The 72089-nt window shown below is 37.1% G+C and overlaps 2 protein-coding genes across 2 annotated transcripts in view; one reads left to right on the top strand and one right to left on the bottom strand.

Moving 5' to 3' along the window:
- Positions 1 to 11186, bottom strand: part of LOC149376124 (uncharacterized) — a 16071-nt gene extending 4885 nt beyond the window's left edge. The window contains exons 1-9 of the mRNA XM_089593610.1: positions 11038 to 11186; positions 10710 to 10948; positions 10428 to 10606; positions 10099 to 10373; positions 9254 to 9883; positions 8630 to 9190; positions 8224 to 8377; positions 7053 to 8151; positions 4960 to 5135 (exon numbers count right to left, since the gene is read on the bottom strand). Coding sequence (XP_089449736.1) covers positions 4960 to 5135; positions 7053 to 8151; positions 8224 to 8377; positions 8630 to 9190; positions 9254 to 9883; positions 10099 to 10373; positions 10428 to 10606; positions 10710 to 10948; positions 11038 to 11186 — 3462 coding nt within the window. The remainder of the gene's footprint in view (positions 1 to 4959; positions 5136 to 7052; positions 8152 to 8223; positions 8378 to 8629; positions 9191 to 9253; positions 9884 to 10098; positions 10374 to 10427; positions 10607 to 10709; positions 10949 to 11037) is intronic.
- A 31625-nt stretch (positions 11187 to 42811) lies between these two features.
- Positions 42812 to 47980, top strand: LOC149376123 (uncharacterized). Its single transcript, XM_089593606.1, has 2 exons — positions 42812 to 43796; positions 44253 to 47980. The coding sequence occupies exons 1-2, from the start codon at positions 42812 to 42814 to the stop codon at positions 47978 to 47980; spliced, it is 4713 nt and encodes a 1570-aa protein (XP_089449732.1).
- The last annotated feature ends 24109 nt before the right edge of the window (positions 47981 to 72089 follow it).

Here is a 72089-nt window from a genome sequence, read left to right as displayed (position 1 = left end):
AAAGTTTTGGAAACCTCAAAGAAAATCGATAGACTAGATGTCAGGCCATGGGTAGATATGGCGCAAAACAGGGAAGAATAGCGTGAAATTTTACTCAGCAATGAATTTTTGAATTCCTGATGCCTCCCAATTACAACCGTAATAATTTTTTAAAAAGAATTTGCTTCAGAATTTTTGTAATTATGTAAAATCATACACTGACACTACACAAAAAATATTTAAATTTATCGTTAAGTTAGGGGATTGAGAAAATGTAAAACTGCATCTTAAGTTGACGTCTAATACACTAAAAGTTTAATAAATTTTTAAAAGAAATTTTAATATACCTTTGAAAAAAAATAATGTGTATTCACCACGTGTATTAAAATAAATTATATTAACCTGAAGGTGAATAAACCTATAAAATTATATTTTAATTTTTAATGTAAGGGAACAATTGAATCGGCAAATCACCAGAATGATGACAGTATTTTGATACCAAGTATTACTCCAGTAAAAAATGTAGATGAAGAGAATATTAAAAAAAAAAAGAAGTTTGGTGGAAGTGGAAAAAAAGCATGAAATTGATGCAAGTACGAGCTATGGTAAAGGAAAAAGAATAAGAAAATGAAAAGAAGACAGAGACTTATTGTACGTATAGTTATTTTCAATTTCTTCTCTCATTTCATTAGAAATAAACAAAAGCTATGTTGCGGATTGCTGATTTTTTAATTCCATAAAACGATAATGCTTTGATGGAAAAAGTTTTAGCATTAAGTATGCGTGTTGTTATATTATGTTATGTTGTGTTATGTTTGTAACTTATTCTTACTTATTTTCACTCAAATTAATATTTTTTATAAATTAATATGGCACATTTTACGAACATTCCGAAACAATATTAGCGAAATCTGTCAGCTAGTTCTAAAACGCCCCAGCCTCCTTAATGAACAGCAATTTTTTCGCGTCGTTGATAGTGATTTTCATTCATTGCATGGTTTTAAAAAAAAATAATTATATACAAAGACCTAAGGCCTCAACGATTTTTCACGTCGATTAATTATATATATTAATTATAATTACTAGCGCTATAATGTACATATAAGTGTATAACACTATTATATGTACACAGTGTGAATAGAAAGTTATAGGAAGAAAAAGGAAGGGATTTAAAAAAAAATCGGTCGTATTCGTATTCGCTATGTCCGCAGCAGACATCACCGTAAAAAATAGTAACGAAGATTTACTATTCAATTTATAAAAATGTACTTGGAAGAACATCGTTAAAATACAATTTTGTTGTACTTTAACTCAATTCGTCCTAATTCTACTTCTGCTGTTGTACTTTTACAACGCCTAGCGCTGTAAATAATCTGACCAAGGCTAGACGTGGTAATTTTACTATGGCAATAGTCGAGTTTTTTTACAAATTTTGTAGTGAATCAACTAATCTGGTAGAAGAGTTTCAGCACTGTAGTGTAATATAAAATGTATACGTAATTATTTAATCTCAATTTCAGTAAATACTGGTTGTATAACTTTTTTTTTTAATTCATCATCATTGCCCATTAGAACTCAGACGTAGCTTGTTGAGATCCCATGTTAAGCCCCACGGTGGTATATAACATTGATTTATTTATTCATCGGTTCATTAATCAGTGTAGGGATACAGTGGGATAGATAAGAGAACGATTCTTGCGCGGGGAAAAAACTCCTTCAATTTTTTCGAAAAAGCCTCTTCCCAGAGTGAGAATCGAGCCTGGCCATTAAGATACACAGGCAGCCATGCTATATTTACTGAGCCATCACTTGTCTTAATTGATTAATTGATCTAGAAGTGTAAATTTTTTTGCATTATTAAAATTTAATGATTAACGTTAATTTTTAAATAAATAACAAAACTGTTCATTGGCTGTATTCTCGAGTCCCAAAACAGCCCGTAGAATTTTTGTGGGCCCTTATTGACAAGCTTCCTTGAATCTACTATGTACGTGGTTATATGGATTATAATATAATACAAATCTTGATATATATTATATATCAAGATTTGTAAATGTTTCATGCAAATTTACAAGTTTTCTTCATAATAATAAATATGAATGTAGACTTATTGCACCACAAATAAATCTAAAAAAAAAATTGACAGACGAAAAATAGAGGTTAGAAAACACTTGTTACAGCTACTAGCATTGCGTAAAGTAGGGCCTTGATAATACTCGCACAATTAAAATAGGTGCACCTATTATCGACTTTCTTATAAATTCACACAAAAAAAACAGAAAATACGAAAAAAATTGTTCATCATGTAATTCATACCTTTCTAATATAACTATGATACTTGCCATAATTGATAAATCCAATTAATTCATTTCTAATACTACAACATGCATGACCTTAAGCTTTTCGTCGAAAAATCGAGTGGGATCGCGCCAGAACCGAAGCAAGCATACACGTTACATGTTAATTAGGTCTCGATAATATGGCCACTATCTTTTTTTTTCGTACCGATTGGCTCATGTTTACCGGGGCAAGCACCAGTCCCGAGGGACTTGCGATGCAGGCTCAAAGGACTCCTTATTATATACTTACCTTGGTCAGGTGAGCACGAGGTACGATAGCTATTTTTTCTTTCAAGGGCACTTGGGCCGTAAAATAGCCCCGGAGACGATGGCACTTATCCGACGAAAACTACTATTTATACCATGGGCCCAAAGTGCAGCTGCGCTTTGCGCCCTCGGGCTGACTTTGGGTCCACGGGCACAAGGTAAATTACCGTGCCCAAAGTGTGGCCATGGGCGTAAAATTGCACTTTTAGCCCGCGAGACAAAAAATGACTTATGCACCTCGGGCGCAATCATACAATAAACCACGGCCTTCAGCCGCACTAGTCGCACTGTGCGCCCTAGGTACGTAGTATACTATATATACTATTTTGTGTACTTTAATCATGCATGTTATATAAAATAATGTTGAACCTTTTACAATATTTCGATCACGTTTTATATAAACATCTCATGATCTTATTTAATTCTATTAATTACCTTAAAGTTAATAAACTTATACGAGTGGCAAAAGTCTTAATTCTGATGTTTTTACACGAATATTAGAGGGACAGACGAAATAAAAAACTGTCGAATCTGCTATAGAGTTGCATTGACAATACCGTGGTAGATTATAACTACAGTCAAAACACACTAAATAGATACGGTTCGCTATCTGGACGATTCATATGGACGGCTCCGAAAAAAGATTCAAAAAAATCCCCAGCAAAAACAAACAACAGTTAAGATTTTTGATTAAAACTGTCAAAACTCTCACTAAGTTCCGACCAATGTACACCTCCTACGACCAAGAACATCAAATCTCTGTTTTTTTGATCAATTTTTTCCATGAATAAAATTTATTTTAGTTGGAATAATCATTGAAAAAATCAGAGTTTTTTTGCGTTTCATCAAAATTTTTTTTGGGCGAAATGTCAAGAATAAGGCGAAATGTCAGTTTGCAAAAAAAAAAAAAAAGTTTTTTTTGAGTTTCTTAAAAAACTTATTTCAGGCGTAATGTCAAGAATCGGGCGAAATATCAATTTAAAAAAATGTAAACAATTTTTTTTTATTTCTTAAAAATTTTTTTAGGCCTAATGTCAAGAATTAGGCGTAACGTCAAAAATTGGGCGAAATATCATGCATTAGGCGATGTATCAATTAGGCGAAATATCATCGTCCTATAGTGTCATAATGGATACCCGTTAGCATCGACCGTGGACAAGTATGATGTGCGGTTAAACTGCCTGTGGTAAAAAAGTTTTGTTTTAAAGATTTTTAAACAATAGGGGAGAGTGGGGTATGTGGGCCACCATAACTGAAGAAGACGATTCAAAAAATAAATAAAGATATGTATTTTTTTATTTTTTTCTATAGAATCGTCAAGGTAAACGTCTAAGTAACATGTTTCAAAATTTAGAATAAAATTTTTAATATTATTAATTGGTGTAAAAACAATAATTTCAAGTCATCTAAATAGACACTCTGTACCCCCCCAGGAGTTGTGGAGTGTCATCAGGTGGGGTACAGGGAGTGCGGAGATATTTTTTTAGTTTGATAGTAAGATGGTAAAAGAGTAAAACTAATAAATAACTATTTTTAGAATCATCACATTTTTATTTATAAAACTTTTTATAAACTCACATAAAATAGCACAAACATAAAAACTATTATTATACTTATCAAAAAAATAACAATATATTACTTTAATCTCTATTATCGCTTTAGAAATTTGTACTATAATCATTTAGCTCAAGTTCAAAAATTTTTTTTATATGATTAATGATTGAACTAATCTTTAAAAATAAACTTTTTTTAAATTCTCTACAACTCAGATATTACTTGAGTCAAAGAAAGATCATAAGAGTTAATTACATCACTTGCAACCGTATTTATGATTGAATCATAGTTATTTATATTCGGTGCAAAACGTTTGGTTTGCTTTTTGCCAGAAAAAGATTTTTTGCGTTTTTTTGTTGGCTGGATCTTACATACTTAGATTGCTCTTAAATTGTTACATTAAATGTATCTTTTGACGCTCATTTGGTTTTTTCTTTGGGTACCTATTAAATAAATTTTTTTTTCTAATAGCAACAAGTTCTTGTATATATTCATTTAAGATGGTAACAGCTGATGTACTTTCTTGGGCTTTTTTTTCTCTAAAGATTTACTTGCATGGATCACATCTTCATATTTTCCTTGTTATCAGCTAGCAAATTCTTATCACTTTTATCAGTCGATGGTCTTGCAGGGTTATTAAAAATTTCATACGATGCATCAACATTATTGGCTCGTGTTTGACTATTTGGAGTAAATGATGCCACTGAGTTCTACGAATTAATTTAAAAAAATTAAATATTAAATGAGTCATACAAATATTTATAAAATGAACAAAACATATTACCAGCAAATCTATTGCTTCATTTAAATTTTTAATTACCGAGTACGAAGTTTTAACAACAGGATCTATACTTTCATGAGTGTTGTGCATTCTGTTGTCATGGTCAGTGTCAACAAGTTGTTGAATTTGACTTGATTCTGTTGTAGTAGCAAGACTGTTGCCATGCATTATTTTAGTTGAAGTTTTACGGCACTCGCTTAATTTAGTTTGTGACTCTGGGAATAAAATAGAATAAAGTTCAAAATTGTACAATAACTGGAGTAGTTTAGTAAAATACAAACTTTTGACGTACCTGTGCTAGTTTTATCTTATTTGAAGAACAAGTTAGGCGAGCGTTTACTCCATTTAAATCAACAAAATCAGATTTGTCAAAGGTATTTGGGTTAAATAGATAAATCCCATTTTTTTCAAACGCTTTTACAGCTGTTTTGATTTTTGCAGCTTTTGCAAATGCATTACCAAATAACGAAAAAACTTTTGTTATGATTACTTTTTCACCCTGCCTTTGATATTTATTCACCTCCTCCGTGTAATAGTGACTGAGTGGTTTCATGAAACCAACATCAAGAGGCTGAAGTTTGTGTGTGCAATAAGGCGAAAGACAAATAATAACAACTCGATTTAAACGCGCAAGATTAATAATGTCTAAATTTTTCACGTGAGACACATGTCTGACCAATAAAAATAGCACAGGATTGCTTACACTCAGCGCTCTCAAGAGTGACTGCCAACCTTGCAGGACATTCAAATTGGATGTATAGAGCAAGACGCAAAACCCCAGATGACTCGACAAAATTCCATACACCATAACTTGATATATTAATCCTAAGCTATTTAACCCAATAACCCAACGCGCCCAAAAGCAGTATCACAAGCTTGAATACTCGATAAAATACGTTAAACAATTACACAAGCGCCAATCCCCACACAACCCGGGGCACTTTCTAGTCGCTTTAATTATTGATAAAATAAATAAAATAACACAAGCCAAAATCCCCACACAACCCGAAGCGCTTTCTGGTTGCTTTGTTAATTAATACAATAAATAAAGTAAAGCAAGTGCCAATCCCCACACAACCCAGGGCACTTTCTGGTCGCTTTAATTATTAATAAAATAAATAAAATAACACAAGCACCAATCCCCACACAACCCGGGGCACTTTCTGGTCGCTTGAACTATTAACACAATTAAATCAAATAACACAAGCACCAATCCCTACACAACCTGAAGCGCTTTCTGGTTGCTTTGTTAATTAATATAATAAATAAACTAGATGTTGCGGATTGACTTGTATGTCAATTAAGTGGACTGTATAATTTAATTGTAGCCAGACTTGTAGCGAAAGGAGAGTAGAAGTTGGAAGTTGCAGGTGCGCAGCACATGGAAGGAACTTCTCGTAAAAAAAGCAAAACACTACTCTTTTAACTATTAAAGAACTATATTTTAATAAAGAAAAGAGGAAAACATTAATAATGAATTTAACAAAGAAATGAAAAGTTAATGCGGAGTCCCATCGCACGGGTACTTTACAAAGTCAAATAAACTATAAGCGGTTTAACTATAAGCGTTGTGACTACTTGAGCGGACAGACGTGGACTAGCGGCTCGGCACTACACAAAGGGCCGTAATAGTCGCACGCACACACGCATACATACTCGCGCACGCTCACACGCATACTCGCGCTCTCTCTCACTCGTACAGTAGTCAGCAGACAACTGTACAACGCCGGGTTAGCAAGAGCCTTCGAGAATTTTCTCGAATCCTTAACATTCTCCCCGACCTTGCTGAACCGAAGGGGAAGCAACAAATTAAAAAACAGTCTAGGGTATCGAAAAAAATTAGATAAAGAAAAGGAAAAGAAAATACCGCACACTATGGTTAGAATTTTAACCAATTTCAAAATAGCTCAAAACTCAAAACAAAGGAAACTAACAATTTTTCTTAAGCACTAAACGCAGTTTTACAAAAAAAAAAAACCATTAAAATAAGACTTACAAAATATGATAAGAGAGCGCTTTCTCTTTTACAAATCATTCGCACTTCGCACGCAAAAGGATGAGTTTAGTCACGGGTCGCTCAAAGGACGCGAAAGCAGTGCGAAGTTTAACGACGCGAACCAAACCATCCCTACCAAAAAACACCTCTGTAACTCGAGCTAGCGGCCAGTGACCCAGGGGAGTAATTTCCTTTTCAATGAGCACAAGATCCCCTATCTTTAATGATCTTTGAGGCTGGCACCATTTAACTCGAGTTAATAACTGCTGCAGATACTCGGACGACCAGCGGCGCCAATACTGTTGAACCATTTGAGTCATTAGTTTCCACTGATGCAGACTAGAGATCTTGACGTCAGTTAAGTCGGGCTCAATAGCGAGAAATGAGGGTCGCATGATAAGAAAGTGAGCTGGAGTGAGGGGTAAAAGGTCCTCGGGGGAGTCAGACAAGGGGGTGATCGGCCTAGAGTTGAGGCATGCTTCGACTTGGCAGAGCAGCGTGGAATACTCTACAACAGTAAGGATTTGATTTACGATAATTCGTCTCAAATGATGCTTGACCGACTTGACAGCGGACTCCCATAATCCACCAAAATGGGGAGCAGCCGGGGGGTTGAAATGCCATCTAGTGCCACGACGAGCTAGATCATTTAAAAACGGTTCGGATCGAATTACCATTTCAACTTTATCGATCAATTCCTTGGATGCGCCAACGAAATTAGTGCCTCGATCACTAAAAATGTCAGTACATTGACCTCTCCGAGCAGTGAATCTGCTAAAAGCCGCGAGAAAACTCTCTGTATCGTAACTTTCGACGAGCTCGAGGTGGACGGCGCGAGTGCAACAACACACGAATAAAACGATGTAACCCTTGAGAGTTCCTCTACCTCTCGCCTTAGATAAATGAACAGGAAACGGTCCAGCGTAATCAACGCCACATCGAGAAAACGGGGGAGCAGGGGCGACTCGGGCTTCCGGAAAATCAGCCATCTGTTGCTTGAGGGTGGGTGCAGAATAACGACGGCACGTGAAGCAGCGTGAAACGATCGAACGAACAGATTGTCGTCCACGAAGAACCCAAAACTTCTGCCTCAACGTGGTGAGCATGAGCTGCGTACCTCCATGCAATGTGAGAAGATGATAATCACGAATGATAAGATTCGTAAGATGATCACCCGGTTGCAAAATGATGGGAAATTTGCAATGCTCAGAAAGGAGCGATCGACTCAACCAACCCTCTACTCGAAGTAAGGAATTAAACAACACCGGTTTGAGGGGAAGAAGAGAACTATTTCAAGGTAAAATGACCTCAGACTCGCTCTCTCGTTTTGTAGAGTCTTGAACGGCCTCTAAGATCTCGTACTCATGTTTAAAGTACAACATCTGATGGCACCGAATAAGGATGAACTCGGCATTATTCAACTCGTCGGAGCTCAAAACAAGACTTTCCGCCTCAAGTAGACTACGAATTCGCAAACGAGAAAGATGGGGTCCAATGATTGGTAACGGTTCCTGAGAAATTAACCTAGTATTTAACGGCGTTGAATTTTTAAGCGACCGTCGATTGAGCATGTTATGATAAGCCTTAAAGCAAAATCTCAGACAATACGCGGTAATGCGTAAGAGTTTATGTAAATTACTGAATTTCAAATATAAGGGCCAAACTCGGGGAGTTTCTCCACAAGTCGTAGCTTGGCAGGACTCTTGATCTCACGGTCTTGTCGTTAGTTCAGGATATGTTAACTCTTTCTCGTGAAGATGATGCGGGCCGTAAAACCAAGTCTCACTAGCTGATAATTGAGACGGCAACACTCCTCGAGAAGCGATATCAGCGGGATTCATTCTTCCAGGGACGTGATGCCAATACGCTAATGGAAGAAGCATATGAATAGCGCTGCAGCGATTGGCGATGAACGTAGGCCATTTGGAAGGCTGAGAATGCAACCAATGAATCACGTCCTTGGAGTCTGACCAAAGATGTACAGAATCAATCTTGATTGGAGAAGTATCGAGGTGGTGTTTCGCAAGCTTCGCAAGTAAGTGCGCAGCATTGAGCTCCAATTTTGGTATACTGGGCGTTTTTAACGAAGCCACCTTGGATTTAGATGCAAGCAGCGAAACAAAGACTTGACCCTCCTTAACAATTCGTAAGTACAACACGGCGGCATAGGCAGCCTTAGAAGCATCAGAATAACCGTGTAATTCTAGACTAACGAACTCAGGAGAAAAATGATTCCAACGAGGAATAGTGATAGCTTTCAACTCTTGAATCTCTCTAAGCCAATGAGTCCAACGTTTAAGAATCTCGCAGGGGGTTTCAGCGTCCCAGTCTAACTACGCTAACCAAAGTTCCTGCATAATAATTTTAGCGAGAATGATTGTAGGGGATAACCAACCAAGAGGATCGAACAATTTAGCCGTAGTTGACAGAATAGAACGTTTGGTCAAAATTTGTTTTACTTCGGGAGCATTGATTTTGTAATGGAAAACATCCTCTTTCGGGTGCCAAGAAAATCCCAAAACGGACACAGAAGCTTCAAGATGGCCAAATTGATGAGGATTAGTACAAAGCAAATGTGGAGACAAGACAAGTAATATATTAGGATCGTTAGACGCCCATTTCCGAAGCGGGAAATTTCCTGTATCCGAGGCTCCAATCAATTCATTTACCTTTTTTACGGCGATGGGTACATCATGTGCTCCTGAAAGTATATCATCCATATAGATCTCTTCGTTTAATACGACTAAAGCCAAAGGAAACTGAGAAGCACAATTGCTTGCTAACTGCTTAATCGTTCGACAAGCCAAATAAGGAGAACAAGCGAGGCCATACGCAATAGTCGTGAGCTGAAAACTTTTCAAGCGAGCTTGTAAATCATATCTCCAGACAATGTGTTGGTAACGACGATCAATCTCACGAACAAGCACTTGCCTGAACATTTTCTCGATATCGGTAACGAAGGCATATCTATAATGACGCCATTTTAAGATTAAATCGAACAGATAAGGAAGTAGGTTAGGCCGATATGAAGGAGGTCGTTAAGGGAAATTCCCTCGCTATTTCGAGAGGAGCCATTGAAGACCGTCCTAAGTTGGGTAGTCGAGCTAGAAGCCTTGAGGACTCCGTGATAAGGGAGGTACCAACAGGGTAAAGAATGACTAACAGCTACCGTATGACCCAACCCTTCATATTCATCCATAAACTTGATATAAGCGTCTCTTAAAGGAGGGTTTTTAACAAATCGATTTTCTAACGAATTTTGAACTGAGACTGCTTGATAATGAGAATCGATTAAAGATTGCTGACGAATAGTTGGGTCCTCTTTGAAGAGTAGACCGACAACGTAACGTTCATCTTCTAATCTACTAACCGTACTACGATGAAACTGCTCGCAACTCTCCTCTTCAGCCGAGAGGGTAGACTTGGGGCGAGAAACTTCCTCCGTTTCCCAAAATTTCTGCACTAACCGATTGAGTTCAATATCCGAAGTACAATGTTAAAAACTAACTACCAGGTTAGGGGAGTGTTTCGTGACAGAACCCAAAACGAGCCATCCCAGAGCCGTTGCAATGGCGATGGGCTCATTAACTTGGCCCTTACAAACACCGCCTTTGACAATGAGAGCATGGATATCGGCTCCCAAAGGCAAGTCAATCTTATCTGAACTAGTAAATTCTGGATCAGCTAGATCTAAACCAATCAAGTGTTGAAAACCACAATCGACCTTAATCAAGGGTGGTTGGTAAGATGAAACCTTATTGAGGACCAAAGCATTTACCTTAAACCCACTCGCTGCATCTGCTGCTGCTGTTGCAGATCAATTTGGTATCTCTGCTGTCGTCGCGCCTGCTGTTGCAGGCCACCCGCTGCATCTGCTGCTGCTGTTGCATATCAATTTGGTATCTCTGCTGTCGTCGCGCCTGCTGCTGCAGGCCACCCGCTGCGTCTGCTACTGCAGACCTCCTTGTCGTCGCGCCTGCTGCTGCAGGCCACCCGCTGCGTCTGCTACTGCAGACCTCCTTGTCGTCGCACCTGCTGCTGCAGGCCACCCGCTGCGTCTGCTACTGCAGACCTCCTTGTCGTCGCGCCTGCTGCTGCAGGCCACCCGCTGCGTCTGCTACTGCAGACCTCCTTGTCGTTGCGCCTGCTGCTGCTGGCCACCCGCTGCGTCCGCTACTGCAGACTTCCTTGTCGTCGCGCCTGCTGTTGCAGGCCAACCGCTGCGTCTGCTGCTGCTGTTGCAGATCAATTTGGTATCTTCTGCTGTCATCGCGCCTGCTGCAGTTGGCCACTTGCTGTGTCTGCTGTTACTGTAAGACACCCTAGTCCTTCTTTTCAAGGTTACAAATAGAAACTCAGGTATTGAAATCTGTTTGTACCAATCCCAACACAATCCGAGGAACTTTCTGGTCCTTTGAATTATAAAGAAAAAAACAAAGGAGTGCAAGCGCCATTTCAAACACAACCCAGGGCGCTTTCTGGTCGTTTTAATTATTGATAGAATAAATAAAATAACACAAGCATCAATTCCCACACAACCCTCAAGTGCTTTCTGGTTTCTTTGTTAATTAATACAATAAATAAAGTAGAGCAAGCGACAATCCCCACGCAACCCAGGGCGCTTGCTGGACGCATTGATTTTTGATAAAATAAATAAAGTAGAGCAAGCGCCAACATCCACACAATCCGGGGCACTTTCTAGTTGCTTTAACTAATAATTAAATTACCTAAAATAACACAAGCACCAATCCCCACAAAATTCAAAGCGCTTTCTGGTTGCTTTGCTAATTAATATAATAAAAGAAGTAGAGCAAGCGCCAATCTCCACACAACACCAGGCGCTTTCTAGACGCGTTAATTAATAATAAAATAAATATAGTGAAACAATCGCCAATCCCCACACAACCTGAGGCGCTTTCTAGTTGCCTTGTGAATTTATACAATATATAAAGTAGAACAATCGCCAATCCCCACACAACCTGGGTTGCTTTCTGGTCACTTTAATTATTAATAAAATAAATAAAATATCACAAGCACCAATCCCCACACAACCCGGAGCGCTTTCTGGTTAATTGTTAATTAATACAATAAATAAAAAAGTGCAAGCGCCAATCCCCACACAACCCCAGGAACTTTCAAGTCCATTGAATTAATAATAAAATGAATAAAGTAGAGCAAGCGCCATTCCCCGCACAACCCAGGGCGCGTTCTGGTAACTTTAATTATTTATAGATTTAAATAAAATAACACAAGCACCAATTTCCACACAACCCAAGGCGCTTAACAGTCGCTTAAATAAATAATATAATTAAATTAAATAACACAAGTTCCAATCCCCACACAACCCAAGGCACTTTCTGGTCACTTTAATTATTTATAAAATTAATAAAATAACACAAAAATCAATCCTCGCATAACCCGAGGCGCTTTCTGGTCGCTTTAATTATTAATAAAATAAATAAAATAGAGCAAGCACAAATCACCACACAACCGGAAGCGCTTACTGGTTGCTTTGTTGATTAATACAATAATTAAAGAAAAGCAAGCGCCAATCCCCACACTACTTAGGGCACTGTCTGGTTGCTTTAATTATTTATGAAGTTAATAGAATAACACAAGCACCAATCCCCACACAACCCGAGAAACTTTCTGGTCCATTGAATTAATCATAAAATAAAAAAAGTAGAGCAAGCGCCATTCCCCGCACAATCCAGGGCACTTTCTGGTCGCTATAATTATTAATAGAATTAAATGAAATAACACAAGCACCAATCCCCACAGAACCCAGGATGCTTTCTAGTTACTTTGATTATTAATGAAATAAATAAAATAACACAAGCACCGATTCCCACACAACCTAGGGCGCTTTCTGATCGCTTAAACTAGTAATATGATTAAATAAAATAACACAAGCACCAATCCTAACACAACCCAGGGCACTTCCTGGTCACTTGAATTATTAGAAAAATCAATAAAATAACACAAGCACCAATTTCCACACATCTAAAGCGCTTTCTGGTTGCTTTGTTAATAAATTCAATAAATAAATAAAAGCAAGCGCCGATCCCCACACAACCCAAGGAACTTTTTGGTCCATTAAATTATAAATAAAGGAAACAATAAAGAGCAAGCGCCATTTCCCGCACAACCTAGGGCACTTTCTGGTCGCTTTAATTATTGATAGAATAAATAAAATAAAACAAGCACCAATTTTCACAAAACCCGAAGTGCTTTCTGGTTTCTTTGTTCATTAATACAATAAATAAAGTAGAGCAAGCACCAATTCCCCCACAACCTGAGGCGCTGTCTGATCGCTTGAACTAGTAATATGCTTAAATAAAATTACACAAGCACCAATCCCAACACAACCCGAAGCACTTTTTGGTCACATTAATTATTAAAAAAATCAATAAAATAACACAAGCACTAATTCCCACACAACCTAAAGCGCTTTCTGGATGCTTTGTTAATTAATACAATAAATAAAGAAGAGCAGTCGCCAATCCCCATAGAACCCGGGGCATTTTCTGGTTACTTTAATTATTAAAAAAATTAATAAAATAACACAAGCACCAATTCCCACACAACCTAAAGCGCTTTCTGGTAACTTTGTTATTCAACTTAATGAATAAAGAAAAGCAAGCGCCAATCCTCACACAATCCGAAGAACTTTCTGGTTCTTTAAATAATAAATAGAGGAAACAAAGAAGAGCAAGCGCCATTTCACGCACAACCCAGGGCACTTTCTGGACGTTCTAATTATTGATAGAATAAATAAAAGAACACAAGCACCAATTCCCACACAACCCTAAGTGCTTTCTGGTTTCTTTGTTAATTTATACAATAAATAAAAAAGAGCAAGCAAATATCCCTGCACAACCCGAGGCATTTTCTATTCTTTTTAATTATTTATACAATAAATAAATTAACACAAGCACAAATCCCCACACAATCCAAAGCGCTTTCTAGTTGCTATGTTAATTAATACAATAATTAAAGAAGAGCAAGCACCAATCCCTACACAACCCGGGTTGCTTTCTGGTCACTTTGATTATTAATAAAATAAATAAAATAACACAAGCATCAATCCCCACATAAATTGAAGAACTTTCTGGTTGCTTTGTTAATTTATACAATAAATAAAGAAGAGCAAGCTCAAATCCCCACGCAACCCGGGGCACTTTCTGGACGCATTAATTTTTTAAAAAATAAATAAAGTAAAACAAGCGCCAATCCCCACACAACTCGGGGCACTTTCTGGTTGCTTAAACTATTAACACAATAAAATAAAATACTACAAGTACTAATCCCAACAGTAACCAAAGCGCTTTCTGGTTGCTTTGTTAATTAATACAATAAATAACGTAGAGCAAGTGCCGATCCCCACACAACACAAAGCGCTTTCTTGACGCATTAATTCTTAACAAAATAAATATAAAAGAGCAAGCGCCAATCCCAAAACAACCCAGACTGCTCATTGGTTGTCGTATTAATTAATACAATAAATAAAGTAGAGCAATCGCCCATTCCCAAACAACCCGGGGCACTTTCAGGTTACTTTATCTATTAATAAAATTAATTGAAATAACACAAGCAACAATCCCCGCACAACCCAAGGCCTTTTCTATTCGTTTTAATTATGAATAAAATAATTAAATTGACACAAGCACCAATCCCCAGACAACCCGAAGCGCTTTCTGGTTGCTCTGTTAATTGATACAATAAACAAGGTAGAGCAAGCGCCAATCCCCACACAACCCAGGAACTGTCTGGTCGCTTTAATTATTAATAAAATAATTGAAATAACAAAAGTACCAATCCCGACACAACCCAAAGCGCTTTCTGGTTATTTTGTTAATTAATACAGTAAATAAAGAAGTGCAAGCGCCAATCCCCACAAAATCAAGGAACTTTCTGGTCCATTGAATTAATAGTGAAATAAATAAAGTAGAGCAAGCGCCATTCCCCACACAACCCAGGGCGCTTTTTGGTCGCTTTAATTATTAAGATGGATTTAGATAAAATAACACAAGCACCAATCCCCACACAGCCCAGGGTGCTTTATGGTCACTTTAATTATTAATAAAATAAATAAAATAACACAAGCACCAATCCCCGCACAACCCAAAGCGCTATCTGGTTGCTTTGTTCATTATTACAATAAATAAAGAAGAGCAAGCGCAAATCCCCACACGACCCAGGGCACTTTCTAGACGCATAATTTTTAATAAAATAAATAAAGTAGAGCAAGTGCCATTCCCCGCACAACCCAGGGCACTTTCTAGTCGCTTTTATTATCAATAAAATTAAATAAAATAACACAAGCACCAATTCCCCCACAACCCAGGATGCTTTCTGGTCACTTTAATTATAAATAGAATAAATGAAATAACACAAGCACCAATCCCCACACAACCCAGGGCACTTCCTGGTCACTTTAATTATTAAAAAAATCAATAAAATAACACAAGCACCAATTTCCACACATCTAAAGCGCTTTCTGGTTGCTTTGTTAATAAATTCAATAAATAAAGAAAAGCAAGCGCCGATCCCCACACAACCCAAGGAACTTTTTGGTCCATTAAATTATAAGTAAAGGAAACATTGAAGAGCAAGCGCCATTTCCCGCACAACCTAGGGCACTTTATGGTCGCTTTAATTATTGATAGAATAAATAAAATAAAACAAGCACCAATTTCCACACAACCCGAAGTGCTTTCTGGTTTCTTTATTCATTAATACAATAAATAAAGTAGATCTAGCACCAATTCCCCCACAACCTGAGGCGCTGTCTGGTCGCTTGAACTAGTAATATGCTTAAATAAAATTACACAAGCACCAATCCCAACACAACCCGAAGCACTTTTTGGTCACATTAATTATTAAAAAAATCAATAAAATAACACAAGCACTAATTCCCACACAACCTAGAGCGCTTTCTGGATGCTTTGTTAATTAATACAATAAATAAAGAAGAGCAGTCGCAAATCCCCACAGAACCCGGGGCATTTTCTGGTTACTTTAATTATTAAAAAAATTAATGAAATAACACAAGCACCAATTCCCACACAACCGAAGGCGCTTTCTGGTAACTTTGTTATTCAATTTAATGAATAAAGGAAAGCAAGCGCCAATCCTCACACAATCCGAAGAACTTTCTGGTTCTTTGAATGATAAATGAAGAAAATAAAGGAGAGCAAGCGCCATTTCACGCACAACCCAGGGCGCTTTCTGGTAGTTCTAATTATTAATAAAACAAATAAAATAAAACAAGCACCAATTCCCACACAACCCTAAGTGCTTTCTGGTTTCTTTGTTAATAAATACAATAAATGAAGAAGAGCAAACTCGAATCCCCACACAACCCGAGGCACTTTCTGGAAGCATTAATTTTTTAAAATATAAATAAAGTAGAACCAGCACCAATCCCCACACAACCCGAAGAACTTTCTGGTTGCTTTGTTAATTTATGCAATAAATAAAGAAGAGCAAACTCCAATCCCCAGACAACCCGAAGCGCTTTCTGGTTGCTCTGTTAGTTGATACAATTAAAAAGGTAGAGCAAGCGCCAATCCCCAAACAACCCTAGAACTGTCTGGTCGCTTTAATTATTAATAAAATAAATAAAATAACACAAGCACCAATCCTCACACAACCTAAAGCGCTTTCTGGTTGCTATGTTAATTAATACAATAAATTAAGAAGTGCAAGCGCCAATCTCTACAAACCCGAGGAACATTCTGGTTCATTAAATTAATAATAGAATAAATAAAGTAGAGCAAGCGCCATTCCCCGCACAACCCAGAGCGCTTTCTAGTCGCTTTGATCATTAATGGATTTAAATAAAATACCACAAGAACCAATCCCCACACAACCAAGGGTGCTTTAAAGTCACTTTAACTATTAATAAAATAAATAAAATAACACAAGCACCAATCACCACACAACCCAGGGTGCATTCTGGTCACTTAAATTATTAATATAATTAAATAAAATAACACAAAAACCAATCCTTACACAACCTAGGGAGCTTTTTGGTCGCTTTAGTTATTTATAAAATAAATAAAAAAACACAAGCATCAATCCCCGCACGACCCAAGGCGCTTTCTGGTCGCTTTAATTATTAATAAAATAAATAAAATAACACAAGCACCAATCCTCACACAACCTAAAGCGCTTTCTGGTTGCTATGTTAATTAATACAATAAATTAAGAAGTGCAAGCGCCAATCTCTACAAACCCGAGGAACATTCTGGTTCATTAAATTAATAATAGAATAAATAAAGTAGAGCAAGCGCCATTCCCCGCACAACCCAGGGCGCTTTCTAGTCGCTTTGATCATTAATGGATTTAAATAAAATACCACAAGAACCAATCCCCACACAACCAAGGGTGCTTTAAAGTCACTTTAACTATTAATAAAATAAATAAAATAACACAAGCACCAATCACCACACAACCCAGGGTGCATTCTGGTCACTTAAATTATTAATATAATTAAATAAAATAACACAAAAACCAATCCTTACACAACCTAGGGAGCTTTTTGGTCGCTTTAGTTATTTATAAAATAAATAAAAAAACACAAGCATCAATCCCCGCACGACCCAAGGCGCTTTCTGGTCGCTTTCATTATTAATAAAATAAATAGAATAGAACAAGCACAAATCACCACACAACCCGAGGAACTTTCTGGTACATTAAATTAATAATAAAATGAATAAAGTCGAGAAAGCGCCATTCCCCACACAACCTAGGGCACTTTCTGGTCGCTTTAGTTATCATTAGAATTAAATGAAATAACACAAGCACCAATTCCCACACAACCCAGAGCACTTTCTGGTCGCTTTAATTATTGATAGAATTGAATAAAATAACACAAGCACAAATTTCCACACAATCCAGGATGCTTTCTGGTCACTTTAATTATTAATAAAATAAATAAAATAATACAAGCACCAATCCCCACACAAACCGAAGCGCTATCTGGTTGCTTTGTTCATTATTACAATAAATAAAGAGGAGCAAGCGCTAATTCTACACAACCCAGGGCACTTTCTAGACGCATTATTTTTCATAAAATAAATGAAGTAGAACAAGCGCCATCCCCCGCACAACCCAGGGCAGTTTTGAGTTGCTTTAATTATCAATAGAATTGAATAAAATAACACAAGCACCATTTCCCACACAACCCAGGATGCTTTTTGGTCACTTTAATCATTAATAAAATAAATGAAATAACACAAGCACCAATTCCCACACATTCTTAAGCGCTTTCTGGTTACTTCGTTAATTTATTTAATGAATAAAGAAAAGCAAGCCCCAATCCCCTCACAATCCGAGGAACTTTCTGGTCCTTTGAATTATAAGTAAAGGAAACAAAGGAGAGCATGCGCCATTTCACGCACAACCTAGGGCGCTTTCTGGTCGTTTTAATTATTGATAGAATAAAAAAAATAACACAAGCACCAATTCCTACACAACCTTAAGTGCTTTCTGGTTGCTTTGCTAATTGATATAATAAATAAAGTAGAGCAAGCGCCATTTCCCGCACAACCCAGGGCGCTTTCTAGTCGATTTAATTATTAAAAAATTTAGATAAAATAACACAAGTACCAATCCCCTGACGAATCAGGGTGCTTTCTGGTCACTTTAATTATTAATAAAATAAACGAAATAACACAAACACCAATCTCCACACAACCCAGGGCACTTTCTGGTTACTTTAATTATTAGAAAAATTAATAAAATAACACAAGCACCGATTTTCACTTAATCTAAAACGCTTTCTGGTTGCTTTGTTAATTAATTCAATAAATAAAGAAAAGCAAGCGCAAATTTCCACATAATCCAAAGAACTTCCTGGTCCTTTTAATTATAAAAAAGGACACAAAGAAGAGCAAGCGCCATTTAACGCACAACCTAGGGTGCTTTCTAGTCGATTTAATTATTGATAGAATAAATAAAATAACACAAGCACCAATTCCAACACAACCCCAAGTGCTTTCTGGTTTCTTTGTTAATTAATACAATAAATAAAGTAGAGCAAGCGACAGTCCCCACACAACCCAGAACGCTTTCTGGACGCATTAATTATTAATAAAATAAATATAGTAGAGCAATCGCCAATCCCCACACAACCTAAGGCGCTTTCTAGTTGCCTTATAAATTAACACAATATATAAAGTAGAGCAATGGCCAATTTCCAAAAAACCTGGGTTGCTTTCTAGTCACTTTAATTATTAATAAAATAAATAAAATAACACAAGCACCAATCCCCACACAACCCGATGCGCTTTTTAGTTGCTTTGGTAATTAATACAATAAATAAAAAAGATTAAGCTCCAATCCCCACACAACCCAGGGCCTTTTCTGGACGCATTAATTTTTCATAAAATGAATAAAGTAGAACAAGCGCCAATCCCCCCACAACCTGAGGCACTTTCTGGTCGCTTGAACTATTAACACAATCGAATAAAATAACACAAGCATCAATCCCTACAGTAACCAAAGCACTTTCTGATTGCTTCGTTAATTAATAGAATAAATAACGTAGAGCAAGCGCCAATCCCCACACAACACAAAGCGCTTTCTTGACGCATTAATTCTTAATAAAATAAATATGAAAGAGCAAGCGCCAATCCCTACACATTCCAGAGCGCTCTCTGGTTGTCTTATTAATGAATACAATAAATAAAGAAGAGCAATCGCCAATTCCTAAACAACCCGGGGCACTTTTAGGTTACTTTAACTATTAATAAATTTTAATAACATAACACAAGCATCAATTCCCGCACAACCCGAGGCACTTTCTATTCGTTTTAATTATTGATGAAATGAATAAATTAACACAAGCACCAATCCCCAGACAACCCAAAGCGCTTTCTGGTTGCTTTGTCAATTAATACAATAAATGAAGAAGTGCAAGCGCCAATCCCCAAACAACCCGAGGAACTTTCTAGTCCATTGAAATAATAAAAAAATGAATAAAGTAGAGCAAGCGCCATTCCCTGCACAACCCAGGGCGCTTTCTGGTCGCTTTAATTATTAATAAAATATATACAATACCACAAGCACTAATCTCCACACAACTTAAAGCGCTTTTATGTTTGCTTTGTCAATTAAAATAATAAATAGAAAAGTGCAAGCGCCAATCCCCACAAAATCGAGTAACTTTCTGGTCCATTAAATTAATAGTAAAATAAATAAAGTAGAGCAAGCACCATTTCCCGCACAACCCAGGGCGCTTTCTGGTCGATTTAATTATTAATAAATTTAGATAAAATAACACAAGTACCAATTCCCACACAACCCAGGGTGCTCTTTGGTCACTTTAATTATTAATAGAATAAATGAAATAACACAAACACCAATCCCCACACAACCCAGAGACTGTCTGGTCGATTTAATTAATAATAGAATAAAAAAAGTAGAGCAAGCGCCATTCCCCGCACAACCCAGGGCGCTTTTTAGTCGCTTTAATTATTGATAGATTTTAATAAAATAACACAAGAACCAATCCCCACACAACCCAGGGTGCTTTAAGGTCACTTTAACTATTAATAATATAAATAAAATAACACAAGCGCCAATCCCCACACAACCCAGGGCGCTGTCTGGTTGCTTAAATTATTAATATAATTAAATAAAATAAAACAAAAACCGATCCTTACACAACCAAGGGCGCTTTCTGGTCGCTTTAGTTATTTATAAAATGAATAAAAAAAACACAAGCACCAATACCCACACAACTTGAAGCGCTTTCTGGTTGCTTTGTTAATAAATACAATAAATAAAAAAGTGCAAGCGCCAATCCCCACACAACCAAGAGACTGTCTGGTCGCTTTAATTATTGATAAAATAAATAAAATAACACAATTACCAATTCCCACACAACCCTAAGCGCTTTTTAAGTGCTTTGTTAATTAATACAATAAATAAAGAGGTGCAAGCGCCAATCCCCACACAATTCTAGGAACTTTCTAGTCCATTAAATTAATCATGAAAAAAATTAAGTAGAGCAAGCGACATTCCCCGCACGACCCGAGACTCTTTCTGGTCGCTTTAATTATAAATAAAATAGATAAAATAAAACAAGCACAAATCACCACACAACCGGAAGAGCTTACTGGTTGCTTTGTTAATCAATACAATAATTAAAAAAAAGCAAGCGCCAATCCCCACACTACTTAGGGCACTGTTTAATTGCTTTAATTATATATAAAGTAAATTAAATAACACAAGCACCAATTCTTACCTAACCCAGAATGCTTTTTGGTCACTCTAATTATTAATAAAATAAATAAAATAACACAAGCACCAATCCCCACACAACCTGGGGCGCTGTCTGGTCGCTCAAACTAGTAATATGCTTGAATAAAATTACACAAGCACCAAACCTCACGCAACTCAAAGCACTTACTCGTCACTTTAATTATTAACAAAATCGATAAAATAACACAAGCTCTAATTCCTACACAACCCGGAGTGCTATCTAGTTGCTTTGTTCATTATTACAATATATAAAAAAGAGCAAGCGCAAATCCCCACACAACCCAGGGACTGTCTGGTCGCTTTAATTATTAATAAAATAAATAAAATAACACAAGCTTCAATTGCCACACAACCCAAAGCGCTTTCTGGTTGCTTTAATAATTAATACAATAAATAAAGAGGTGCAATCGCCAATCCCCACAAAAACAAGGAACTTTCTGGTCTCTCAAATTAATAGTAAAATAAATAATGTAGAGCAAGCGCCATTGCCCGCACAACCCAGGGCGCTTTCTGGTCGATTTAATTATTAATAAATTTAGATAAAATAACACAAGTACCAATCCCCTGACAAATCAGGGTGCTTTCTGGTCACTTTAATTATTAGAAAAATTAATAAAATAACACAAGCACCGATTTTCACACAATCTAAAGCGCTTTCTGGTTGCTTTGTTAATTAATACAATAAATAAAGTAGAGCAAGCGACAGTCCCCACACAACTCAGGGCGCTTTCTGGACGCATTAATTATTAATAAAATAAATATAGTAGAGCAATCGCCAATCCCCACACAACCTAAGGCGCTTTCTAGACCATTGAAATAATAATAAAATGAATAAAGAAGAGCAAGCGCCATTCCCCGCACAACCCAGGGCGCTTTCTGGTCGCTTTAATTATTAATAAAATATATACAATACCACAAGCACTAATCCCCACAGAACCCAGGATGCTTTCTAGTTACTTTCATTATTAAAAAAATCGATAAAATAACACAAGCACCAATTCCCACACAACATAAAGCGCTTTCTGGTTGCCTTGTTAATTAATACAAAAAATAAAGAAGAGCAATCGCCACTCCACAAACAACCTGGGGAACTTTCAGGTTACTTTAACTATTAATAAAATTAAATAAAATAACACAAGCAACAATTCCCGCGCGACCCGAGGCACTTTCTATTCGTTTTAATTATTAATGAACTAAATAAATTAACACGAGCACCAATTTTCAGACAACCCGAAGCGCTTTCTGGTTGCTCTGTTAATTGATACAATAAATAAGGTAAAGCAAGCGCCAATCCCCACACAACCCAGAGACTGTCTGGTCGCTTTAATTATTAATAAAATAAATAAAATAACACAATTACTAATTCCCACTTAACCCTAAGCGCTTTTTAAGTGCTTTGTTAATTAATACAATAAATAAAGAGGTGCAATCGCCAATCCCCACACAATTCTAGGAACTTTCTAGTCCATTAAATTAATAATAAAAAAAATTAAGTAGAGCAAGCGACATCCCCCGCACGACCCAAGACTCTTTCTGGTCGCTTTAATTATAAATAAAATAAATAAAATTGAACAAGCACAAATCACCACACAACCGGAAGCGCTTACTGGTTGCTTTGTTAATTAATACAATAATTAAAGAAAAGCAAGCGCCAATCCCTACACTACTTAGGGCACTGTTTAATTGCTCTAATTATATATAAAGTAAATTAAATAACACAAGCACCAATTTCCACACAACCCAGAATGCTTTTTGGTCACTTTAATTATTAATAAAATAAATAAAATAACACAAGCACCAATCCCTACACAACCTAGGGCGCTTTCTGGTCGCTTGAAATAGTAATATAATTAAATAAAAAAACACAAGCACCATACCCACACAACCCGGGGCACTTTCTGGTCACTTTAATTATTAAAAAAATTAATATAATAACATAAGCACCAATTCTCACACAACCTAAAGTGCTTTCTAGTTGCTTTGTTAATAAATTTAATAAATAAAGAAAAGTAATTGCCAATCCCCACACAATCCGAGGAACTTTCTGATTATTTTAATTACAAATAAAGGAAACAGAAAAAAGCAAGCGTCATTCCTCGCACAACCCAGAGCACTTTCTGGTCGCTTTAATTATTAATAGAATAGAATAAAATAATACAAGCACCAATTCCCACACAATCCGGGATGCTTTCTGGTCACTTTAATTATCAATAAAATAAATAAAATAATACAAGCACCAATTCCCACACAAACCAAAGCGCTATCTGGTTGCTTTGTTCATTATTACAATAAATTAAGAGGAGCAAGCGCAAATTCCACACAACCCAGGGCACTTTCTAGACGCATAATTTTCATAAAATAAATGAACTAAAACAAGCGCCATCCCCCACACAACCCAGGGCACTTTATAGTTGCTTTAATTATTAATAGAATTAAATAAAATAACACAAGCACCAATTTCCACACAACCCAATATGCTTTCTGGTCACTTTAATTATTAATAAAATAAATGAAATAACACAAGCACCAATTCCCACACATTCTTGAGCGCTTTCTGGTTACTTCGTTAACTATTTTAATAAATAAAGAAAAGCAAGCCCCAATCCCCTCACAATCCAAAGAACTTTCTGGTCCTTTAAATTATAAGTAAAGAAAACAAAAGGAGAGCAAGCGCCATTTCACGCACAACCCAGGGCGCTTTCTGGTCGTTTTAATTATTGATAGAATAAATAAAATAACACCAGCTCCAAATTCTACACAACCTTAAGTGCTTTCTGGTTGCTTTGCTAATTGATATAAAAAATAAAGTAGAGCTAGCGCCAATCTCCACACAACACCAGGCGCTTGTTGGACGCATTAATTATGATTAAAATAAATATAGTAGAGCAATCGCCGATTCCCACGCAACCTAAGGCGCTTTCTAGTTGATTTATAAATTAATACAATATATAAAGTAAAGCAATCGCCAATCCCCACACAACCTAAGTTGCTTTCTGGTCACTTTAGTTATTATTAAAAGAAATAAAATAACACAAGCACCAATCCCCACACAACCCAAAGCGCTTAATAGTTGCTTTGTTAATAAATACAATAAGTAAAAAAGTGCAAGCGCTAATCCCCACACAACCCTAGAAACTTTCTAGTCCATTGAATTAATAATAAAAAAATAAAGTAGAGCAAGCGCCATTCCCCGCACGACCCGAGACTCTTTATGGTCGCTTTAATTATAAATAAAATAAATAAAATAGAACAAGCAAAAATCACCACACAACCGGAAGCGCTTACTAGTTGCTTTGTTAATTAATACAATAATTAAAGAAAAGCAATCGCCAATCCCCACACTACTTAGGGCACTGTTTCGTTGCTTTAATTATATATAAAGTAAATTAAATAAAACAAGCACCAATTCCCAAACAACCCAAAGAACTTTTTGGTTCTTTAAATTATAAAAAAAGGAAACAAAGAAGAGCAAGCGACATTTTCCACACAACCTAGGTCGCATTCTGGTCGCTTCAATTATTGATAGAATAAATAAAATGACACAAGCACCAATTTCCACACAACCCAGGATGCTTTCTGGTCACTTTAATTATTAATAAAATAAATAAAATAATACAAGCACCAATCCCCACACAACCCGAAGCACTATCTGGTTGCTTTGTTCATTATTACAATAAATAAAGAGGAGCAAGCGCAAATTTCACACAACCAAGAGCACTTTCTGGTTGCTTAAATTAACAATAGAATTAAATAAAATAACACGAGCACCAATTCCCACACAACCCAGGATGCTTTTTGGTCACTTTAATTATTAATAAAATAAATAAAATAACACAAGCACCAATTTTCTTACATTCTTAAGCGCTTTCTGGTTACTCTGTTAATTAATTTAATGAATAGAGAAAAGCAAGCCCCAATCCCCTCACAATCCGAGGAACTTTCTGGTCCTTTGAATTATAAGTAACGGAAACAAAGGAGAGCATGCACCATTTCACGCACAACCTAGGGCGCTTTCTGGTCGTTTTAATTATTGATAGAATAAATAGAATAACACAAGCACCAATTCCTACACAACCTTAAGTGCTTTTTGGTTTCTTAGTTAATTAATACAATAAATCAAGTAGAGCAAGCGACAATCCCCAAACAACCCAGGAAGCTTTCTGGACGCATAACATTTTTTAATAAAATAAATAAAGTAGAGCAAGCGCCAACATCCACACAATCCAGGGCACTTTCTTGTTGCTTAAACCATTAATAAAATTAACTAAAATAACACAAGCACCAATCCTCACAAAATTCAAAGCGCTTTCTGGTTGCTTTGCTAATTGATATAATAAATAAAGTAGAGCTAGCGCCAATCTCAACACAACAACAGGCGCTTGTTGGACGCATTAATTATAATTAAAATAAATATAGAAGAGCAATCGCTGAACCCCACACAACCTAAGGCGCTTTCTAGTTGATTTATGAATTAATACAATATATAAAGTAGAGCATCCACCAATCCCCACACAACCTAAGTTGCTTTCTGTTCACTTTAATTATTATTAAAAGAAATAAAATAACACAAGCACCAATCCCCACACAACCCGAAGCGCTTTCTGGTTGCTTTGTTAATTAATACATTAAATAAAGAAGTGCAAGCGCCAATCCATATACAAACCCTAGGAACTTTCTAGTCCATTGATTTAATAATAAAAAAAAAAAAGTAGAGCAAGCGCCATTTCCCGCAAGACCTAAGACTCTCTCTGGTCGCTTTAATTATAAATAAAATAAATAAAATAGAACAAGCACAAATAACCACACAACGGAAGGCGCTTACTGGTTTCGCTGTTCATTAATACAATAAATAAGGTAGAGCAAGAACCAATCCCCACACAACCTGGGGAGCTGTCTGGTCGCTTAAACTAGTAATATGCTTGAATAAAATAACACAAGCACCAAACCCCACGCAACCCAAAGCACTTACTCGTCACTTTAATTATTAACAAAATCGATAAAATAACACAAGCACTAATTCCTACACAACCCAGAGCGCTATCTGGTTGCTTTGTTTAATATTACAATAAATAAAAAAGAGCAAGCGCAAATCCCCACACAACCCGGGGACTGTCTGGTCACTTTAATTATTAATAAAATAAATAAAATAACACAAGCACCAATCCCCGCACAACCCGAAACGCAATCTAGTTGCTTTGTTCATTATAACAATAAATTGAGAAAAGCAAGCGCAAATCCCTACACAACCCAGGGCCCTTTCTAGACGCATAATTTTTAATAAAATGAATAAAGTCGAGCAAGCGCCATTCCCCACACAACCCAGGGTGCTTTGTGGTCACTTTAATTATTAATAAAAAAAATAAAATATCCCAAGCACCAATCCCCACACAACCCGAAGCGAAATCTAGTTGCTTTGTTCATTATTACAATAAATTAAAAAAGCAAGCGCAAATTCCCACACAGACCAGGGCCCTTTCTAGACGCATAATTTTTAATAAAATGAATAAAGTCGAGAAAGCGCCGTTCCCCGCACAACCCAGGGCGCTTTATGGTTGCTTTAATTATTGATAGAATAAATAAAATAACACAAGCAACAATTCCTGTACAACCCAGGATGCTTCCTAGTCACTTTAAATATTAATGAAATAATTAAAATAACACAAACACCAATCCCCACACAACCTGGGGCTCTTTCTGGTCACTTGAACTAGTAATATAATCAAATGAAATAACACAAGCACCAATCCCCACACAACCCAAGGCACTTTCTGGTTACTTTAATTATTAAAAAAATCAATAAAATAACACAAGCACCAAATCCTACACAACCTAAAGCGCTTTCTAATTGCTTTATTAATTAATACAATAATTAAAGAAGACCAATCGCCAATCCCCAAACAACCCAGGGCACTTTCAGGTTACTTTAACTATTAATAGAATTAAATAAAATATAACAAGCACCAATTCCCGCACAACCCGAGGCACTTTCTATTCGTTTTAATTATTAATAAAATAATTAAATTAACACAAGCACCAATCCCTACACAACCTAGAGCACTTTTTGGTCGCTTGAACTAGTAATATAATTAAATAAAATAACACAAGCACCAATCCTCACACAACCCGGGGCCCTTTCTATTTGTTTTAATTATATATAAAATAATTAAATTAACGCAAGCACCAATTCCCAAACAACCGAAATCGCTGTCTGGTTGCTCTGTTAATTGATACAATAAATAAAGAGGTGCAAGCGCCAATCCCTACAAAATCGAGAATTTTTTAGGTCCATTAAATTAATAGTAAAATAAATAAAGTAAAGCAATGGCCATTTCCCGCACAACCCAGGACGCTTTCTGGTAGCTTTAATTATTAATAGATTTAGATAAAATAACACAAGCACCAATCCCCACACAACTCAGGGTGCTTTATGGTCACTTTTATTATTAATACAATTAATAAAATAACACAAGCACCATTCCCCACACAACCTGGAGCGTTATCTGGTTGCTTTGTTCGATATTACAATAAATAAAGAAGAGCAAGCGCAAATTCCCACACAACCCAGGGCACTTTCTAGTCGCATAATTTTTAATAAAATAAATAAAGTAGAGCAAGCGCCAATCTCCACACAATCCGGGCACTTTTGAGTTGCTTTAACTATTAATAAAATTAACTAAAATAACACAAGCAACAATCTCCACAAAATTCAAAGCGCTTTCTGGTTGTTCTGCTAATTAATATAATAAATGAAGTAGAGCAAGCGCCAATTTCCACACAACACCAGGCGCTTTCTGGACGCATTAATTATAAAGAAAATAAATATAGTAGAGCAATGGCCAATCCCCACACAACCTAAGGCGCTTTTTAGTTGCCTTATGAATTTACACAATATATAATGTAGAGCAATCGCCAATCCCCACACAACCTGGGTTGCTTTCTGGTCACTTTAATTATTAATAAAATAAATAAAATAACACAAGCACCAATCCCCACACAACCTAATGCGCTTTTTGGTTGCTTTGTTAATTATTACGATAAATGAAAAAGATTAAGCTCCAATCCCCACACAACCCGGGGCCTTTTCTGGACGCATTAATTTTTTATGAAATGAATAAAGTAGAACAAGCGCCAATCCCCTTACAACCCGAGGCACTTTCTGTTTGCTTGAACTATTAACACAATTAAATAAAATAACACAAGCATCAATCCCTACAGTAACCTAAGCACTTTCTGATTGCTTCGTTAATTAATAAAATAAATAACGTAGAGCATGCGCCAATCCCGACACAACACGAAGCGCTTTCTTGACGCATTCATTCTTAATAAAATAAATATGAAAGAGCAAGCGCTAATCCCAACACATCCGAGAGTAATTTCTGGTTGTCTTATTTATTAATACAATAAATAAAGTAAAGCAATCGCCAATTCCTAAACAACCCGGGGCACTTTCAGGTTACTTTAACTATTAATAAATTTAAACAAAATAACGTAAGCACCAATCCCTGCACAACCTGAGGCACTTTCTATTTGTTTGAATTATTGATAGAATAAATAAATTAACACAAGCACCAATCCCCAGACAACCCAAAGCGCTTTCTGGTTACTTGATCAATTACAACAATAAATAAAGAAGTGCAAGCGCCAATCCTCAAACAACCCGAGGAACTTTCTAGTCCATTGAAATAATAATAAAATAAATAAAGTAGAGCAAGCGCCATTCCCCCCACAACTAAGGGCGCTTTCTGGTAGCTTTAATTATTAATAAAATATATGCAATAACACAAGCACCAATCCATACACAACTCAAAGCGCTGTTATGGTTGCTTTGTCAATTGAAATAATAAAAAAAGAAGTGCAAGCGCCAATCCCCACACAACCCAAGGAACTTTCTAGTCCATTGAATTAATAATAAAATAAATAAAGTAGAGCAAGCGCCATTTCCCGCAAAACCCAGAGCGCTTTCTAATCACTTAAATTATTGATAGAATAAATAAAATAACACAAACACCAATTTCCATACAACCCAGGATGCTTTCTGGTCACTTTAAATATTAATAAAATAAATGAAATAACACAAACACACATCCCCACACAACCTGGGGCGCTTTCTGGTCCTTTGAACTAGTAATATAATCAAATAAAATAACACAAGCACCAATTTCCGCACAACCCGAGGCACTTTCTATTCGTCTTAATTATTAATAAAATAAAAAAATTAACACAAGCACCAATCCCCAGACAACCCGAAGCGCTTTCTGGTTGCTTTGTCAATTAATACAATAAATAAAGAAGTGCAAGCGCCAATCCCCAAACAACCCGAGGAACTTTCTAGTCCATTGAAATAACAATAAAATAAATAAAGTAGAGCAAACGCCATCCCCTGCACAACCCAGGGACTGTCTGGTCGCTTTAATTATTAATAAAATAAATAAAGTAACACAAGCGACGATCCCCTAACAACCTCAAGCGCTTTCTGGTTCCTTTGTTAATTAATACAATAAATAAAAAAGTGCAAGTGCCAATCCCCACAAAATCGAGTAACTTTCTGGTCCATTAAATTTATAGTAAAATTAATAAAGTAGAGCAAGCGCCATTCCCCGCACAACCCAGGGCGCTTTCTGGTCGCTTTAATTATTAATAGATTTAGATAAAATAACACAAGCACCAATCCCCACACAACCCAGGTTGCTATATGGTCACTTTTATTATTAATAAAATAAATAAAATAACACAAGCACCAATCCCCACACATCCCGAAACGCAATCTAGTTGCTTTGTTCATTATTACTATAAATAAAAAAGAGCAAGCGCAAATCCCCACACAACCCAGGGCACTTTCTAGACGCATGATTTTTAATAAAATAAATAAAGTTGAGCAAGCGCCATTCCCTGCACAACCCAGGGCGCTTTCTGGTCGCTTTAATTATTGATAGAATAAATAAAATAACACAAGCACCAATTTCCATACAACCAAGGATGCTTCCTGGTCACTTTGATTATTAATATAATAAATAAAATAACACAAACACCATTCCCCACACAACCTAGGGCTCTTTCTGGTCTTTTGAACTAGTAATATAATCAAATGAAATAACACAAGCATCAATTCCCACACAACCCGGGGCTTTTTCTGGTTACTTTAATTATTAAAAAAATCAATAAAATAACACAAGCACCAATCCCCACACAACCCAGGTTGCTATATGGTCACTTTGATTATTAATAAAATAAATAAAATAACACAAGCACCAATCCCCACACATCCCGAAGCGCAATCTAGTTGCTTTGTTCATTATTACAATAAATAAAGAAGAGCAAGCGCAAATCCCCACACAACCCAGGGCACTTTCTAGACGCATGATTTTTAATAAGATAAATAAAGTAGAGCAAGCGCCATTCCCCGCACAACCCAGGGCGCTTTCTGGTCGCTTAAATTATTAAAAAAATCAATAAAATAACAAAAGCACCAATTCCCACACAACCTAAAGCGCTTTCTGGTTGCTTTGGTAATTGATACAATAAATAAAGAAAAGCAATCGCCAATCCCCAAACAATCCGAGAGACTTTCTCGTCATTTAAATTATAAATAAAGGAAACGAAAAAGAGCAAGCGTCATTCCCCGCACAACCCAGAGCACTTTCTGGTCGCTTTCATTATTAATAAAATAAAATAAAATAACACAAGCACCAATTCCCGCACAACCCGAGGCACTTTCTATTCGTTTTAATTATTAATAAAATAATTAAATTAACACAAGCACAAATCTCCAGACAACCCGAAGCGTTTTATGGTTGCTCTGTTAATTGATACAATAAATAAGAAAAAGCAAGCGCCGATCCCCACACAAACCAGGGACTGTCTGGTCGCCTTAATTATTAATAAAATGAATGAAATAACACAAGCACCAATCCCCACACATCCCAAAGCGCTTTCTGGTTGTTTTGTTAATTAATGCAAAAAATAAAGTAGTGCAAGCGCCAATCCTCACAAAATCGAGTAACTTTCTGATCCATTAAATTAATAGTCAAATAAATAAAGTTGAGCAAGCGCCTTTTCTCGCACAACACAGGGCGCTTTCTGGTCACTTTAATTATTAATAGATTCCGATAAAATCACACAAGCACCAATCCCCACACAACCCGAAGCGCTATCTGGTTGCTTTGTTCATTATTACAATAAATAAAGAAGAGCAAGTGCAAATCCCCACACAACCCAGGGCACTTTCTAGACGCATAATTTTTAATAAAATAAATGAAGTAGAGCAAGCGCCATTCCCCGCACAACCCAGGGCACTTTCTAGTTGCTTTAATTATCAATAGAATTGAATAAAATAACACAAGCACCAATTCCCACACAACCCAGGATGCTTTCTGGTCACTTTAATCATTAATAAAATAAATGAAATAACACAAGCACGAATTCCCACACATTCTTAAGCGCTTTATGGTTGCTTCGTTAATTAATTTAATGAATAAAAAAAAGCAATTCCAATCCCCACACAATTTGAGGAACTTTCTGGTCCTTTGAATTAAAAATAAAGGAAACAAAGGAGAGCAAGCGCCATTTCACGCACAACCCAGGGCGCTTTCTGGTCGATTTAATTATTGATAGAATAAATAAAATAACACAAGCACCAATTCCTACACAACCTTAAGTGCTTCCCGGTTTCTTTGTTGATTAATACAATAAATAAAGTAAAGCAAGCGACAATCCCCAAACAACCCAGGGGGCTTGTTGGATGCATTAATTGTAATTAAAAAAAAAATATAGTAGAGCAATCGCCGATCCCCACACGACATAAGGCGCTTTCAAGTTGCCTTATGAATTTGTACAATATATAAAGAAAAGCAATCGCCAATCTCCACACAACCTAAGTTGCTTTCTGGTCACTTTAATTATTAATAAAATAAATAAAATAACACAAGCACCAATTCCCACACAACTTGAAGCGCTTTCTGGTTGCTTTGTTAATTAATACAATAATTAAAGAAAAGCAAGCGCCAATCCCCACACTGCTTAGGGCACTGTCTGGTTGCTTTAATTATATATAAAAAAAATAAAATAACACAAGCACCAATCCCTAAACAACCCGAGGAACTTTCTGGTCCTTTGAATTATAAATAAAGGAAATAAAGAAAAGCAAGCGCCATTTCCCACACAACCTTGGGCACTTTCTGGTCGCTTTAATTATTGAAAGAATAAATAAAATAACACAAGCACCAATTCCCACACAACCCGAAGTGCTATCTGGTTTTACTGTTCATTGATACAATAAATAAAGTAGAGCAAGCACCAATCCCCACACAACCTGGGGCGCGGTCTGGTCGCTTGAACTAGTAATATGCTTAAATAAAATTACACAAGCACCAAACCCCACGCAACCCAAAGCACTTACTGGACACTTTAATTATTAACAAAATCAATAAAATAACACAAGCACTAATTCCCACACAACCTAAAGCGCTTTCTGGTTGCTTTGTTAATTAATACAATAAATTAAGAAGAGCAATCACCAATCCCCAAACTACCCGGGGCACTTTCAGGTTACTTTAACTATTAATAAAATTAAATTAAGTAACACAAGCACCAATTCTCGCACAACCCGAGGCACATTCTATTCGTTTTATTTATTTATGAAATAATTAAATTAACGCAAGCACCAATTTCCAGACAACCGAAATCACTTTCTGGTTGCTATGTTAACTAATACAATGAATAAGGTAGAGCAACCGCCAATCCCCACAAAATCGAGTAACTTTCTGGTCCATTAAATTAATAGTAAAATAAATTAAGTAGAGCAAGCGCCATTCCCCGCAAAACCCAGGGCGCTTTCTAGTCGCTTCAATTATTAATAGATTTAGATAAAATAACACAAGCACCAATCCCCACACAACCCAGGTTGCTATATGGTCACTTTGATTATTAATAAAATAAATAAAATAACACAAGCACCAATCCCCACACATCCTGAAGCGCAATCTAGTTGCTTTGTTCATTATTACAATAAATAAAGAAGAGCAAGCGCAAATCCCCACACAACCCAGGGCACTTTCTAGACTCATGATTTCTAATAAAATAAATAAAGTAGAGCAAGCGCCATTCCCCCATTCCCCGCACAACCCAGGGCGCTTTTTGGTCGCTTTAATTATTGATAGAATAAATGAAATAACACAAGCACCAATTCCCATACAACCCAGGATGCTTTCTGGTCACTTTAATCATTAATAAAATAAATGAAATAACACAAGCACGAATTCCCACACATTCTTAAGCGCTTTATGGTTGCTTCGTTAATTAATTTAATGAATAAAAAAAAGCAATTCCAATCCCAACACAATTCGAGGAACTTTCTGGTCCTTTGAATTAAAAATAAAGGAAACAAAGGAGAGCAAGCGCCATTTCACGCACAACCCAGGGCGCTTTCTGGTCGATTTAATTATTGATAGAATAAATAAAATAACACAAGCACCAATTGCTACACAACCTTAAGTGCTTCCTGGTTCCTTTGTTGATTAATACAATAAATAAAGTAAAGCAAGCGACAATCCCCAAACAACCCAGGGGGCTTGTTGGATGCATTAATTGTAAATAAAAAAAAAATATAGTAGAGCAATCGCCGATCCCCACACGACATAAGGCGCTTTCTAGTTGCCTTATGAATTTGTACAATATATAAAGAAAAGCAATCGCCAATCTCCACACAACCTAAGTTGCTTTCTGGTCACTTTAATTATTACTAAAATAAATAAAATAACACAAGCACCAATTCCCACACAACTTGAAGCGCTTTCTGGTTGCTTTGTTAATTAATACAATAATTAAAGAAAAGCAAGCGCCAATCCCCACACTGCTTAGGGCACTGTCTGGTTGCTTTAATTATATATAAAAAAAATAAAATAACACAAGCACCAATCCCTAAACAACCCGAGGAACTTTCTGGTCCTTTGAATTATAAATAAAGGAAATAAAGAAAAGCAAGCGCCATTTCCCACACAACCTTGGGCACTTTCTGGTCGCTTTAATTATTGAAAGAATAAATAAAATAACACAAGCACCAATTCCCACACAACCCGAAGTGCTATTAGGTTTTACTGTTCATTGATACAATAAATAAAGTAGAGCAAGCACCAATCCCCACACAACCTGGGGCGCGGTCTGGTCGCTTGAACTAGTAATATGCTTAAATAAAATTACACAAGCACCAAACCCCACGCAACCCAAAGCACTTACTGGACACTTTAATTATTAACAAAATCAATAAAATAACACAAGCACTAATTCCCACACAACCTAAAGCGCTTTCTGGTTGCTTTGTTAATTAATACAATAAATTAAGAAGAGCAATCACCAATCCCCAAACTACCCGGGGCACTTTCAGGTTACTTTAACTATTAATAAAATTAAATTAAGTAACACAAGCACCAATTCTCGCACAACCCGAGGCACATTCTATTCGTTTTATTTATTTATGAAATAATTAAATTAACGCAAGCACCAATTTCCAGACAACCGAAATCACTTTCTGGTTGCTATGTTAACTAATACAATGAATAAGGTAGAGCAACCGCCAATCCCCACAAAATCGAGTAACTTTCTGGTCCATTAAATTAATAGTAAAATAAATAAAGTAGAGCAAGCGCCATTCCCCGCAAAACCCAGGGCGCTTTTTAGTCGCTTCAATTATTAATAGATTTAGATAAAATAACACAAGCACCAATTCCCACACAACCCAGGTTGCTATATGGTCACTTTGATTATTAATAAAATAAATAAAATAACACAAGCACCAATCCCCACACATCCCGAAGCGCAATCTAGTTGCTTTGTTCATTATTACAATAAATAAAGAAGAGCAAGCGCAAATCCCCACACAACCCAGGGCACTTTCTAGACGCATGATTTCTAATAAAATAAATAAAGTAGAGCAAGCGCCATTCCCCGCACAACCCAGGGCGCTTTTTGGTCGCTTTAATTATTGATAGAATAAATGAAATAACACAAGCACCAATTCCCATACAAACAAGGATGCTTCCTGGTCACTTTAATTATTAATAAAATAAATAAAATAACACAAACACCATTCCCCACACAACCTAGGGCTCTTTCTGGTCTTTTGAACTAGTAATATAATCAAATGAAATAACACAAGCATCAATTCCCACACAACCCAGGTTGCTATAGGTCACTTTGATTATTAATAAAATAAATAAAATAACACAAGCACCAATTCCCACACATCCCGAAGCGCAATCTAGTTGCTTTGTTCATTATTACAATAAATAAAGAAGAGCAAGCGCAAATCCCCACACAACCCAGGGCACTTTCTAGACGCATGATTTTTAATAAAATAAATAAAGTAGAGCAAGCGCCATTCCCCGCACAACCCAGGGCGCTTTCTGGTCGCTTTAATTATTAAAAGAATAAATAAAATAACACAAGCACCAATTCCCATACAAACAAGGATGCTTCCTGGTCACTTTAATAATTAATAAAATAAATAAAATAACACAATCACCATTCCCCACACAACCTAAAGCGCTTTCTGGTTGCTTTGGTAATTGATACAATAAATAAAAAAAAGCAATCGCCAATCCCCAAACAATCCGAGGAACTTTTTGGTCATTTGAATTATAAATAAAAGAAACAAAAAAGAGCAAGCGTCATTCCCCGCACAACCCAGAGCACTTTCTGGTCGCTTTCATTATTAATAAAATAAAATAAAATAACACAAGCACCAATTCCCGCACAACCCAAGGCACTTTCTATTCGTTTTAATTATTAATAAAATAATTAAATTAACACAAGCACAAATCTCCAGACAACCTGAAGCGTTTTATGGTTGCTCTGTTAATTAATACAAGACATAAGAAAAAGCAAGCGCCGATCCCCACACAAACCAGGGACTGTCTGATCGCTTTAATTATTAATAAAATAAATGAAATAACACAAGCACCAATCCCCACACATCCCGAAGCGCTTTCTGGTTGTTTTGTTAATTAATGCAATAAATAAAGTAGTGCAAGCGCCAATCCTCACAAAATCGAGTAACTTTCTGGTCCATTGAATTAATAGTCAAATAAATAAAGTTGAGCAAGCGCCTTTCCTCGCACAACACAGGGCGCTTTCTGGTCACTTTAATTATTAATAGATTTAGATAAAATAACACAAGCACCAATCCCCACACAACCCGAAGCGCTATCTGGTTGCTTTGTTCATTATTACAATAAATAAAGAAGAGAAAGTGCAAATCCCCACACAATCCAGGGCACTTTCTAGACGCATAATTTTTAATAAAATAAATAAAGTAGAGCAAGCGCCATTCCCCGCAAAACCCAGGGCACTTTCTAGTTGCTTTAATTATCAATAGAATTGAATAAAATAACACAAGCACCAATTCCCACACAACCCAGGATGCTTTCTGGTCACCTTAATCATTAATAAATATCCACACATTCTTAAGCGCTTTATGGTTGCTTCGTTAATTAATTAAATGAAAAAAGAAAAGCAAGCCCCAATCCCCACACAATTCGAGGAACTTTCTGGTCCTTTAAATTAAAAATAAAGGAAACAAAGGAGAGCAAGCTCCATTTCACGCACAACCCAGGGCGCTTTCTGGTCGATTTAATTATTGATAGAATAAAGAAAATAACACAAGAACCAATTCCTACTCAACCATAAGTGCTTCCCGGTTTCTTTGTTGATTAATACAATAAATAAAGTAGAGCAAGTGACAATCCCCAAACAACCCAAGGGGCTTGTTGGATGCATTAATTGTAATTAAAAAAAAAATATAGTAGAGCAATTGCCGATCCCCACACGACATAAGGCGCTTTCTAGTTGCCTTATGAATTTGTACAATATATAAAGAAAAGCAATCGCCAATCTCCACACAACCTTGGGCTCTTTCTGGTCGCTTTAATTATTGAAAGAATAAATAAAATAACACAAGCACCAATTTCCACACAACCCGAAGTGCTTTTTGGTTTCGCTGTTCATTGATACAATAAATAAAGTAGAGCAAGCACCAATCCCCACACAACCTGGGGCGCGGTCTGGTCGCTTGAACTAGTAATATGCTTAAATAAAATTACACAAGCACCAAACCCCACGCAACCCAAAGCACTTACTGGACACTTTAATTATTGACAAAATCAATAAAATAACACAAGCACTAATTCCAACACAACCTAGAGCGCTTTCTGGTTGCTTTGTTAATTAATACAATAAATCAAGAAGAGCAATCGCCAATCCCTAAACTACCCGGGGCACTTTCAGGTTACTTTAACTATTAATAAAATTAAATAAAGTAACACAAGCACCAATTCTCGCACAACCCGAGGCACTTTCTATTCGTTTTATTTATTTATAAAATAATTAAATTAACGCAAGCACCAATTTCCAGACAACCGAAATCACTTTCTGGTTGCTATGTTAATTAATACAATGAATAAGGTAGAGCAAGCGCCAATCCCCACACCACCCAGGGACTGTCTGGTCGCTTTAATTATTAATAAAGTAAATAAAATAACACAAGCACCAATTGCCACACAACCTGGAGCGCTTTCTGGTTGCTTTGTTAATTAATACAATAAATAAAGAGGTGCAAGCGCCAATCCCTACAAAATCGAGAAACTTTCTAGTCCATTGAATTAATAGTAAAATAAATAAAGTAGAGCAAGCGCCATTTCCCGCAAAACCCAGGACGCTTTCTGGTAGCTTTAATTATTAATAGATTTAGATAAAATAACACAAGCACCAATCCCCACACAACTCAGGGTGCTTTATGGTCACTTTAATTATTAATACAATTAATAAAATAACACAAGCACCAATCCCCACACAACCCGGAGCGCTATCTGGTTGCTTTGTTCGATATAACAATAAATAAAGAAGAGCAAGCGCAAATTTTCACAAAACCCAGGGCACTTTCTAGACGCATAATTTTTAATAAAATAAATGAAGTAAAGCAAGCGCGATTGCCCGCACAACCCAGGGCACCTTCTAGTCGCTTTAATTATCAATAGAATTAAATAAAATAACACAAGCACCAATTCCTACCCAAACCAGGATGCTTTCTGGTCACTTTAATTATCAATAAAATAAATGAAATAACACAAACACCAATCCCCACACAACCTAGGGCGCTTTCTGGACGCATTTATTTTTAATAAAATAAATAAAGTAGAGCAAGCGCTAATCTCCACACTATCCGGGGCACTTTTTAGTTGCTTTAACTATTAATAAAATTAACTAAAATAACACAAGCAACAATCTCCACAAAATTCAAAGCGCTTTCTGGTTGTTCTGCTCATTAATATAATAAATGAAGTAGAGCAAGCGCCAATTTCCACACAACACCAGGCGCTTTCTGGACGCATTAATCATTAATAAAATAAATATAGTAGAGCAATAGCCAATCCCCACACAACCTAAGGCGCTTTCTAGTTGCCTTATGAATTTACACAATATATAAAGTAGAGCAATCGCCAATCTCCAGACAACCTGGGTTGCTTTCTGGTCACTTTAATTATTAATAAAATAAATAAAATAACACAAGCACCAATCCCCACATAACCTGATGCGCTTTTTGGTTGCTTTGTTAATTATTACGATAAATGAAAAAAATTAAGCTCCAATCCCCACACAACCCAGGGCCTTTTCTGGACGCATTAATTTTTCATGAAATTAATAATGTAGAACAAGCGCCAATCCCCTTACAACCCGAGGCACTTTCTGTTTGCTTGAACTATTAACACAATTAAATAAAATAATACAAGCATCAATCCCTACAGTAACCAAAGCACTTTCTGATTGCTTCGTTAATTAATAGAATAAATAACGTAGAGCAAGCGCCAATCCCGACACAACACGAAGCGCTTTCTTGACGCATTAATTCTTAATAAAATAAATATGAAAGAGCAAGCGCTAATCCCAACACATCCGAGAGCGCTCTCTGGTTGTCTTATTAATAAATACAATAAATAAAGTAAAGCAATCGCTAATTCCTAAACAACCCGGGGCACTTTCAGGTTACTTTAACTATTAATAAATTTAAACAAAATAACACAAGCACCAATCCCTGCACAACCTGAGGCACTTTCTATTCGTTTTGATTATTAATAGAATAAATAAATTAACACAAGCACCAATCCCCAGACAACCCAAAGCGCTTTCTGGTTGCTTTTCTAATTACTACAATAAATAAAGAAGTGCAAGCGCCAATCCTCAAACAACACGAGGAACTTTTGAGTCCATTTAAATAATAATAAAATAAGTAAAGTAGAGCAAGCGCCATCCCCCCCACATCTAAGGGCGCTTTCTGGTCGCTTTAATTATTAATGAAATATATACAATAACACAAGCACCAATCTCCACACAACTCAAAGCGCTGTTATGGTTGCTTTGTCAATTAAAACAATAAAGAAAGAAGTGCAAGCGCCAATCCCCACACAACCCGAGGAACTTTCTAGTCCATTGAATTAATAATAAAATAAATAAATAAGAGCAAGCGCCATTACCCGCAAAACCCAGGGCGCTTTCTAGTCACTTCAATTATTGATAGAATAAATAAAATAACACAAGCACAAATTTCCATACAACCCAGGATGCTTTCTGGTCACTTTAATTAGTAATAAAATGATTGAAATAACACAAACACCAATCTCCACACAACCTGGGGCGCTTTCTGGTCCTTTGAACTAGTAATATAATCAAATAAAATAACACAAGCACCAATTCCCGCACAACTCGAGGCACTTTCTATTCGTTTTAATTATTAATAAAATAAAAAAATTAACACAAGCACCAATCCCTAGACAACCCAAAGCGCTTTCTGGTTGCTTTGTCAATTAATACAATAAATAAAGAAGTGCAAGCGCCAATCCCCAAACAACCCGAAGAACTTTTTAGTCCATTGAAATAATAATAAAATAAATAAAGTAGAGCAAGCGCCATCCCCTGCACAACCCAGGGACTGTCTGGTCGCTTTAATTATTAATAAAATAAGTAAAATAACACAAGCACCAATCCCCACACAACCTCAAGCGCTTTCTGGTTGCTTTGTTAATTAATACAATAAATAAAGAAGTGCAAGCGCCAATCCCCACAAAATCGAGTAACTTTCTGGTCCATTAAATTAATAGTAAAATAAATAAAGTAGAGCAAGCGCCATTCCCCGCACAACCCAGGGCGCTTTCTTGTCGCTTTAATTATTAATAGATTTAAATAAAATAACACAAGCACCAATCCCCACACATCCCAGGTTGCTATATGGTCACTTTAATTATTAATAAAATAAATAAAATAACACAAGCCCAATCCCCACACATCCCGAAGCGCAATCTAGTTGCTTTGTTCATTATTACAATAGATAAAGAAGAGCAAGCGCAGATCCCCACACAACCCAGGGCACTTTCTAGACGCATGATTTTTAATAAAATAAATAAAGTAGAGCAAGCGCCATTTCCCGCACAACCCAGGGCGCTTTCTGGTCACTTCAATTATTGATAAAATAAATAAAATAACATAAGCACCAATTCCCATACAACCAAGGATGCTTCCTGGTCCCTTTGATTATTAATAAAATAAATAAAAAAACACAAACACCATTCCCCACACAACCTAGGGCTCTTTCTGGTCTTTTGAACTAGTAATATAATCAAATGAAATAACACAAGCATCAATTCCCACACAACCCGGGGCACTTTCTGGTTACTTCAATTATTGAAAAAATCAATAAAATAACACAAGCACTAATCCCCACACAACCCAGGTTGCTATATGGTCACTTTGATTATTGATAAAATAAATAAAATAACACAAGCACCAATCTCCACACATCCCGAAGCGCAATCTAGTTGCTTTGTTTATTATTACAATAAATAAAGAAGAGCAAGCGCAAATCCCCACACAACCCAGGGCACTTTCTAGACGCAGGATTTTTAATAAAATAAATAAAGTAGAGCAAGCGCCATTCCCCGCACAACCCAGGGCGCTTTCTGGTCGCTTTAATTATTGATAGAATAAATAAAATAACACAAGCACCAATTCCCATACAACTAAGGATGCTTCCTGGTCACTTTAATTATTAATAAAATAAATAAAATAACACAAACACCATTCCCCACTGTTTCGTGTTCAACGAAACAACACGGCTAGGCTGATGTTCGAAATAAAAGCGAGCGGTGGTGGCCGCTCAGATGTCATTGGAACACGCAGTCGTCACCTTGGCAACGGAAAAAAATTGGCAGCTAGCATTGTAGTTCAGGACAGTAAAAAAAGGTGGTTTTCTCTCTCTCTCCATTCTCTGCAATCTTCGGATGCGCACGCTCGCTAGTTGTTCCCCAAGAATCGGGCAACATTTTTTTCGCTCCTTGCCGTGTTTAATACGGTGGAAAGGCTACAGAAGTCGGCGCCGCTATTCGATTTTTCCTCGACACTACGCGTTTCATCTCAGTTGCCAGGAAAGGCGAGGCGCGATATTGACAGTGCAAGAGACGAGACAAGACCACCGGGAAGTTGGCTTTCAAGAATTCAAGGAGTTTGACGCCTCAGGGTTCGCAAGTCCTAATTCATATGCAAAGGGTGGCCACCCGGGTTGGGATCACAGTTCAGCTGCGCATTCAGGTAGGATCCTCCTAGTTCAAGCGCAGTCTCTTGTCGTCAGGCAAGGGCATGAGACTGCGCCTACAATGCACGAGTATTTTTGCACGAGTTCTTTTCACACGAGTTTATTTACCCTTTGCACGAGTTTTGCCTAGCATGCTAGCGTCTTTTTTTTCTTTCTCTCTTTCATTTTCCTGGTCTTTCTCACTCACCTTTTTTTTTACACAGACAACTTCGAGCTGCTTTAATTAGTTATTTTTTTTATTTTTCCATTTTGTAAATGTGTTGTAAAACTATTGTAAAATCAATGTTTGATTAAATATCTTAACCCCAGAACCATGCGGACTTGCGGTTAATTTGTATGCTTTAAGAGTAAGTCAGACGTAGCCTCATAAAAAATTAATTTAAAATTATCCAGGTTCTCTGAGAAAACGGGAAGCTGCGACTCGGCGAAAACATTGGTGCCTCCTGTGAGGTATGTGGACCTGCTGCTGCTGCGGTTGACTGCATCTATCGCTGCTATCAGGGCCTCATCGCCGCCAATTTGTTCACGTGTTGTCTATAGTGTGGAGCAATTTGACAGTATTTCTCCGTCGCAGGGTCATGCAAAACGCATTTGCCAGTTTTATTTAATTGATTGATTTGTGCTTACTTTTAGATTCATGCTGTTTGTTAAAATTTTGTTAACATCTTGGTAACGCATTTTCCAGATTTGTAACCGTCAGCACCCGAGTCAGACATCATCGCTCCCATCGCGGGCCTCACGTTCTTCCAGCAGCCGGCAGGGGCGGCGGCCGTCTCGGGATTTTTCAAGGTCATTTTTTGCTTATACATTCAAAGCAGTGTTGTAGCTCAGGCTTATTGCTGAGGGTTGTTGACGCGCTCGGGCTTGCCAGTTTCGCCGCTTACAGGAGTTTGAGCCTATTTTCTGACGCATTTAAATAGGCCGGTGTTATACAGCTGCCGCGTGGGTAAAGGGTTCTAATTCCTTGGTTTGTTTTATTTTTGGGATTTAAAATGTCGCTTGAGAGCCGTTTGGAAAGGGCTAAAACGATCGTTGCAGTAAAGGAAAAGTTATTAAAAGAGCATATCGCTGAAATAAACGATCTTTTATCGGCGGAGGTTGTTAATCAGCCTCAGGTACGCGTTCGATATCAGGATATAAGTGCTTCGTTTGGGAAATACGAAGAGGCTCGCGAAATAGTGCTTTCTATTTCAAAAGATCCGGCGATCGCTGATAATAGCACCGAGGTTCGTACGGCATATTACACCGTGGCTGGGAAGGTCGGGGAACTTATTAATCCAAGGCTGAACGATTCGGGCTTAACGTTTAATCCGTCTGGTAATTCAACGTTTGCCGAGAGGCCTAAGCAATCCAAGCTGCCGACCGCGAACATTCCTCTATTTGATGGGAACCATCAGGAATGGCTGTCCTTCAAAGATTGGTTTATGAATGTCGTGCACATTCGTAACGACATCGATGAGGTGACTAAGTTTATTTATTTGCGGAATGCTCTGTCGGGGGAAGCTCTGCGCAAAGTTGAGATTTTTAGCCTCAGCGCCCATAATTATGCTGAAGCATGGGGAAGTTTGATTCAGGCCTACGAGCACAAGCGGATACTGATTTCTAAGCACTTAAACGCGATATTTGACTTTGAACCGTTGCAAATCGCTTCATCAAGGGGGTTATCCGGCTTGATCGATGAACTCAAGCAGCATTTAACCATGCTTGGCTCTTTGGGGGTCAAGCCTGATGACCATACCATAGTTTGTATGATGGAGCGTAAGCTGCCGTTAAATATACGCGAGAAATGGGAGGAGAATCTGCAGTTGGACGAGGTCCCGACGCTGAAAAGATTTATTGATTTCATCGATCGGTCGGTTTTCCGGCTTTGTACTTCCGAGCAGACTTTAGGACAGGATGGCAGGTTGCAGGGTGCAAAGCGGTCGTCTGACACGTCGTGTCCGGTCAAGGCAAAAAAGACAAATAACGGCAATGCACGTGCGTTTATAACATCAACGGAGGCTAATCCTCCGCTTCCACCATGCCCTTTCTGCAGCAGTAATCATGCGATTTATACATGCCAAAAATTTAAGGCGTTAAATGTGAATGATCGGAAAGCTTTTGTTCGGTCTAAAGCTCTTTGTCTTAATTGCTTACGCGCTCACGAAGGCAAATGCTCGCTCGGCCATTGTCGGTTATGTAATTATCGCCATAATACACTGCTGCATGTTGAGGTTAGTACGCGAAATTCGTCAAAAAATAGTGAGGGTCGCGCTGGGAATAGTTCTGGCGACTCGTCGGCATGACTAGTGCAAAAAGCATTTAACGCGCTTTCGCATCACGTGCACTCGCAGCTTATGATGAGCGCTATTATTTTCATAAAAAGCAGACATGGTAAGCTCATTCAGGCTCGGGTTTTGCTTGATACATGTTCAACCGCACATTTTATCACAGCTGATTTAAGCCGCAGGTTGCAGTTACCGATTAGGAAATGCTCTGTTTCGGTAAGTGCGATGAACGGTATGCAAACCTTGTCTGAAGGGACTATCGATATAGTAGTGAGATCGCGATTCAAAGATTTTGAAAAATCCCTGACTGCGTTAGTGGTGCCACAAATTTGCGACGCGAATCCGAGCGAGGTTTTCCAACGCGAGTCGGTTGAGATTCCGCGAAACTTGCCTTTAGCGGACCCACGGTTTCACATACCAAGGCCGGTGGACTTGCTTATGGGCTCAGGGGCAACGTTGTCGCTTTTATCAGTCGGGCAGATCAATTTGTCGCGAGGAAATTGTGATTTGTACTTACAGAAAACGCAATTGGGGTGGATTATCGCGGGGGGGCACGACGATGCACGTGGTAATTCAGTTTCATGTAACTTGCTCGAATTGAACGAAAGATTAACGCGATTCTGGGAGATCGAGGATTGCGGAGGAGCGTCGATACGCGAGCAAGAGGATAAGGAATGCGAAGCGCATTATGTTAAAAATACTACGCGCAATAAGGAGGGCAGGTATATCGTTCGATTGCCGTTCCGGACTCCGGTGGTCAATTTGGGGAACTCGCGTAGTCAGGCGGCGCGTAGGTTTCAGTCGCTGCAAAGAAGCTTCCAGGCTAATCCTCAGCGGTACCGAGATTATTCAAGCGTAATAGAGGACCATGTCGCGAGGGGCTACATATCTCGAGCGCAGGACGATTCGTCGGAAGGGTATTTTCTGCCTCACCACGCGGTGATTAAGTCGTCTAGCCAAACGACAAAGCTTCGCGTGGTTTTTGACGCTTCGGCAAAAACAGACACCGGTAATTCATTAAATAGCTCATTAATGACCGGGCCAACGATTCAACCAAAGTTATTCGATCACTTGCTTCGCTTTCGCAGTTACCGGTACGCTCTTATAGCTGATATTGAAAAGATGTATCTGCAGATTCTCATGCATCCTGCTGATCGGAAGTATCAAAAGTTCTTCTGGTTTTTTAATAATAAAACCGAGATTTTTCAGTTGAATACCGTGACTTTCGGGGTATCAGCCGCGGCCTTCTTAGCAATTCGCACACTGCAACAGCTAGCCAAGGACGAAAAAGAGCGATTTCCTCTTGCTAGTGCTATCGTAGATCGGGACTTTTATGTGGATGATTTTCTGACAGGCAGCAATTCGCTCGAAGAATTGGCTCAAATTCGGTCCGAAATTACAAAGCTGCTAGCTAGCGGGGGGTTTAATATTCGTCAATGGGCCTCGAACTGTGATTCAATGAATGAAAGTAGCATGAACCATACTTTCGAGTCAGCAGAGCAAGAAAGCGAGCAGGTCCTTCGAAAAACGTTGGGTATAGCGTGGAATTCAAGGGCGGACAGCTTTAATTTTACGGTTAAGCCCATCGAGTTGGCAAGTAAGGTTACCAAGAGGTTTATCCTATCGGAGATCGCTAAGATTTTTGATCCGCTCGGGTTTTTAGGTCCAGTAATTTTGTCGCTTAAAGTTCTAATCCAGGAATGCTGGAAAGCTAAAGTAGGATGGGACGAGACGGTTCCTCAAGCGCTTCACTCCGCATGGAGGTCTTTTGCCGAACAGTCAGGATTAATCAGGAACTTATCAATACCACGGGTTTTGCTTTTGCTAAACGCGGTCACGACTGAGGTGCACGGGTTTTGCGATGCTAGCAAGCGCGGGTACGGCGCCTGCTTGTACATTAGGACGATAGACAAGGAAGGAAAGATTTTGGTACGGCTAGCTTGTGCTAAATCTCGCGTTGCCCCGGTCAAAGAGGTTACTATTCCGCGGCTTGAGTTATGCGGGGCGGTAGTTCTCGTTCGTCTATTTAATGAGGCCAAGCGCTGTTTTAATTTTCCTATCAATCGCGTCGTATTTTGGTCAGACTCCGAGATCGTTTTGCAGTGGATAAAAAAGAATCCTCAAGCTCTGACTGTATTCGAAGGGAATCGCGTCGCAGAAATCCAGAGATTGTCAAAAGATTGCGAGTGGCGGCATGTAAGAGGCAAAGATAACATGGCAGATGTGCTGTCTCGTGGGCAATCGGCTGCCGAGTTTATGCAAAATAAGACATGGTTCGAAGGGCATCCATGGATTCGGCAGCCGAGTGCCACATGGCGTGAGTCTAGATTGGATATGAGCATTGATCTGCCTGGGATGCGTAAGAATGTTTGCTTGCTCAACATAGTAGATCTAGAGCCGTTTTACAGAAAACTATCGTCTTTTTCGTCAATAGTTGCTACGGGAGTTTACTGCATGCGCTTGTTCAAACGATTTCGGACAGCGGAGAAGCTAAAGACTTTTACTATCGCACCCGAAGAGCGTGTTGAGGTCGAACGGCGGCTGCTGCGTGCCATACAGATCGAGCGGTTTTCTACTGAGTATAAGCTGCTAAAAGACGGGAAGGGTTTAAATAATACTAGGTTGGCCGCTTTTTCCCCTTTCGTCGATGAGCACGGGCTTATTAGGGTAGGAGGTCGGTTGAAAAATGCACAAATTCCTTACGCGCAGAAGCACCCGATTTTGTTACCGTCGCGGCACTACATTACCGATCTTTTGATACGTGAGGCCCACAGTAGACTACTGCACGCCGGGATTCAAAGCACGTTGTATCAACTTAGGCTTAGGTATTGGATATTAGATGGCAAAAACCAGGTCAGGAAAATTGTAAGGAGCTGTACTACATGTATTCGCCATCGTCCAGTAACGGTGCAGTGTAAGATGGGTGATTTGCCCAAGGCGCGTGTGGCACAGGCCGAGATTTTTAGCCGGGTGGGGGTAGATTTTTTGGGACCGATTTCGATGAAGGAAAAGAAGGATAGAAATCGGGTGGTGCTTAAGGCTTACGGTTGCATTTTCATTTGCATGGTCACAAAGGCAGTGCATGTTGAAATCGCGTCCGATCTCTCTACTGATGCGTTCTTAGCTGCTTTCCGAAGGTTCGTTAGCCGCCGAGGACGGCCGTCACAAGTCTATTCCGATAACGGCACGAATTTCGTAGGCGCGAATAATAAGCTACGCGAATTGTTCAAGGTGCATAGCACAAAGAAACATCAGAGTCAAGTTTCTGATTACGCGTCAGCTGAGGGTATAAAGTGGCATTTTAATCCGCCTTTGGCTCCTCATTTCGGCGGGCTGTGGGAAGCTTCGGTCAAGTCATTTAAACACCACTTTGAGCGCGTTACAGGGGGGAAATTACTTACTTTCGAGCAGTTAGATACGCTTGCGAAAGAGATAGAGGCCATTTTAAATTCCCGTCCAATTTGCACGGTTTCTAACGATCCAAACGATCGCATCTCATTAACACCGGCTCATTTTATAATCGGACGACCAATAACAATGGTTCCTGAGCACGATTACACCTCTGTTGCAGAAAATCGGCTCGAGGTATGGAATTTCGTCACAAGAGCGCGGCAACATTTTTGGAAACGGTGGCATGTCGAATACCTCAATGAACTCCAGAGGCGACAGAAGTGGCTAAAGAGCACCGGTTCAATAAAGGTCGGCTCGATCGTCATTATTATTGACAAAAAACAACCGTGTTGCGAGTGGCTGCTTGGAAAGGTCGTGGAGGTCAGCCCTGGGAGCGATGGCGTCGTGCGCGTGGCCAAGGTCAAAACTTCACAAGGAGACTACCTCCGAAGCGTTACCAAGCTGTGCCCCTTGCCTAATATTGAGGATCACGATAATTTGTAAAACATGAGTTCACCCAATTACACAACCCATCACTCATGCTACTCTCGTACTTTGCATCTTTGCTCTCACTTTCGCAACGGGGGGAGCATGTTTCGTGTTCAACGAAACAACACGGCTAGGCTGATGTTCGAAATAAAAGCGAGCGGTGGTGGCCGCTCAGATGTCATTGGAACACGCAGTCGTCACCTTGGCAACGGAAAAAAATCGGCAGCTAGCATTGTAGTTCAGGACAGTAAAAAAAGGTGGTTTTCTCTCTCTCTCCATTCTCTGCAATCTTCGGATGCGCACGCTCGCTAGTTGTTCCCCAAGAATCGGGCAACATTTTTTTCGCTCCTTGCCGTGTTTAATACGGTGGAAAGGCTACAGAAGTCGGCGCCGCTATTCGATTTCTCCTCGACACTACGCGTTTCATCTCAGTTGCCAGGAAAGGCGAGGCGCGATATTGACAGTGCAAGAGACGAGACAAGACCACCGGGAAGTTGGCTTTCAAGAATTCAAGGAGTTTGACGCCTCAGGGTTCGCAAGTCCTAATTCATATGCAAAGGGTGGCCACCCGGGTTGGGATCACAGTTCAGCTGTGCATTCAGGTAGAATCCTCCTAGTTCAAGCGCAGTCTCTTGTCGTCAGGCAAGGGCATGAGACTGCGCCTACAATGCACGAGTATTTTTGCACGAGTTCTTTTCACACGAGTTTATTTACCCTTTGCACGAGTTTGCCTAGCATGCTAGCGTCTTTTTTTTCTTTCTCTCTTTCATTTTCCTGGTCTTTCTCACTCACCTTTTTTTTTACACAGACAACTTCGAGCTGCTTTAATTAGTTATTTTTTTTATTTTTCCATTTTGTAAATGTGTTGTAAAACTATTGTAAAATCAATGTTTGATTAAATATCTTAACCCCAGAACCATGCGGACTTGCGGTTAATTTGTATGCTTTAAGAGTAAGTCAGACGTAGCCTCATAAAAAATTAATTTAAAATTATCCAGGTTCTCTGAGAAAACGGGAAGCTGCGACTCGGCGAAAACATCAATCATCTTCCCCACACAACCTAGGGCTCTTTCTGGTCGTTTAAACTAGTAATATAATCAAATGAAATAACACAAGCATCAATTCCCACACAACCCGGGGCACTTTCTTGTTACTTTAATTATTAAAAAAATCAATAAAATAACAAAAGCACCAATTTCCACACAACCTAAAGCGCTATCTGGTTGCTTTGGTAATTGATCCAATGAATAAAGAAAAGCAATCGCCAATCCTCAAACAACCCGGGGCACTTTCAGGTTACTTTAACTATTAATAAAATTAAATAAAATAACACAAGCACCAATTACCGCACAACCCGAGGCATTTTCTATTCGTTTTAATTATTAATAAAATAATTGAATTAACACAAGCACCAATCTCTAGACAACCCAAAGCGCTTTCTGGTTGCTTTGTCAATTAATACAATAAATAAAGAAGTGCAAGCGCCAATCCCCAAACAACCCGAGGAACATTCTAGTCCATTGAAATAATAATAAAATAAATAAAGTAGAGCAAGCGACATTCTCCGCACAACCCAGGGACTGTCTGGTTGCTTTAATTATTAATAAAATATATAAAAAAACACAAGCACCAATCCCCACACAACCTCAAGCGCTTTCTGGTTGCTTTGTTAAATAATACAATAAATAAAGCAGTGCAAGCGCCAATCTCCACAAAATCGAGTAACTTTCTGGTCCATTGAATTAAGAGTAAAATAAATAAAGTAGAGCAAGCGCCATTCCCCGCACAACCCAGGGCGCTTTCTGGTCGCTTTAATTATTAATAGATTAAGATAAAATAACACAAGCACCAATCCCCACACAACCCAGGGTGCTATATGGTCACTTTAATTATTAATAAAATAAATATAATAACACAAGCACCAATCCCCACACAACCCGAAGCGCAATCTAGTTGCTTTGTTTATTATTACAATAAATAAAGAAGAGCAAGCGCAAATCCCCACACAATCCAGGGCACTTTCTAGACGCATGATTTTTAATAAAATAAATAAAGTAGAGCAAGCGCCATTCCCTGCACAACCCAGGGCGCTTTCTGGTCGCTTTAATTATTGATTGAATAAATAAAATAACACAAGCACCAATTCCCATACAACCCAGGATGCTTCCTGGTCACTTTAATTATTAATAAAATGAATCAAATAACACAAACACCATTCCCCACACAACCTAGGGCTCTTTCTGGTCTTTTGAACTAGTAATATCATTATATAAAATAACACTAGCATCAATCCCCACACAACCCGGGGCACTTTCTGGTTACTTCAATTCTTAAAAAAATCAATGAAATAACACAAGCACCAATTCCCACACAACCTAAAGCGCTTTCTGGTTGCTTTGGTAATTGATACAATAAATAAAGAAGAGCAATCGCCAATCCCCAAAATACCCGGGGCACTTTCAGGTTACTTTAACTATGAATAAAATTAAATAAAATAACACAAGCACCAATTTTCGCACAACTTGAGGCACTTTCTATTCGTTTTAATTATTAATAAAATAATTAAATTAACACAAGCACCAATCTCTAGACAGTTCGAAGCGCTTTTTAGTTGCTCTGTTAATTGATACGATAAATGAGGTAGAGCAAGCGCCATTCCCCGCACTAACCCAGGGCGCTTTCTGGTCGCTTTAATTATTAAAAATTTAAATAAAATAACACAAGCACCAATCCCCACACGACCCAGGGTGCTTTAAGGTTACTTTAACTATTAATAAAATAAATAAAATAACACAAGCAGCAATCCCCACACAACACAAAGCGCTTTCTGGTCGCATAAATTATTAATATAATTAAATAAAATCACACAAAAACCAATCTCCACACAACCCGGGGTGCTTTCTGGTCGCATTAGTTATTTATAAAATAAATAAAAAAACACAAGCATCAATTCCCGCACGACCCGAGGCGCCTTCTGGTCGCTTTAATTATAAATAAAATAAATAAAATAGAACAAGCACAAATCACAACACAACCTAGGGCGCTTTTTGGTCGCTTAAACTAGTAATATAATTTAATAAAATAACACAAGCACCAATCTCCACACAACCCAGGACACTTTCTGGTCGCTTTAATTATTAAAAAAATTAATATAATAACATAAGCACCAATTTTCACACAACCTAAAGCGCTTTCTGGTTGCTTTGTTAATAAATTCAATAAATAAAGAAAAGTCATTGCCAATCCCCACACAATCTGAGGAACTTTCTGCTCATTTGAATTATAAATAAAGAAAACAAAAAAGAGCAAGCGTCATTTCAGGCACAACCCAGAGCACTTTCGGTTTGCTTTAATTATTAATAGAATTAATTAAAATAACACAAGCACCAATTTTCACACAACCCAGGATGCTTTCTGGTCCCTTTAATTATAAATAAAATAAATGAAATAACACAAGCGTCAATCCCCACACAATCTGGGGCGCTGTCTGGTCGCTTAAACTAGTAATATGCTTAAATAAAATTACACAAGCATCAATCCCCACACAACCCGAAGCACTTTCGTGTAACTTTGATTGTTAAAAAAATCAATAAAATATTACAAGCACAAATTACCACACAACCAAAAGCGCTTTCTGGTTGCTCTGTTAATTGATACAATGAATAAAAAAAAGCAAGCGCCAATCGCCACACAACCCAGGGACTGTCTGGTCGCTTTAATTATTAATAAAATAAATAAAATAACACAAGCACCAATCCCCACACATCTTAAAGCGCTTTCTGGTTGCTTTGTTGATTAATACAATCAATAAAGAAGTGCAAGCGCCAATCCCCACAAAATCGAGTAATTTTCTGGTCCATTAAATTATTAGTAAAATAAATAAAGTAGAGCAAGCGCCTTCCCCCGCACAACCCAGGGCACTTTCTAGTTGCTTTAATTATTAATAAAATTGAATAAAATAACACAAGCACCAATTCCAACACAACCCAGGGCGCTTTCTGGTCGTTTTAATTATTGATAGAATAAATAAAATAACACAAGCACCAATTCCTACACAACCTTATGTGCTTTCTGGTTTCTTTAATAATTAATACAAAAAATAAAGTAGAGCAAGCGACAATCCCCAAACAACCCAGAGCGCTTGTTGGGCGCATTAATTATAATTAAAATAAATATAGTAGAGCAATCGCCGATCCCCACACAACCTAAGGCGCTTTCTAGTTGCCTTATAAATTTATACAATATATAAAGTAGAGCATTGCCAATCCCCACACAACCTGAGTTGCTTGCTGGTCACTTTTATTATTATTAAAATAATAAAAATAACACAAGCACTAATCCCCACACAACCCGAAGCGCTTTCTGGTTGCTTTGTTAATTAATACAATAATTAAAGAAAAGCAAGCGCCAATCCCCACACTACTTAGGGCACTGTCTGGTTGCTTTAATTATAAATAAAATAAATAAAATAGAACAAGCACAAATCACTACACGACCTAGGGCGCTTTTTGGTCGCTTAAACTAGTAATATAATTTAATAAAATAACACAAGCACCAATCTCCACACAACCCAGGACACTTTCTGGTCGCTTTAATTATTAAAAAAATTAATATAATAACATAAGCACCAATTTTCACACAACCTAAAGCGCTTTCTGGTTGCTTTGTTAATAAATTCAATAAATAAAGAAAAGTCATTGCCAATCCCCACACAATCCGAGGAAATTTCTGCTCATTTGAATTATAAATAAAGAAAACAAAAAAGAGCAAGCGTCATTTCAGGCACAACCAAGAGCACTTTCGGTTTGCTTTAATTATTAATAGAATTAATTAAAATAACACAAGCACCAATTTTCACACAACCCAGGATGCTTTCTGGTCCCTTTAATTATAAATAAAATAAATGAAATAACACAAGCACCAATCCCCACACAATCTGGGGCGCTGTCTGGTCGCTTAAACTAGTAATATGCTTAAATAAAATTACACAAGCATCAATCCCCACACAACCCGAAGCACTTTCGTGTAACTTTAATTGTTGAAAAAATCAATAAAATATTACAAGCACAAATTACCACACAACCTAAAGCGCTTTCTGGTTGCTCTGTTAATTGATACAATGAATAAAAAAAAGCAAGCACCAATCGCCACACAACCCAGGGACTGTCTGGTCGCTTTAATTATTAATAAAATAAATAAAATAACACAAGCACCAATCCCCACACATCTTAAAGCGCTTTCTGGTTGCTTTGTTGATTAATACAATCAATAAAAAAGTGCAAGCGCCAATTCCCACAAAATCGAGTAATTTTCTGGTCCATTAAATTATTAGTAAAATAAATAAAGTAGAGCAAGCGCCTTCCCCCGCACAACCCAGGGCACTTTCTAGTTGCTTTAATTATTAATAGAATTGAATAAAATAACACAAGCACCAATTCCAACACAACCCAGGGCGCTTTCTGGTCGTTTTAATTATTGATAGAATAAATAAAATAACACAAGCACCAATTCCTACACAACCTTATGTGCTTTCTGGTTTCTTTAATAATTAATACAATAAATAAAGTAGAGCAAGCGACAATCCCCAAACAACCCAGAGCGCTTGTTGGGCGCATTAATTATAATTAAAATAAATATAGTAGAGCAATCGCAGATCCCCACACAACCTAAGGCGCTTTCTAGTTGCCTTATAAATTTATACAATATATAAAGTAGAGCATCGCCAATCCCCACACAACCTGAGTTGCTTGCTGGTCACTTTTATTATTATTAAAATAATAAAAATAACACAAGCACCAATCCCCACACAACCCGAAGCGCTTTCTGGTTGCTTTGTTAATTAATACAATAATTAAAGAAAAGCAAGCGCCAATCCCCACACTACTTAGGGCACTGTCTGGTTGCTTTAATTATATATAAAGTAAATAAAATAACTCAAGCACCAATCCCTAAACAACATGAGGAACTTTCTGGTCCTTTGAATTATAAATAAAGGACACAAAGAAGAGCAAGCGCCATTTCCCACACAACCTTGGGTGCTTTCTGGTCGCTTTAATCATTGATAGAATGAATAAAATATTACAAGCACCAATTCCCACATAACCTGAAGTGCTTATTGGTTTCGCTGTTCATTGATACAATAAATAAAGTAGAGCAAGCACCAATCCCCACACAACCTAGGGTGCTGTCTGGTCGCTTGAACTAATAATATGCTTAAATAAAATTACACAAGCACCAAACCCCACGCAACCCAGAGCACTTACTGGTCACTTTAATTATTAACAAAATCAATAAAGTAACACAAGCATAAAATTCTCGCACAACCCGAGGCGCTTTCTATTTGTTTTAATTATTAATAAAATAATTAAATCAACGCAAGCACCAATCTCCAGACAACCCAAAGCGCTTTCTGGTTGCTCTGTTATTTGATACTATAAATAAGGAAGAGCAAGCGCCAATCCCCACACCACCCAGGGACTGTCTAGTCGCTTCAATTATTAATAAAATAAATAAAATAACACAAGCACAAATTGCCAAACAACCCAAAGCGCTTTCTGGTTGCTTTGTTAATTAATACAATAAATGAAGAGGCGCAAGCGCCAATCCCCATAAAATCGAGGAACTTTCTGGTCCATTGAGTTAATAGTAAAATTAATAAAGTAGAGCAAGCGCCATTTCCCGCACAACCCAGGGCGCTTCCTGGTCGCTTTAATAATTAATAGATTTAGATAAAATAACACAAGCACCAATCCCCACAAAACTCAGTAAGCTTTATGGTCACTTTAATTATTTATACAATAAATGAAATTACACAAGCACCAATCCCCACACAACCCGGGGCACTTCCTGGTTACTTTAATTATTAGAAAAATTAATAAAATAACACAAGCACCAAATCCCACACAACCTAAAGCGCTTTTTGGTTGCTTTGTTAATTATTTCAATAAATAAAGTAGAGCAAGCGACATTCCCCACACGACCCAAAGTGCTCCCTGGACGCATTAATTTCTAATAAAATAAATAAAGTAGAGCAAGCGCCAATCTCCACACAATCTAGGGCACTTTTTAGTTGCTTTAACTATTAATAAAATTAACTAAAATAACACAGGCAACAATTCCCACAAAATTCAAAGCGCTTTCTGGTTGTTCTGCTAATTAATATAATAAATGAAGTAGAGCAAGCGCCAATCTCCACATAACACCAGGCACTTTCTGGACGCATGAATTACTAATAAAATAAATATAGTAGAGCAATCGCCAATCCCCACACAACCCGATGCGCTTTTTGGTTGCTTCATTAATTATTACAATAAATGAAAAAGATTGAGCTCCAATCCCCCACAATTCGGGGCCTTTTCTGGACGCATTAATTTTTCATAAAATGAATAAAGTAGAACAAGCGCCAATCCTCTTACAACCCGAGGCACTTTCTGGTCGCTTGAATAATTAACACAATTAAATAAAATAACACAAGCATCAATCCCTACAGTAACCGAAGCACTTTCTGACTGCTTCGTTAATTAATAGAATAAATAACGTAGAGCAAGCGCCAATCCCGGCACAACAAGGCGCGCTTTCTTGAGCCATTAATTTTTAATAAAATAAATATGAAAGAACAAGCGCCAATCCCAACACATCCCAGAGCATTCTTTAGTTGTCTTATTAATTAATACAATAATTAAAGAAGTGCAAGCGCCAATCCCCACAAAATCGAGTAACTTTTTGGTCCATTAAATTAATAGTAAAATAAATAACGTAGAGCAAGCGCCATTCCCCGCATAACCCAGGGCGCTTTCTGGTCGCTTTAATTATAAATAGATTTAGATAAAATAACACAAGCACCAATCCCCACTCAACCCAGGGTGCTTTATGGTCACTTTAATTATTAATAAAATAAACAAAATAACACAAGCACCAATCCCTACACAACCCGAAGCGCTATCTGGTTGCTTTGTTTATTATGACAGTAAATAAAGAAGAGCAAGCGCAAATTCCCACACAATTTAGGGCACTTTTTAGACGCATAATTTTTAATAAAATAAATAAAGTAGAGCAAGCGCCAATTCCCGCACAACCCAGGGTACTTTTTAATCGCTTTTATTATCAATAGAATTAAATAAAATAACACAAGCACCAATTCCCATACAACCCAGGTTGCTTCCTAGTCACTTCAATTATTAACAAAAGAAAAGAAATAACACAAACACCAATCCCCGCACAACCTGAGGAACTTTCTAGTCCATTAAATTAATAATAAAATAAATAAATGAGAGCAAGCGCAAATTCCCACACTACCCAGGGCACTTTTTAATCGCTTTAATTATCAATAGAATTAAATAAAATAACACGAGCACCAATTCCCATACAACCCAGGTTGCTTTCTGGTCACTTTAATTATTAATAAAATAAATGAAATAACACAAACACCAATTCCCACACAACCTGGGGCGCTTTCTGGTCACTTGAACTAGTAATATAATCAAATAAAATAACACAAGCACCAATCCCCACACAACCTAAAGCGCTTTCTGGTTGCTTTGTTAATTAATTTAATAAATAAAGAAAAGCAAGCTCCAATTCCCACACAATCCAAAGAACTTTTTGGTCCTTTGAATTCTAAATAAAGGAATTAAAGTAAAGCAATCGCCATTTTACGCACAACCCAGGGCGCTTTCTGGTCGTTCTAATTATTGATAGAATAAATAAAATAACACAAGCATCAATTCCCACACAACCCCAAGTGTTTTCTGGTTTTTTTGTCAATTAATACAATAAATAGAAAAGAGCAAGCGCAAATCCCCACACAACCCAGGGCACTTTCTAGACGCATAATTTTTAATAAAATAAATGAAGTAGAGCAAGCGCCAATCTTTACACAATCCGGGGCGCTTTTTAGTTGCTTTAACTATTAATAAAATTAACTAAAATAACACAAGCAACAATCGCCACAAAATTCAAAGCTTTTTCTAGTTGTTCAGCTAATTAATATAATAAAGAAGTAGAGCAAGCGCCAAGCTCCACACAACACCAGGCGCTTTCTGGACGCATTGATTATATATAAAATAAATATAGTAGAGCAATCGCAAATTTCCACACAACCTAAGGCGCTTTCTAGTTGCCTTATGAATTCACACAATATATAAAGTAGAGCAATCGCCAATCTCCACACAACCTGGGTTGCTTTCTAGTCACTTTAATTATAAATAAAATAAATAAAATAACACAAGCACCAATCCCCTTACAACCCGATGCGCTTTTTGGTTGCTTTGTTAATCATTACAATAAATAAAAAAGATTAAGCTCCTATCCCCACACAACCCGGGGCCTTTTCTGGACGCATTAATTTTTCATGAAATGAATAAAGTAGAACAAGCGCCAATCCCCTCACAACCCGAGGCACTTTCTGGTCGCTTGAACTATTAACACAAATAAATAAAATAACACAAGCTTTAATCCCTACAGTAACCGAAGCACTTTCTGATTGCTTCGTTAATTAATAGAATAAATAACGTAGAGCAAGCGCCAATCCCGACACAACACGAAGCGCTTTCTTGACGCATTAATTCTTAATAAAATAAATATGAAAGAGCAAGCGCCAATCCCAACACATCCCAGAGCGCTATCTGGTTGTCTTATTAATTAATACAATAAATAAAGTAGAGAAATCGCCAATTCCTAAACAACCTGGGGCATTTTCAGGTTACTTTAACTATTGATAAATTTAAATAAAATAACACAAGCACCAATCCCCGCACAACCTGAGGCACTTTTTTTTCGTTTTAATTATTGATAAAATAAAAAAATTAACACAAGCACCAATCCCCAGACAACCCAAAGCGCTTTCTGGTTGCTTTGTCAATTAATAAAATAAATAAAAAAGTGCAAGCGCCAATCCCCGCACAACCCAGGGCGCTTTCTGGTCTCTTTAATTATTAACAGATCTAGATAAAATAACACAAGCACTAATCCCCACACAACCCAGGGTGCTTTATGGTCACTTCAATTATTAATGAAATAATTAAAATAACACAATCACCAATCCCCACTTATTCGAAGCGCAATCTAGTTGCTTTGTTTATTATTACAATAAATAAAGAAGAGCAAGCGCAAATCCTCACACAAACCAGGGCACTTTCTAGACGCATAATTTTTAATAAAATAAATAAAGTAGAGCAAGCGCCATTCCCCGCACAACCCAGGGCGCTTTCTGGTCGCTTTCATTATTGATAGAATAAATAAAATAACACAAGCACCAATTCCCATACAACCCAGGCTGCTTCCTGGTCAGTTTAATTATTAATAAAATAAATGATATAACACAAACACCCTCCCCACACAACCCGGGGCACTTTCTGGTTACTTTAATTATTAAAAAAATCAATAAAATAACAGAAGCACCAATTCCCACACAACCTGAAGCGCTTTATGGTTGCTTTGTTAACTAATACAATAAATGAAGAAAAGCAATTGCCAATCCCCAAACAACGCGAAGCACTTTTAGGTTACTTTAACTATTAATAAAATTAAATAAAATAACACAAGCATTGATTCCTGCACAACCCAAGGCACTTTCTATTCTTTTTAATTATTAATTATATAATTAAATTATCACAAGCACCAATCTCCAGACAACCCGAAGCGCTTTCTGGTTGCTCTGTTAATTAATACAATAAATAAAGAAGTGAAAGCGTCAATCCCCACAAAATCGAGTAACTTTCTGGTCCATTGCATTAATAGTAAAATAAATAAAGTAGAGCAAGCGCCATTCTCCGCACAACCCAGGGTGCTTTCTGGTCGCTTTAATTAATAATAGATTTAGATAAAATAACACAAGCACCAATTCCCACACAACCTAGGGCGCTTTCTGGACGCATTTATTTTTAATAAAACAAATAAAGTAGAGCAAGCGCGAATCTCCACACAATCCGGGGCACTTTTTAGTTCCTTTAACTATTAATAAAATTAACTAAAATAACACAAGCAACAATCTCCACAAAATTTAAAGCGCTTTCTGGTTGTTCTGCTCATTAATATAATAAATGAAGTAGAGCAAGCGCCAATTTCCACACAACACCAGGCGCTTTCTGGACGCATTATATATTAATAAAATAAATATAGTAGAGCAATAGCCAATCCCCACACAACCTAAGGCGCTTTCTAGTTGCCTTATGAATTTACACAATATATAAAGTAGAGCAATCGCCAATCCCCAGACAACCTGGGTTGCTTTCTGGTCACTTTAATTATTTATACAATAAATGAAATTACACAAGCACCAATCCCCACACAACCCGGGGCACTTCCTGGTTACTTTAATTATTAGGAAAATTAATAAAATAACACAAGCACCAAATCTTACACAACCTAAAGCGCTTTTTGGTTGCTTTGTTAATTATTTCAATAAATAAAGTAGAGCAAGCGACATTCCCCACACGACCCAGAGTGCTCCCTGGACGCATTAATTTCTAATAAAATAAATAAAGTAGAGCAAGCGCCAATCTTCACACAATCTGGGGCACTTTTTAGTTGCTTTAACGATTAATAAAATTAACTAAAATAACACAGGCAACAATTCCCACAAAATTCAAAGCGCTTTCTGGTTGTTCTGCTAATGAATATAATAAATGAAGTAGAGCAAGCGCCAATCTCCACACAACACCAGGCACTTTCTGGACGCATGAATAACTAATAAAATAAATATAGTAGAGCAATCGCCAATCCCTACACAACCCGATGCGCTTTTTGGTTGCTTCATTAATTATTACAATAGATGAAAAAGATTAAGCTCCAATCCCCACACAATTCGGGGCCTTTTCTGGACGCATTAATTTTTCATAAAATGAATAAAGTAGAACAAGCGCCAATCCTCTTACAACCCGAGGCACTTTCTGGTCGCTTGAATAATTAACACAATTAAATAAAATAACACAAGCATCAATCCCTACTGTAACCAAAGCACTTTCTGACTGCTTCGTTAATTAATAGAATAAATAACGTAGAGCAAGCGCTAATCCCGACACAACAAGAAGCGCTTTCTTGAGCCATTAATTCTTAATAAAATAAATATGAAAGAACAAGCGCCAATCCCAACACATTCCAGAGCATTCTTTAGTTGTCTTATTAATTAATTCAATAAATAAAGTAAAGCAATCGCCAATTCCTAAACAACCCGGGGCACTTTCAGGTTACTTCAACTATTGATAAATTTAAATAAAATAACACAAGCACCAATCCCCGCACAACCTGAGGCACTTTCTATTCTTTTTAATTATTAATTATATAATTAAATTATCACAAGCACCAATCTCCAGACAACCCGAAGCGCTTTCTGGTTGCTCTGTTAATTAATACAATAAATAAAGAAGTGAAAGCGTCAATCCCCACAAAATCGAGTAACTTTCTGGTCCATTGCATTAATAGTAAAATAAATAAAGTAGAGCAAGCGCCATTCTCCGCACAACCCAGGGTGCTTTCTGGTCGCTTTAATTAATAATAGATTTAGATAAAATAACACAAGCACCAATTCCCACACAACCTAGGGCGCTTTCTGGACGCATTTATTTTTAATAAAACAAACAAAGTAGAGCAAGCGCGAATCTCCACACAATCCGGGGCACTTTTTAGTTCCTTTAACTATTAATAAAATTAACTAAAATAACACAAGCAACAATCGCCACAAAATTCAAAGCTTTTTCTAGTTGTTCAGCTAATTAATATAATAAAGAAGTAGAGCAAGCGCCAAGCTCCACACAACACCAGGCGCTTTCTGGACGCATTGATTTTATATAAAATAAATATAGTAGAGCAATCGCAAATTCCCACACAACCTAAGGCGCTTTCTAGTTGCCTTATGAATTTACACAATATATAAAGTAGAGCAATCGCCAATCTTCACACAATCTGGGTTGCTTTCTAGTCACTTTAATTATTAATAAAATAAATAAAATAACACAAGCACCAATCCCCTTACAACCCGATGCGCTTTTTGGTTGCTTTGTTAATCATGACAATAAATAAAAAAGATTAAGCTCCAATCCCCACACAACCCGGGGCCTTTTCTGGACGCATTAATTTTTCATGAAATGAATAAAGTAGAACAAGCGCCAATCCCCTCACAACCCAAGGCACTTTCTGGTCGCTTGAACTATTAACACAATTAAATAAAATAACACAAGCTTTAATCCCTACAGTAACCGAAGCACTTTCTGATTGCTTCGTTAATTGATAGAATAAATAACGTAGAGCAAGCGCCAATCCCGACACAACACGAAGCGCTTTTTTGACGCATTAATTCTTAATAAAATGAATATGAAAGAGCAAGCGCCAATCCTAACACATCCCAGAGCGCTATCTGGTTGTCTTATTAATTAATACAATAAATAAAGTAGAGAAATCGCCAATTCCTAAACAACCTGGGGCATTTTCAGGTTACTTTAACTATTGATAAATTTGAATAAAATAACACAAGCACCAATCCCCGCACAACCTCAAGCACTTTCTATTCGTTTTAATCATTGATAAAATGAATAAATTAACACAAGCACCAATCACCACAAAACCCGAGAAACTTTCTAGTCCGTTGATTTAATAATAAAATAAATAAAGTAGAGCAAGCGCCATTCCCCGCACAACCCAGGGCGCTTTCTGGTCGCTTTAATTATTGACAGATCTAGATAAAATAACACAAGCACTAATCCCCACACAACCCAGGGTGCTTTATGGTCACTTTAATTATTAATAAAATAAATAAAATAACACAATCACCAATTCCCACACATTCGAAGCGCAATCTAGTTGCTTTGTTTATTATTACAATAAATAAAGAAGAGCAATCGCCAATCCCCAAACAACGCGGGGCACTTTTAGGTTACTTTAACTTTTAATAAAATTAAATAAAATAACACAAGCACCGATTCCTGCACAACCCAAGGCACTTTCTATTCTTTTTAATTATTAATTACATAATTAAATTATCACAAGCACCAATCTCCAGACAACACGAAGCGCTTTCTGGTTGCTCTGTTAATTAATACAATAAATAAAGAAGTGCAAGCGTCAATCTCCACAAAATCGAGTAACTTTTTGGTCCATTGCATTAATAGTAAAATAAATAAAGTAGAGCAAGCGCCATTCTCCGCACAACCCAGGGTGCACTCTGGTCGCTTTAAATAATAATAGATTTAGATAAAATAACACAAGCACCAATTCCAACACAACAAGGGTGCTTTACGGTCACTTTAATTATTAATAAAATAAATAAAATAACACAAGCACCAATCCACACACGACTCGAAGCGCCATCTGGTTGCTTTGTATATTATGACAATAAATAAAGAAGAGCAAGCGCAAATCCCCACACAACCCAGGGCACTTTTTAGACGTATAATTCCTAATAAAATAAATAAAGTAGAGCAAGCGCCAATTCTTGCACAACCCAGGGCGCTTTTTAATCGCTTTAATTATCAATAGAATTAAATAAAATAACACAAGCATCAATTCCCACACAACCCCAAGTGCTTTCTGGTTCTTTTGTTAATTAATACAATAAATAAAGAAGAGCAAGCGCAAATCCCTACACAACCCAGGGCACTTTCTAGACGCATAATTTTTAATAAAATAAATGAAGTAGAGCAAGCGCCAATCTCTACACAATCCAGGGCACTTTTTAGTTGCTTTAACCATTAATAGAATTAACTAAAATAACACAAGCAACAATCGCCACAAAATTCAAAGCTTTTTCTAGTTGATCAGCTAATTAATATAATAAAGAAGTAGAGCAAGCGCCAATCTCCACACAACACCAGGCGCTTTCTGGACGCATTGATTATATATAAAATAAATATAGTAGAGCAATCGCAAATCTCCACACAACCTGGGTTGCTTTCTAGTCACTTTAATTATTAATAAAATAAATAAAATAACACAAGCACCAATCCCCTTACAACTCGATGCGCTTTTTAGTTTCTTTCTTAATTATTACAATAAATGAAAAAGATTAAGCTCCAATCCCCACACAACCCGGGGCCTTTTCTGGACGCATTAATTTTTCATGAAATGAATAAAGTAGAACAAGCGCCAATCCCCTCACAACATGAGGCACTTTCTGGTCGCTTGAACTATTAACACAATTAAACAAAATAACACAAGCTTTAATCCCTACAGTAACCGAAGCACTTTCTAATAGCTTCGTTAATTGATAGAATAAATAACGTAGAGCAAGCACCAATCCCGACACAACACGAAGCGCTTTCTTGACGCATTATTTCTTAATAAAATAAATATGGAAGAGCAAGCGCCAATCCCAACACATCCCAGAGCGCTATTTGGTTGTCTTATTAATTAATACAATGAATAAAGTAGAGAAATCGCCGATTCCTAAACAACCTAGGGCATTTTCAGGTTACTTTAACTATTGATAAATTTAAATAAAATAACACAAGCACCAATCCCCGCACAACCTAAGGCACTTTCTATTCGTTTTAATTATTGATAGAATAAATAAATTAACACAAGCACCAATCCCCACACAACCCGAGGAACTTTCTAGTCCATTGAATTAATAATAAAGTAAATAAAGTAGAGCAAGCGCCATTTCCCGCACAACCCAGGGCGCTTTCTGGTCGCTTTAATTATTGATATAATAAATAAAATAACACAAGCACCAATTCCCATACAACCCAGGATGCTCTTTCTAATCACTTTAATTATTAATAAAATAAATGAAATAACACAAACATCAATCCCCAAACAACCTGGGGCGCTTTCTGGTCCTTTGAACTAGTAATATAATCAAATAAAATAACACAAGCACCAATCCCCACACAACCCGGGTCACTTTCTGGTTACTTTAATTATTTAAAAAATTAATAAAATAACACAAGCATTAATTCCCACACAACCTAAAGCGCTTTCTGGTTGCTCTGTTTATAATTACAATAAATAAAGAAGAGCAATCGCCAATCCCCAAACAACCCGGGGCACTTTTAGGTTACTTTAACTATTAATAAAATTAAATAAAATAACACAAGCACCAATTCCCACACAACCCGTGGCACTTTTAATTCGTTTTAATAATTGATAAAATAAAAAAATTAACACAAGCACAATCTCCAGACAACCCAAAGCGCTTTCTGGTTGCTTTGTCAATTAATAAAATAAATAAAATAACACAAGCACCAATCACCACACATTCCAAGCGCAATCTTCTTGCTTTGTTTATAAATACAATAAATAAAGAAGAGCAAGCGCAAATCCCCACACAACCCAGGACACTTTCTAGACGCATAATTTTCAATAAAATAAATAAAGTAGAGCAAGCGCCATTCCCCGCACAACCCAGGGCGCTTTCTGGTCGCTTTAATTATTGATAGAATGAATAAAATAACACAAGCACCAATTTCCATACAACCCAGGATGCTTCCTGGTCACTTTAATTATTAATAAAATAAATAAAATAACACAAACACCAATCCCCACTTAACCCGGGGCACTTTCTGGTTACTTTAATTATTAAAAAAATCAATAAAATAACACAAGCACTAATTCCCACACAACCTGAAGCGCTTTTCAGTTGCTTTGTTAACTAATACAATAAATAAAAAAGAGCAATCGCCAATCCCCAAACAACCTGGGGCACTTTTAGGTTACTTAAGCTATTAATAAAATTAAATAAAATAACACAAGCACCGATTCCTGCACAATTCGAGGCACTTTCTATTCGTTTTAATTATTAATTATATAATTAAATTAATACAAGCACCACTCTCCAGAAAACCTGAAGCGCTTTCTGGTTGCTCTGTTAATTAATACAATAAATAAAGAAGTGCAAGCGTCAATCCCCACAAAATAGAGTAACTTTCTGGTCCATTGCATTAATAGTAAAATAAATAAAGTAGAGCAAGCGCTATTCTCCGCACAACCCAGGGTGCTTTCTGGTCACTTTAATTAATAATAGATTTAGATGAAATAACACAAGCACCAATTCCCGCACAACCCAAGGTGCTTTACGGTCACTTTAATTTTTAATAAAATAAATAAAATAACACAAGCACCAATCCCCACACGTCCCGAAGCGCCATCTGGTTGCTTTGTTTATTATTACAATAAATAAAGAAGAGCAAGCGCAAATCCCCACACAACCCAGGGCACTTTCTAAACGCATAATTTTTAATTAAATAAATAAAGTAGAGCAAGCGCCATTTCCCGCACATCCCAGGGCACTTTCTAGTCTTTTTAATTATCAATAGAATTAAATAAAATAACACAAGCACCAATTCCCATACAACCCAGGTTGCTTTCTGGTCACTTTAATTATTAATAAAATAAATGAAATAACACAAACACCAATCCCCACACAACCTGGGGCGCTTTCTGGTCACTTGAACTAGTAATATAATCAAATAAAATAACACAAGCACTAATCCCCACACAACCCAAGGCACTTTTTGGTTACTTTAATTATTAAAAAAATTAATCAAATAACACAAGCACCACTTTCCACACAACCTTAAGCGCTTTCTGGTTGCTTTGTTGATTAATTCAATAAATAAAGAAGAGCAAGCGCCAATCCCCACACAATCCGAAGAACTTTCTGTCCCTTTGAATTATAAATAAAGGAATCAAAGGAGAGCAAGCGCCATTTTACGCACAACCCAGGGCGCTTTCTGGTCGTTCTAATTATTGATAGAATAAATAAAATAACACAAGCATCAATTCCCACACAACCCCAAGTGCTTTCTGATTTCTTTGTTAATTAATACAATAAATAAAGTAGAGCAAGCGACAATCCCCACACAACCCAGGGCACCTTCTGGTCACTTAAACTATTAACACAATTAAATAAAATAACACAAGCATCAATTCCTACAGTAACGGAAGCGCTTTTTGGTTGCTTCGTTAATTAATACAATAAATAACGTAGAGCAAGCGCTAATTCTCACACAACACGAAGCGCTTTTTTGACGCATTAATTCTTAATAAAATGAATATAAAAGAGCAAGCGCAAATTCCAACACATCCCAGAGCGCTATCTGGTTGTCTTATTAATTAATACAATAAATAAAATAGAGAAATCGCCAATTCCTAAACAACCTGGGGCATTTTCAGGTTACTTTAACAATTGATAAATTTAAATAAAATAACACAAGCACCAATCCCCGCACAACCTGAGGCACTTTCTATTTGTTTTAATTATTAATAGAATAAATAAATTAACACAAGCACCAATCCCCACACAACCCGAGGAACTTCTTAGTCCATTGAATTAATAATAAAATTAATAAAGTAGAGCAAGCGCCATTCTCCGCACAACCCAGGGCGCTTTCTGGTCGCATTAATTATTGATATAATAATTAAAATAACACAAGCACCAATTCCCATACAACCCAGGATGCTTTCTAATCACTTTAATTATTAATAAAATAAATGAAATGACACAAACATCAATCCCCAAACAACCTGGGGCGCTTTCTGGTCGCTTGAACTAGTAATATAATCAAATAAAATAACACAAGCACCAATCCCCACACAACCCGGGTCACTTTCTGGTTACTTTAATTATTTAAAAAATCAATAAAATAACACAAGCATTAATTCCCACACAACCTAAAGCGCTTTCTGGTTGCTTTGTTAATTAATAGTATAAATAAAAAAGAGCAATCGCCAATCCCCAAACAACCCAGGGCACTTTTAGGTTACTTTAACTATTAATAAAATTAAATAAAATAACACAAGAACCAATTCCCGCACAACCCGAGGCACTTTTTTTTCGTTTTAATTATTGATAAAATAAAAAAATTATCACAAGCACCAATCCCCAGACAACCCAAAGCGCTTTCTGGTTGCTTTGTCAATTAATAAAATAAATAAAAAAGTGCAAGCGCCCATCCCCACAAAATTGAGTAACTTTCTGGTCCATTGAATTAATAGTAAAATAAATAACGTAGAGCAAGCGCCATTCCCCGCATAACCCAAGGCTCTTTCTAGTCGCTTTAATTATTAATAGATTTGGATAAAATAACACAAGCACCAATTCCCACTCAACCCAGGTTGCTTTATGGTCACTTTGATTATTAATAAAATAAATAAAATAACACAAGCACCAATCCCTACACAACCTGAAGCGCTATCTGGTTGCTTTGTTTATTATGACAATAAATAAAGAAAAGCAAGCGCAAATCTCCACACAACCCAGGGCACTTTTTAGACGCATAATTTTTAATAAAATAAATAAAGTAGAGCAAGCGCCAATCTCTACACAATCCGGGGCACTTTTAAGTTGCTTTAACTATTAATAAAATTAACTAAAATAACACAAGCAACAATTGCCACAAAATTCAAAGCTTTTTCTAGTTGTTCAGCTAATTAATATAATAAAGAAGTAGAGCAAGCGCAAATCTCCACACAACACCAGGCGCTTTCTGGACGCATTGATTATATATAAAATAAATATAGTAGAGCAATCGCCAATCTTCACACAACCTAAGGCGCTTTCTAGTTGCCTTATGAATTTACACAATATATAAAGTAGATTAATCGCCAATTTCCACACAACCTGGGTTCCTTTCTAGTCACTTTAATTATTAATGAAATAAATAAAATAACTTAAGCACTAATTCCCTTACAACCTGATGCGCTTTTAGGTTGCTTTGTTAATTTTTACAATAAATGAAAAAGATTAAGCTCCAATCCCCACACGACCAGGGGCCTTTTCTGGACGCATTAATTTTTCATGAAATGAATAAAGTAGAACAAGCGCCGATCCCCTCACAACCCGAGGCACTTTCTGGTCGCTTAAACTATTAACACAATTAAATAAACTACCACAAGCTTTAATCCCTACAGTAACCGAAGCACTTTCTGATTGCTTCGTTAATTAATAGAATAAATAACGAAGAGCAAGCGCCATTCCCCGCACAACCCAGGGCGCTTTCTGGTCGCTTTAATTATTGATAGAATAAATAAAATAACACCAGCATCAATTTCAATACAACCCAGGATGCTTTTTAATCACTTTAATTATTAATAAAATAAATGAAATAACACAAACATCAATCCCCAAAAAACCTGGGGCGCATTCTGGTCCTTTAAACTAGTAATATAATCAAATAAAATAACACAAGCACCAATCCTCACACAACCCGGGTCACTTTCTGGTTACTTTAATTATTTAAAAAATTAATAAAATAACACAAGCATTAATTCCCACACAACCTAAAGCGCTTTCTGGTTGCTTTGTTAATTAATACAATAAATAAAGAAGAGCAATCGCCAATCCCCAAACAACCCGGAGCACTTTTAGGTTACTTTAACTATTAATAAAATTAAATAAAATAACACAAGCACCGATTCCTGCACAACCCGAGGCACTTTCTATTCGTTTTAATTATTAATTATATGATTAAATTATCACAAGCACTAATCTCCAGACAACCCGAAGCGCTTTCTGGTTGCTCTGTTATTTAATACAATAAATAAAGAAGTGCAAGCGTCAATCCCCACAAAATCGAGTAACTTTCTGGTCCATTGCATTAATAGTAAAATAAATAAAGTAGAGCAAGCGCCATTCTCCACACAACCCAGGGTTCTTTCTTGTCGCTTTAATTAATAATAGATTTAGATGAAATAACACAAGCACCAATTCCCACACAACCTAGGGTGCTTTACGGTCACTTTAATTATTGATAAAATAAATAAAATAACACAAGCACCAATCCCCACACAACCCAGGGCACTTTCTAAACGCATAATTTTTAATTAAATAAATAAAGTAGAGCAAGCACCATTTCCCGCACATCCCAGGGCACTTTCTAGTCTTTTTAATTATCAATAGAATTAAATAAAATAACTCAAGCACCAATTTCCATACAACCCAGGTTGCTTTCTGGTCACTTTAATTATTGATAAAATGAATGAAATAACACAATAACCAATCCCCACACAACCTTGGGCGCTTTCTGGTCACTTAACCTAGTAATATAATCAAATAAAATAACACAAGCACCAATCCCCACACAACCCGGGGCACTTTTTGGTTACTTTAATTATTGAAAAAATTAATAAAATAACACAAGCACCAATTTTCACACAGCCTAGAGCACTTTCTGGTTGCTTTGTTAATTAATTCAATAAATAAAGAAAAGCAATCGCCAATCCCCAAACAACCCGGAGCACTTTAAGGTTACTTTAACTATTAATAAAATTAAATAAAATAACACAAGCACCAATTCCCGCACAACCCGAGGCACTTTTCATTCGTTTTAATTATTAATAAAATAAAAAAATTAACACAAGCACCAATCCCCAGACAACCCAAAGCGCTTTCTGGTTGCTTCGTCAATCAATGAAATAAATAAAAAAGTGCAAGCGCCAATCCCCGCACAACCCAGGGCGCTTTCTGGTCGCTTTTATTATCAAGAGATTCAGTTAAAATAACACAAGCACCAATCCTCACACAACCCAGGGTGCTTTATGGTCACTTCAGTCATTAATAAAATAAACAAAATAACACAAGCACCAATCCCCACACACTCGAAGCGCAATCAAGTTGCTTTGTTCATTATTACAATAAATAAAGAAGAGCAAGCGCAAATCTCCACACAACCCAGAACACTTTCTAGACGCATAATTTTTAATAAAATAAATAAAGTAGAGCAAGCGCCATTCCCCGCACAACCCAGGGCGCTTTCTGGTCGCTTTAATTATTAAAAAAATCAATAAAATAACACAAGCACCAATTCACACACAACCTGAAGCGCTTTCCGGTTGCTTTGTTATCTAATACAATAAATAAAAAAGAGCAATCGCTAATCCCCAAACAACCCGGGGCACTTTTAGGTTACTTAAACTATTAATAAAATTAAATAAAATAACACAAGCACCGATTCCTGCACAACCCGAGGTACTTTCTATTCGTTTTAATTATTAATTATATGACTAAATTATCACAAGCACCAATCTCCAGACAACCCGAAGCGCTTTCTGGTTGCTCTGTTATTTAATACAATAAATAAAGAAGTGCAAGCGTCAATCCCCACAAAATAGAGTAACTTTCTGGTCCATTGCATTAATAGTACAATAAATAAAGTAGAGCAAGCGCTATTCTCCGCACAACCCAGGGTGCTTTCTGGTCACTTTAATTAATAATAGATTCAGATGAAATAACACAAGCACCAATTCCCGCACAACCCAGGGTGCTTTACGGTCACTTTAATTTTTAATAAAATAAATAAAATAACACAAGCACCAATCCCCACACGACCCGAAGCGCCATCTGGTTGCTTTGTTTATTATTACAATAAATAAAGAAGAGCAAGCGCAAATCCCCACACAACCCAGGACACTTTCTAAACGCATAATTTTTAATTAAATAAATAAAGTAGAGCAAGCGCCATTTCCCGCACATCCCAGTTCACTTTCTAGTCTTTTTAATTATCAATAGAATTAAATAAAATAACACAAGCACCAATTCCCATACAACCCAGGTTGCTTTCGGGTCACTTTAATTATTAATAAAATAAATGAAATAACACAAACACCAATCCCCACACAACCTGGGGCGCTTTCTGGTCACTTGAACTAGTAATATAATCAAATAAAATAACACAAGCACCAATCCCCACACAACCCAAGGCACTTTTTGGTTACTTTAATTATTAAAAAAATTAATCAAATAACACAAGCACCACTTTCCACACAACCTTAAGCGCTTTCTGGTTGCTTTGTTGATTAATTCAATAAATAAAGAAGAGCAAGCGCCAATCCCCACACAATCCGAAGAACTTTCTGTCCCTTTGAATTATAAATAAAGGAATCAAAGGAGAGCAAGCGCCATTTAACGCACAACCCAGGGCGCTTTCTGGTCGTTCTAATTATTGATAGAATAAATAAAATAACACAAGCATCAATTCCCACACAACCCCAAGTGCTTTCTGATTTCTTTGTTAATTAATACAATAAATAAAGTAGAGCAAGCGACAATCCCCACACAACCCAGGGCACCTTCTGGTCACTTAAACTATTAACACAATTAAATAAAATAACACAAGCATCAATTCCTACAGTAACGGAAGCACTTTTTGGTTGCTTCGTTAATTAATACAATAAATAACGTAGAGCAAGCGCTAATTCTCACACAACACGAAGCGCTTTTTTGACGCATTAATTCTTAATAAAATAAATATAAAAGAGCAAGCGCAAATTCCAACACATCCCAGAGCGCTATCTGGTTGTCTTATTAATTAATACAATAAATAAAGTAGAGAAATCGCCAATTCCTAAACAACCTGGGGCATTTTCAGGTTACTTTAACAATTGATAAATTTAAATAAAATAACACAAGCACCAATCCCCGCACAACCTGAGGCACTTTCTATTCGTTTTAATTATTAATTGAATAAATAAATTAACACAAGCACTAATCCCCACACAACCCGAGGAACTTCTTAGTCCATTGAATAATTAATAAAATTAATAAAGTAGAGCAAGCGCCATTCTCCGCACAACCCAGGGGGCTTTCTGGTCGCATTAATTATTGATATAATAATTAAAATAACACAAGCACCAATTCCCATACAACCCAGGATGCTTTCTAATCACTTTAATTATTAATAAAATAAATGAAATGACACAAACATCAATCCCCAAACAACCTGGGGCGCTTTCTGGTCGCTTGAACTAGTAATATAATCAAATAAAATAACACAAGCACCAATCCCCACACAACCCGGGTCACTTTCTGGTTACTTTAATTATTTAAAAAATCAATAAAATAACACAAGCATAAATTCCCACACAACCTAAAGCGCTTTCTGGTTGCTTTGTTAATTAATAGTATAAATAAAAAAAAACAATCGCCAATCCCCAAACAACCCAGGGCACTTTAAGGTTACTTTAACTATTAATAAAATTAAATAAAATAACACAAGCACCAATTCCCGCACAACCCGAGGCACTTTTTTTTCGTTTTAATTATTGATAAAATAAAAAAATTAACACAAGCACCAATCTCCAGACAACCCAAAGCGCTTTCTGGTTGCTTTGTCAATTGATAAAATAAATAAAAAAGTGCAAGCGCCCATCCCCACAAAATTGAGTAACTTTCTGGTCCATTAAATTAATAGTAAAA

The sequence above is a fragment of the Copidosoma floridanum genome, unplaced genomic scaffold, assembly GCF_036245765.1.
Source record: "Copidosoma floridanum isolate Cflo_tuat_1 unplaced genomic scaffold, Cflo_Japanese_pri ptg000001l, whole genome shotgun sequence".
In the NCBI taxonomy this organism is placed as follows: Eukaryota; Metazoa; Arthropoda; class Insecta; order Hymenoptera; family Encyrtidae; genus Copidosoma; species Copidosoma floridanum.
Note: the sequence above shows the minus strand (reverse complement) of the source record. Positions and strands in the feature narration are given on the sequence as shown.

Excerpts from the sequence above, each read along its gene's own strand:
- LOC149376123 (XM_089593606.1), top strand. The coding sequence starts at position 42,812 with ATGTCGCTTGAGAGCCGTTTGGAAAGGGCTAAAACGATCGTTGCAGTA. Across the intron at positions 43,797-44,252 it reads GACAAATAACGGCAATGCAC|CTGATTTAAGCCGCAGGTTG; the intron begins GTGCGTTTATAA and ends ATTTTATCACAG.